This window comes from Xenopus laevis, chromosome 4S, assembly GCF_017654675.1.
Source record: "Xenopus laevis strain J_2021 chromosome 4S, Xenopus_laevis_v10.1, whole genome shotgun sequence".
Taxonomy (NCBI): Eukaryota; Metazoa; Chordata; class Amphibia; order Anura; family Pipidae; genus Xenopus; species Xenopus laevis.
The window spans coordinates 50,819,965-50,878,685 of NC_054378.1; the positions used below are offsets into that span (position 1 = coordinate 50,819,965).

General features: G+C 38.4%; 1 protein-coding gene across 1 annotated transcript; it reads left to right on the top strand.

Annotated features, from left to right (window-relative positions):
- The first annotated feature begins 1,539 nt into the window (after positions 1-1,539).
- rhpn2.S (rhophilin, Rho GTPase binding protein 2 S homeolog) lies at positions 1,540-45,783 on the top strand. Its single transcript, NM_001092904.1, is given in 15 exon segments — positions 1,540-1,739; positions 18,060-18,172; positions 20,379-20,507; positions 21,856-21,931; positions 27,428-27,505; positions 28,961-29,085; positions 30,000-30,166; positions 34,247-34,434; positions 35,992-36,148; positions 37,196-37,315; positions 40,118-40,312; positions 41,792-41,868; positions 42,991-43,137; positions 43,839-43,994; positions 45,147-45,783. Coding segments are annotated over 15 exon segments (2,052 nt in total). The 5' UTR covers positions 1,540-1,670; the 3' UTR covers positions 45,402-45,783.
- Positions 45,784-58,721: the final 12,938 nt, after the last annotated feature.

Sequence of the window (58,721 nt, forward strand, 5' to 3'; positions counted from 1 at the left end):
AAATATTGCAAAATGCATTCATACTTCAGAAACGACTCTTCAGACCAAGCTGGCAGTTTATCTGCCCACGCGATGGGCCTCAGTGACTTCTGGCCGAAAATCATTCAGCCCATTTACTTTTGAAGTGTCCCATGAAACAACGTCATATATTGTAAGCTGCATATTTGCCTCCTGTGTCACTTTCTGTTGCCAATACCAACACGGTAGCACATTCCACTGCTGCTGCCTTAAAGTCAATGCTGCCCAGTGGTGTTACTATAGAGGAAGCAGGCCCCGCAGTTGCAGGGGGGCCGGGGAACAGGGGGGGCTCGGACTGTGGGGTCTGCTCACTCTATAGCCATCCTCCCCAGCCGCTCCGTTACTTGCGGTGAGGAATGTGTGGTGCAAGTTGGGGAAGAAGTGGGACGTGAGTGGGAGGATAGGGATCGGAGTGCGCCGGGCCCAGTGCACTTAAGTTACACCACTGACACTGCCCCAAATAATGCAAGTAGCATCAATTTGCCCTCCTTGTATTCTGCTTTCTGTTACCGGTAGCAACAGCCCAACACATTCTCTCTGTATCCCTTTATAATATACAACGGAGTTTAGTGATGTCATTTTTGTCATGACACTAAAACTTGTGTATTTTATAATAAATAACCATTTCCATTCAAGAGTAACATACCTCCCAACTGTCCTGTTTTCAGCGGGACAGTCCAGCTTTTGACAGCTCAACCTGCAGTCCCGGATTTGTACTGATATTTCCAGAGTTTCTATTTAATCTGCTGCATTGAACAGCCAGAAAAAGAAACAAAGATTCTAACTTAATTGGCTCTTGGCAGAGAGCCCAGAACACATACTTAAGATACATTTATAACCGTTTTAGATAAAAATGAAGACTCACAGCTTAAAGGGCAATTCACCTTCATTTGCAAAACTGTTATAGATTAAAACCATAGAAATGTGTTCAAACTTTCATAACCTGCCAAATTTTGGGCATGGTAATTAGGGGGTGTGGCCACAAAAATGGGCGTGGTCAAAACAGTTTTTTAAGAATTCTTTTTGTCCCTTTTTGTTTCCAAAATGTTAGGAGGTATGATTATATATACATATATCTATCTCAGTTACCCTACTTCATTTCTTGCAAAACACTGTGCCAAATATTGCAAGTTGTGGCCCCCTCAAACACTGGGGCCTCAAATAATTAAGCTGTGGGACTGTTTACCTCTAGTATGGTAACTTCATCTCGCCCTAAACAATTGACAGCACTAAGGAGATGAACATTCTCCAGGCAGGTACAGCTGCACTGCGTTATTTCCACCCTTAAAACAGCAGCCAGCCAGCACAGAATTGCACAGCAGGTAGCCTGGTGTCCAGGAAGTTGCAGCACTCACGTAACAACAACATCACTGAGCTACTGAGTTAAGGCAAGTTGCCCAGGGCGTGATTTCTATGGCAGAGTACAGTGGAAAGGGGCGTGTCCAAGCGCGCAGCCAGAAGGGACCCCGCCCAAGTCAGGCTGAATAGAGTTTAGCAGTGGAAGAAAGGAGCAGAGGGAGGGTGGATAGTACTCGCACAACTTCCTATCCCAGGCACCTGCTGCTCTGTCTATACGCTCATTGGCTGCTCCTCACGAGGAATTGGGGCACCTGCGCTGCTACAGGGGCATTTGGTACCATCCAGCTGGAAACATGACTGACGCTTTGCTGCCAGGCAGCCTGAATGGGAAAAGACTGTCGGAGCAGAACTACTTCAGAAAGGTAAGCGGCGGATTCTGGAACTTTTGAGTTGGAATGACGTAATGCGGCACTTGCTGTCGCCTCTACCGACTTACACCGCATTCCCGCTGTGCCTCGCTCTCAATCTTCCCAGTCACCAATCAAAATAGTCCCTGGTATTTCAGGTACACTACACAGAGGCCAAACAGCCCCCCCCCCCACCAGCCCAATTAATAGTGACTGTCTATGGCAACTTACAGCAGCCCCTCTGGCATTTGCCAGAACCCACAGGTTGCCAGTCCTGGCCTGTGTCTCTATAGGAGAAGGCGTGACATTTGCTCATAGTCGCCGCTCAGCCGTACCAGAATGGAGAATGTAAACCCCAAAATACACTGTTGACTAATAAAAAAACATTTAATAGCAATTTTCAGCGGTTTCAAAACTGTAGATGTAATTGCTTTTGAAAGCAGTATCTGTCCCCCGCTATCCTCCGCACTGGGGGTTCTGACTTCGAAACAAAACAGAAGCCAAAAAGAAGCCAATCGGTTAACAGCTGAGACAGCTGAGGTCTGCTTAATTGTTCCAAGAGCATTTTTTTTAGTTTATTTGGGGTTTATATGCTCTTTAGGGCTCTTACTCGCAGGCGTTTGAAGCTGCGTTTCGGTTTTATGCGTTCAGCGGCAGGGGAGTGCAGGAATAGACGCGCTGATTTCTTTTCAATGCGGCTGTACTATCACTGACGCATCTAAGCGACGAATGCAGGGAAAATGCAGCATGCTGCGTCCCAACCTGCGTTCAGCGCTTACATGCGCCGGTGGGAGTACAGCCGCATTGAAAAGAAATCAGCGCGTCTATTCCTGCATGCCCCTGCAGCTGAACGCATAAAACCGGAACGCAGGGGAGCGCAGCTTCAAACGCCCGTGAGTAAGGGCCCTTAAGAAGTTATGAACTGTCTCTGGAGCACCTTTTTAATAAACGTGTAACATTAGTTTATGTGTCAATTTCCAGCTTAACTTTTGTATAGTCCTGACGTCAGTCTTTGTGCGTAATCACGTATACGCTTGTGTTATGAAAGGTCACTGCATTTGACAGTGATCCAATGGATTTATAAATTAAAAGCTGAATTTAGCTGTAAACACCTAGTACACATGGTGACCGTGGACATTGTGTATTCAAAAGGCAAGTTGGTGCATGTGAAAACATTATGCCAGCGCTACATGAATAAAGGAGAGTGATACATAGAACCTTAAATATGTGCACCATTGCAGAGATTTGCTTTATACTGAGGTCTATTTCACTGCCTGGATACTTTTTTTTTTTTGTAGTTATTATTGCAAGCACACAAATATATATTTATAAAAGAACTTTATGGATCAGGATCTGGTCCATACATTTAGTCCGGACTGGAATTGTTTATTTATTTAGATTTTTCTAAATGGATGGAATGGAAGAGCAGATTCACATGATGCTTGGAAACAATGTAATGCATAGGTAAATGGTATTTGTATATGACACTTCTATAAATGCTGCTGGCAGTGTGTCCTTAAGCATTTTCTCCAGTTCTGTGCATTCTATCTGCCATATTTACATTGAATGTACACGCCTGCTATTAACTAAGAACAAGTGACCTTGAGGCACACAGAGTATTCAGAAGGGTCATACAGCTGTAATGGATTAGGTTTGTACATAGAATGCAAGCCCTTGAGAACACTAGGAAACGAGAATGCATTTGAGAATTAACCCTTTGTTTTTTTAGATGTCTCACCATATATCATTCTCTTCCCCCTGTGTAAGACTTTTTTTTTCCCCCCTACATCAGCACTGGTCCCATGTTTGCAGTTCCCAGCGCAGAATTAAATCTGTACACACCTGCACAGCACTGTGGAATGCATAAAACTGAACCCAAGAACAAACACAAGTTGAAACACCCATGGGTACAGAGCTATAGGGCCCTTACAAGCAATTGAAACACTGGCCATAAATCATGTCTTTTATCGACATGGCGATCTTGAGGATTGAGGACCATATCAACGTGCTAATGTGGTACTTGATCTGACAAGAAAATCAATCCTGCTTGATCATCATCTGGCCAATATTGCCAGATCCCGTCTGAACAGGCTGAATCTACTTCTTTCCCTTCGCTCACCATAGATCTGAATGCTCATTCAGACAGAATACAATTGAATAAATTAGCACATACATTCAGGTGCTCTTAAACCTGTTTCTCAATTGCACAGCAAATGCATGACATAAAACCTCACCACAATTCCAGTTACCCAAAGTAGACTAGTGGCACACAATGTGTTTTATCCACCAACTTGCAGAGGAAGTCATAATTCCCCTCTCCGCCTGTCACTGTTCCTATAGTTCATTAAAGTAACAGTAACACCAAAAATGTAAGTGTATCAAAATAATGAAAATATAACATACTGTTGCTCTGCACGGGTAAAACTGGCGTGTTTTCCTTTAGAAAGAGTATTATAGTTTATATAAACAAGCTGCTGTGTAGCCATGGGGGCAGCCATTGAAGCTGGAGAAAAGGCACAAGTTACACAGCAGATACCAGATAAAACACCATTGTATTGGACAGGGCTTATCTGTTAAGTGCTATGTAACCTGTGCCTTTTTTCCAGCTTGAATGGCTGCCCCCATGGCTACATTACTTAAAAACGGTTTAATTTTAATATGTTACTGTTCATTTAATGACAATAAGAGTGTATTGACTACTGCTGATCTCTGTACTGTAGGACAGTGGTCTTTAAAATCACTACTGTGCTATTACCCTTAAGGGGCCACTAATCTCCCCAAACTGCCGTCCCGCCGGCTAGAATGTAAATCGCCAGTGGGATGACACTCGGAGCACTTCATTTTGCCGAAGTCGCCCGAAATTGCCTCACAAGGAAACTTCGGGCGACTTCGGAAAACAAAGCTCTCCGAATGCCATCCCCCTTAGGTGAAGACGAAAGCATCGAAAGATATGTGGTTGCTATCGGTAAATACACTGATGCACCTATGTAAGTAAATCAGTAAGAAGAAATATTTATACACCAGGGTTTACATGGACTTTAAAACATGTTTGCAAGTATTATTATTATCATTATACTGTAGATAGCACTGACATATTCATTTTACATACACTTTATTTTTATATATCATTCACATCTGACACTGTAAGGTGTTTCCTAATCAAATGTGCTGTTGGTATTTTAACCTGGGTTGGCTTAAAGGGATACCCCTCATGGGAAAACATTTTTTTCCCAAAATTAATCAGTTAATAGTGCTGCTCCAGCAGAATTCTGCACTGAAATCCATTTCTCAAAAGAGCAAACAGATTTTTTTATATTCAATTTTGAAATCTGACATGGGGCTAGACATATTGTCAATTTCCCAGCTGCCCCAAGTCATGTGACTTGTGCTTTGATAAACTTTAATCACTCTTTACTGCTGTACTGCAAGTTGGAGTGATATCACCCCCTCCCTTTTCTCCCCCAGCAGCCAAACAAAAGAACAATGGGAAGGTAACCAGATAGCAGCTCCCTAACACAAGATAACAGCTGCCTGGAAGATCTAAGAACAACACTCAATAGTAAAAACCCATGTCCCACTGAGACACATTCAGTTACATTGAGAAGGAAAAACAGCAGCCTGCCAGAAAGCATTTCTCTCCTAAAGTGAAGGCACAAGTCACATGACATGGGGCAGCTGGGAAATTGACAAAATGTCTAGCCCCATGTCAGATTTCAAAATTTAATATAAAAAAAATCTGTTTGCTCTTTTGAGAAATGGATTTCAGTGCAGAATTCTGCTGGAGCAGCACTATTAACTGACCGTTTTGAAAAAAAATGTTTCCCCATGACAGTATCCCTTTAAGTCCTCATACACTGTTATTGAACTACAACTCCAAGAACCCCCTTAGGGCTGCCAGCCATTCTCTGCAGAATAATCCATGTATTGAAGTGTGTGTGTTTGGAACACAAAAACAATTGAAGTGTTTGCTTTTGGAACACAGAAAAATGACTTCAGCCTGCTCCTGTCTGATGACAGCAGAACACATTTCATTGGGTGACATGGTGACTTCTGTCAGTTATAGTTTTAATATTCCATTTGCTGTTATACAAACAAGGCAGCAACAACCATGGCAAACAGCTGGAGGTGCACAGATAAGCCACAAAAGGATCTATGTATTGTTAAACAGAAAAAAACCCTTCTCTCAGTCATATTTCTTCTTTCAGGATCTTACAATTCTGGTTTAACAAGTCTCTGGGTTCCTTTTTGACTGCTACAAGGTTTAACCCTCTTAGCTGCCTAGAAAAAGGAAACAATTAATATGCTGATTAAGAGGACCTTGAAAAACTCTGTAATATCCAAGGGCTTAGTCACTATAATTACTGTCCAGCAATCACAGTGTCATTAAATATCCCTTTACTGATGGGTTCAGTAAATGTTATAAATATGTTTTTTAATAGAAACTGCAATTGCCTAATCCTTGTAGTTCGTAAAAAACCACTGCCTATAAAATCTTTTATTGGGTATGATTGCAGATTATAAATTTAGTGCTGATGTTTTGAAAGCATATAAGACAAAACTCAAAATAATTGTTGTCTAGGCTAGCACTGAAATAGGAATTGAATGCATGAATGGGTTGTTTAACTGTGTCCTGGAAAAGTGTTTTTGTCTAGTGAAGCTCAAAAAGGCAGACATGGGAATGAGAGGATTTTCTTCTGCAGTCATGAAAGCCATTGTAAGGGAATTTAGTAAAAGTAAGAGATACCTAAACAATTCAATGTCTAGAAGCTATCTGCTTTTCTCCAAACACAACGATTCACCTGTCTAAACAAAACAAAGAACCTTAATGTGTTTATGCGGGTTATTCAAATACAATTTAACTTGTTACCTTTCCTGCTGTGATGCTGGCCTCCTAATCTCAGATTCTTAGTCTCTCAAATACTTCCCTGATAAAGACAAAGAAACAATGTGTGCACACTGTGACTTTTGTCAGAGGAAACATACCCTTGGTAAAAGGAGGCAGCTGAACCCAGGGAAGCCGTAATTTAATAATGTGGCACTATAGGTGGTTGTTTATCAAACACATCAACATAAACAAGGCCTGTGACTTGTGTAGAATATATTTTGTTGATTGGTTTCCTAGACTGTCGTTCAGAAATCTTAATAAAGTAAAATACGAGTGGACAATGCATGCATTTTGCAGCTCTTGTAGTTTAGGATTGATGCTATTGGTGGAGTTTGCATGTCTTTTACATTTCTATGGTTTTTACTGAAATTATCTTGTTCTTAAAGTGATATGGACATGTTCCTATAAAAAGCATAGGAACATGTTAGTATCAAGTATGGGCTGCACCCGGAATATTTTCCCTCAAAGCCGGTCCCCCAGCCCCGTGTACCTTTGCGCAGCTGACCACTCAGCTATTAACGGATCTTCTGCATTGCTTCTGTGGCGCTGAGCTTGGGGCGGAGCGATCCTTCCATAGGCTGAAGTCCTGTTTTGATTCATAATTAGCCTATGGAAGGATCGAGCTGCCCCCAGCGTCACTGAATCTGCACAGAGGGCCTTTTAACAGTGTCGGAGGGTCGGATCAGTGCAGGTTCGGGTCGGCTTTGAAGGAAAATATTCCGGGTGCAGCACATACTTGATACTGACACGTTCCTTTGATTTTTATAGGAACATGTCAGTATCACTTTAATAGATGTAATCCCATGTTCAGTGAATAGCTACAATGTTTCCATAGGAAATGCACGTATCCAAAATGTGTCCAAATGATTGCTTTTGAAATTAGGCCAAAGTAAGCAATTGCAGAAAATATGAGTGAGTACAGTTCAGTTGTTTGCACAAACCTGGACCAGCTGAGATTAAGGGTAAGGACACACAGGCAGATTCGGGGAGATCAGTCGCCCTGGCGACAAATCGCCTCTTCTTCGGGGCGACAATCTCCCCTAACTGCCTTCCCGTCGGCTATAATGAAAAATTGCCAGCGAGATGGCACTCGCGGCACTTCGTTTTCCGAAGTCGCCTGAAGTTTCCTCGAGAGCCAACCAGGGAAGGCAGTTCACGGAGATTGTCGCCCCGAAGAAGAGGGGATTTGTCGCCCATGTGTCGTTACCCTAATAAATCTGCGTTATTGAGTGTGTGGGATCTCTAATCAAGTATTTGAGTATTTGAGTGTCCAAGGCTAGTGCCACACTTGGCAGTCTTTCGGCTCAAGAGCAGACACTTGGAGGCACATTTATCAAAGGTTGAATTTCGAATTCATGTGGGTTTTTAAAAACGACCCTAAACTCCCATAAATTCAACCAATCAAAATTTATTAAATCTAATTTTTCAAACTCTGATGAATTAAAGCGACCAAAAACTCGAATTAAATTTAAAATTCGGCAGGTTTTAGATGGCGAATAGTCGAATCCGAGTTCTTAAAGGGCCAGAGTACGATACATCTTAAATCGAATTCAAATTTTTCGAAAAACTCAAATCTAATTTGAATAACCCCCTATTTGAATTTGACAGTTTTGACCAGAAAATTTTTTGAAAATTTGAATTTTCAATTGGACCCTTGATAAATCTGCCCCATGGTGTGGATTTAAATATAACACTTCCAGTCAAATTTCCAGATGGGAAAAAAAAAATCACATTCTGCTCTGGTAAATAAGGCAAAACTAGCATCTGTGCTATAGTTTTGGAGCTTTTTGATGCCTTTTTATATGAAGAATATTTTCTTAAGTTTACAGCAATGGTGCTGAATGAGTAGTAACTGTGCCATAGTATGCCACTGTTAGCTACATTTACTAATTTGTGAAATAACAGCAACGCTTATGTGCAAAACTGATGTGGAAATAAATACAATACAATACAAAGGAGTGACATTAAATAAACAGATGCTGTATGACAGGGTTCTGTCATGCTCATTTCTATTGTCTTTTGCTAGAATCATTATAATACACAAAATTGACTGGCCAAATAATGTAAAAATGCTATACAGTCTTTGGTTTGCTATAGGAAGGAGCATCCTAGTTCAGTTTACTGCAGGCTGAGAATCAGCCCAGTATGACCATAGCCTTATCGTAAATTCATGGTGTAATTTGTTTTTGGCATATTTAATATTTGAAAAGGGCATAACTAGAGAAAACAGAAGGTCACAGAAGGTGCAGAGGTATATATAATATAGAATTGTATATATAATATACAATTCTGTTTCATTTATCCATTCCTTATTACATTAGAGAACCACAGAAACTGAAGAGGAAGTACAGCTCCTATTGCAGTTCATTTACAGTTGAATTATGAACTACTTTGCAACTACTCAGCAATTTAAATTTTCAAGCATATCTGATCATTTGCAATTCAATGGTATTACAGAAAGATCACCCCTACATCCTGGCATGCTTATGCACATGGCTTGGCAGTATGATCTTAATCTGCCAAACTGGCCAATTAAATCTGGGTATGTATTGTAAATTTAGGACCAATCAGAAGGCTATGGTTGAGAAATAAGAATAATTGTTGGAGAAAGGCAGCATGCTTCAGTCAAGAAAAATATACAGTATAATGTAAGGATCACATTATATAGAACAGGAGTTCCCAACCGTTTTTACCCATGAACAACATTTTTAATCAACTAAAACTTGCATCCGAGCCTGGAATTCAAAAATAAGAACCTGCTTTGAGGCCACTGGGAGCAACATCCAAGTGGTTGGAGAGCAACATGTTACTCACAAGCCGTTGGTTGGGGATCATTGATATAGACTTTAAGGAAAAACAGTTTTTCATAATTGTTCTAGAATACATTAGACTTTATTAACCCTTATTAACAGATGAATAATCTCATGTGTGTGTGTAAAATTCATACTGACTCTAAACCCCGACAAAGTGACTGACCTCAAAACATTATGGATCTGCTGTTTGTTTCAGGGTCAATCAACTTGCATTCTTCTGCAGTTGTTGAACTGGGGAGCTAGTGGTTTAGTTTCCCTTCTGCATAAAAAAAATATATTGTGCAAAAGTTATAATTCTGAGCCAGTTCTGAACATCCGGCCTAAAAGATTGGTTGGAATACAGTGAAACCTAAATTTTTAGGTTTTTCCCTCATTTTACACAATTTTTGTGGTCCCACCAATATATAATGCATGAATGAATTCCCAGATTTTCCAAATATTTTTTCTGGTTCCGATGAAAAAACATAATGTATACTGTAGTGTATTTAGTTTTATGCCCTGTTGCAGGGTTACAAAGATGCAGTGGCTATCAATTTGTGCGCAATGTAATGTCTCTTGTATTGTGAAGGACCATCATGAAGGTTCTGTTCTGCAAGAAAAGATTAGTTAAGCGAGGACATACATCTTTTTATTCAAAATGAAAGCAACCTTTTTATATTATTCAACAAACTCAGCCCAAGGTATAGAACAAAGGCACATAAGACACGTATCCAAACACACCTGTCGTTTTAATTAACACAAATAGATGTCCAGTTAATCACTGACTGTCCTTCTGCTGAACCAATCTGTTGATTATAAACCACTGGTTCTATAATTCAAACAAATAGTAAATGTTGTTAAACCCATTCTGAACTTTACACACCTGTTATAATAAAAAACTCATCATCATTTTTAAATGAATTTATAGGACCAAATAAATGGTTTGATTGACTCTTTCACCCACTAATAAATATACATTTCAGTTTGATTTCCTAACATTTTAGTTATTGCTAAGGTAAATTGAAGGACATTCTCAATTTTTGGAATCACCCTGTCATTTTGTTTTTGTTAAAAGGGGATATTAGCTGCTATGCCTTACCCTTAAGCGTAAGGGCACATATGGAGATTCGGGGAGATTTAGTCGCCGTGCAACTAATTGCCTCTTTTTTGGGGCGACTAATCTCCCTGAACTGCTTCCCCGTGTCTTCCAAAAATCTTCTTCGGAAATCGAAGCAACGCAAGTGTATTGGCGCAGGTGTTTTTTGATTGAAGCAGGCTGAAGACACCGGGAAGCAGTTTGGGGAGATTAGTCGCCCCAAAGAGGCGATTAGTCGATTGGTGACTAAATCTCCCAGAATCTCCAGGTGTGCAAAATTTAACATATTTACTAAATTTTATACGGGGTAAAGCCACAAAAAATATGCATCAGAAAACCATGTATGTGTAGAAGGTAGATATACAGACAGATTAAATATGTGGAATCTTCCTCAAAGCTATAAACATCATAAATATAAACGGTGGTAGTTGCAGGGTACCTCTGCACCAGTAGACAAACTAGAGCCAAATTTGTAACAGGAAGCAGAATAAAAGTGGAAGTTTAAAGAGTTTCTTTGGATGCAAAAATTTGCCGGACCGCAACTGTATTTTTCATTGTTAATGATCCCTAATGTCTTCATTCAGTTGACTGATTCAGCTAGCAGCCGGACAGAAATAAAATGATCCTATTTGTCATTTGTAGATGGACTAAGAGTAATAAAATAAATTCTTCATGGTTAATTATTTTCCGTTGATTGACAGGCGCTAACACTATGTTATGTCAACTTCCATGTACAAGTCTTCCAGAAAGACAAAGTATACCAATGAACCTATATACTGTATATCATAATTTTCACAGTCACTGGTTCATTGAACATAAATGTAGCTCCATTCCAAAGTGCTGATGTCTTTAGATAAGAAGGGTGTTCCTGCATTCCTCAGAGGCTCCAGTCAGCTGGGATGTTAAAATATGTGAGAGCACTAGTGATGTAATCAATGCATCACTCTTGGGAGATAACTAAAACCTGGTATGGCATATCTAATGAATTCAAGTTTCACGTTTCATTTTTTTTTTTTGCTTTTGAAACAACATTTATTGATTATATTGGCTGCCTGAGATTGTACTTTATGCAACTTATTCATCAGACACTAGGTACAGCAGTTTTAACTTGCAACATCGATGAAATGCTTAAAGGAACAGTAACACTCAATTAGAAAGCATTTTAAAGTAATGAAAATATCATGTAGTGTTGCCCTGCACTGGTAAAACTGATGTGTTTGCTTCAGAAACACTTCTATAGTTTATATAAACAAGCTGCTGAGTACCAATGGCGGAAATAGTGGATAACAGATAACATTATGTTCTACAGAGCTTATCTGCTGTGTAACCTGAACCTTTCTCCTTTGAATAGCTGCCCCCATAGCAACACAGCAGCTTATTTATATAAAGTATATTTGTTACTGAAGCAAACACAGCAGTTTCACCAGTGCCGGGCAACACTGCATTATATTTTTATTTCTTTAAACCTATTTCATTTTTTGATGTTACTGGTACTTTAATGCTGGAATACTCCATTGCTGACAGAGAATCATGAGACTGAAGTTTACCTAAACATATCTGAACAAACCAAAAACCTTCTGGAAAAATGTCAGAGGACAGACAAGACAATATCCGATCACTCGGGTAAAATGATGCGTTTCTGCTCTGGAGCTGGATGGCTTAAATCTGGCTGCCATCATGAAATCATGAGATTACCAAGGAATTCTGGAGTGCAATAATAAACCCAGTGTGTTCCAATATTGAAAGATGGGTCTTTCTCTGTTGCAGATACGCAGCACAAAGACCCCAAAAAGTGTGGAAGCATAAAGATGGAAATAAGTTTGGCCACAGCTATATACAAGGTGTGAAATGCATGGCCTTTTTCTTAGTCCAATATAAACAGTTGAGGTTTGTCTAGCTACTAAAGATGCATACTATAATATATACTGCAGTGGGAGCAATATATTTTTAAAAAGATGCGAAAGCTTTCTTTATTCTCTGTTTAGATTGGTCTAAAGACCATATTATAATGGTTTTTTTTTTGCAGACACACCTTGTCTTTGCTGCTGACACACCTTGCAGATTCTTTCTTGGAATAAAGCTCAGGTGTTCTGTCCTCTTCCTAGAACATTCAATTTGGTAAAGCTGTTGTGGCATTTGTATTCTTCTGTACTAGGCATACTTATCCCTTCAAGAAGCCATTCAATAACCTGTATAGATAACAAATTACACTTTCACTCCTCCCATATTAGTTTCATAGCCTGCAAGTGATAGTGATATTTGCATACAAATACAGTGTGATACAGTCAGTGGATTTGCATGTATGTGGAATACTTTTCCTCCCCTGGAAATTATTTTACAGTTTCTTCTCAGACTCTGAAGTAAATTACTGGAGAGATTACCAATGCCTGTTCTATTTTCAGGGTTGTGATGTCTATGAGACAAAACTACGAGAAACAGTTATTACCATCAGTTTAGAATAAAATAAAAAGCTTGTTTTTTATCTGAGTAACCAGTTAATATCTGCGTAGTATTAGCAATAGCTAAGAGGAAATGCAGATCACCATACTCTTAGGCTGGCCATAGATGTTGAGATTTTTAAAAGATCCGATCGTCATTGTGAGACCATGATTATCTCGGAACGAGATTGTCCATCAAGTAAAAAGACCAATTTGCCAGGAAAACAAAGGGTAGCTGCCTGCTTGGCCCTGCAAACATAGATCGATTGCACTGGATAGATTTTTTAACCTGGCTGATCAATTTTCTGACAGATGTCGGCCGAAAAATCGTAAGATGTTCAATCGTTCGAATCCCACTAACCACACAATAATTTCGAAGGATTGATTGGACTTCACTAAAATTGGTCGTTCGGAAAGAGAAATCTTTATCGTCGATGGGGACCTTTACACCTTGTTAGCATTTCCAAAGGACATTACTCAAACCTCATTTATAATATGAAAGCTTTATTAAATTAATTCACCTGCCATTTCAGCATTTGCTCATACAAAGTAGTGTTAGCTGGATGTGAATAAACAAACATATTCATTTATGCAATTACAGTACATTATTTTGTAGGTGTAGCAGCCGAACAGTTATGAACATACATTCATTAATATGCAGAAGTAAGGAAAATCATTTTTCTTGATGTAATATTGTTAGTTAATGGAAAATTAAAGTATAAAATACATTATGGCAAGATATGCCATAGATTCAGCATCCCTACACTAGTTATCCTTTACTTCAAAGTTGAGTGCAGAATCATCCCCTTCTTTGATCTTGTTAGACCATCTTGGGTGTGCTATTGACTCTACACATGCTCAGTGTTCTGTGCTGTTAAGAAAAGCTTACGTTGTGTTGAAAAATAGCAAAAACAGTGTGGTTACATTGCTGATAATATCTGATGGCAGAGGATTTTTTTCCCTAAAGAATGCAGATCCAAAAATCACTGATTTGCATTCTGCTGTAAAATTTGAATCTGATTAAATTTCAAATAAGACTTGTATCGTGATTTATATACTATGTATTTTTTATTTTTTATTTTTTTTTTGTTAAAAAAAAATGTTTTTTTCAAATCACTGAAAAACACAGAAAGTGCAGAGACAACGTTAATCTAAGTGATGTAGCATTTCCATACTATTAATGACAGCAGACAAAATAAAAACATAGACACATTCAAGAATTTAACCTGATTACATATCGAGTTCAGTTCTGAGCATTTTACATTTAACACAGTTTACAAAGAATAGAGCTACAATAAAAAAAGAAAAAAAACTTGATTTTTGTTACAGTACAACTTTGTTCATTTGGCTAATAAAAAAAAAACCAAGACTGAAAAAACATTTTTCTTGTGTGCCCGTAATACTTTGATAACATAATGATAGCAGTATGATATCAAGAATAACAGTGAACGTGTAAAAAGAATAATATTGTACTTTTACCAAGGATAAGAGTTACATAGTTATAAGAAAAACTATTTCGCTATATGTTTAATGGGATGCAGATTTTATTTTTTTCAAAGAGCTTGTTTATAAACAAACAAAAAGTTAACTGCTATGGGCTGAAATTAGATCGCTAGCTCTTCTTGCAGCAACACTGAATTTACATGTTTGCTTTGAAAATACATTTTTTTTTTTTTTTTTAAAGATTTTATTTTTGCTTTTAACAGACAGGTAGATAGAAACAACAAAGAAGAACCATCACATTTAAATGAAGGCAAGACTAGAAAATTTCATGTGCAATGACAATACAAATATGCAATAGAGCCTCGTCAGTGCAGCACAGTGGGCGCTTAGTAGAACCGTTACAAACTGAGGGGTTATTGATTTGTACTAAGGGCTATAGATCTCCCCAGCAGGACTAGATCGCCAGATCCGTCGAGTTCGCCTCCAACCACGGGGCCCAGACCTTCTCGAACTTCTGCGGGCACCCTCTTCCCTCATATGTGAGCTTGAACAAGGGCAGTATTTTGTTAATCATGTTTCTCCAAGCCTGAAGTGTGGGAGGTTGGGCCGCCATCCATTTCATCATCAACAGTTTCTTTGCATAAAATAGTAGTATTCTGAGCAGTGACCTGGTTTTGTTCAGGGGCAGGAGGTCATCCACTATTCCAAGGAGACAAACTTCCGGGGTACAGGGGCCGTGGAATGATAATTCGTCTGCTAGATATTGCACTACATCGTTCCAATATTTGGTAATCTGTGGACAAGTCCAGGTCATATGCAGGAAGGCCGCCTCCCCCCTCCCACACTTGGATATACTATGTATTTTTAGTTATTCCTGCAGTCAGGTAACTGGCCACAGCACGTGAATTAGCAGAAAAAAATATGGGGTGTTAATGGGGGCATACTGCTTTACTGCTAAAGGGTTGTGGTGTTTGGCTGTTACCAATTTGATCCCTTCAGATCAAGTCAGCAGCTTATCCAACAGTGTATATCCACCAACCAATATTTTTCACAAAATTGTCCCTCTCCCAACTGGCCTCCATAAGAATTTGTTATGGTCGAATTGTTGGCCTAGGGTCAAATGATTGAATCAGCCTAACTTAGCCTAGCATGTAGGTGGCCAGATTGGACAAGGATCTGTTTATTTGGCAACCTCTTAATGTGTGTGGCCAGCTTAAAATATATGTTGTAAAATGTTTAGACTAAGGGGCAGATGTATCAAGGGTCGAATATGGAGGGTTGATTAACCCTCCATATTCGACTGCCGAATTAAAATCCTTCGACTTCGAATATCGAAGTCGAAGGATTTTGCGCAATTCGCAATTGCGCAATTCGTTTGATGCGATTAAATCCTTCGCATCAAACGATTCAAAGGATTTTAATCCATCGATCGAAGGATTATCCTTCGATCAGAAAATTGTAAGCAAGCCTATGGGGACCTTCCCCATAGACTAACATTAGCCTCAGTAGGTTTTAGGTGGCGAACTAGGGGGTCGAAGACATTTTTAAAGAGACAGTACTTAAAATCGTTCGATTCGAGGTCGAAGTAGCCAAAAAAAACATTCGAAATTCGAACTATTTTTCCTCTATTCCTTCACTCGAACTTAGTGAATGGGCCCCTAATTGTTTCTTAAGCTTTAGTTCTTCTTTGTGTCCTGTTTTTTCTGATATGAAAACTACATTTGCAACATACATCTTTTGGAATTCTAAAAATATTGTATGGATGTGTATAATATAATTTAACAATAGGTGAATACAGGGTTGTGTATAGGGATGCACCAAATCTAGGATTTGGTTCGGGATTCGGCCAGGATTCGGCATTTTTAAGCTGGATTTGGATTTGGCCAGATCCTTGTGTCTGGCTGAACCGAATCCTAATTTGCATATGTAATATGCAAAGAATATTTCCTTTCCTGTCCCTAATTTGCATATGCAAATTAGGATTCGGTATTCAGCCGAATCTTTCACCAAGGATTCGGCGATTCTGCCGAACCCCAAATAGTGGATTTGGTGCATCCCTAGTTGTGTATGTGCAAAACATGCAAATGAAGATTGATTGAGAGTAAAGTCTCTTAAAGCTGACTCTAGGCTTGGCATATGACCAAAGAGAAACTTCATGCTTCATGAGAAACTTTACTGTTTATTTTGTTATGAAGCATGGAAAAGGGCAGTAGTAGAGCCCTTTGTGATTGCAGCCAAAAGTCTAAATGGCCTTATAGATAAAGCCAATGTTATTGAGAAGATCCAGCTAGCTACTGTAGGCTGTTTACGGATGGTTTGATACCATAAATGTATCTAATTTTCACTTACTGTTAAATGAGAAGGAACGTCTATTTTTTCTTGGGGGTGCCAAAAGTTAGGTACCCCCAAGTGATTGTATTTACTTACTTGACCAGTGAGGTAACTACTGGGGATGCAATTGCACCTGGGCTCATACCCCCATGAAGCCTGGCACAAGGATGGTGGAGGGAAGGGGCTGGCATGCATGTAGGCGCGTGCATGTCCGCAGGGTTGAAGGTAGCTATGCGGAGCATCCTGCACACAGACCTGCACAACTTTAGTAGTGCCACAGATCAGAACGTACCTTTCTTACACTTTGCATTTTCAAGGAAAACACCATGAACCAAGTTTTGCTGAAAAAATCTATCTGAATCTTTTGGTTTAGGATTATGCTAAATTTGTTTTTAGGTCCTATTATGCTAAATGTGTTTTGGGTGACATTTGCACCCATGTGGCTTACACATGCTGATTTATATATGTTGCACACAGGGTGTATTCTCCGTAAGTGTTTTGCAGGAAAACACACATTTTCAGACTGACAATAATAAGAGGTGAATTACATTCAAGTAAATGGTAGTCTGTATGTACACCTTCAGGAGATTCTTCACTGCCTGAGAAGCACTAATGGAGACAACGCCCAATGGGCCATGGGCCTAATGGACATCTAAAGTAGGGTGCACCGAATCCATTATTTTGGATTCGGCTGAATCCCCGAATCCTTGGTGAAAGATTCGACCGAATACTGAACCGAATCGGAATCCTAATTTGCATATGCAAATTAGGGGCAGTAAAGGAAAGAGTGGAAAAATTCTTTTTTGTGATGTAAAGTCACGTGATTTCACTACCCGCCCCTTATTTACATATGAAAATTAGGATTCGGATTCAGTTCGGCCAGACACAAGGATTCGGCCGAATCCTGCTGAAAAAGGCAGAATCCTGGCCAAATCCCGAACAGAATCCTGGATTCCGTGCATCCCTAATCTCAAGTCCAAAAAAATTTAATACCAGGAGTTGAATGTACCATAGTTAAATTTATGCTTTTTCTCAGACCAATGTTACTTGTGGAGATATTTTTAGCTCCTAGAGCACCTATTACCCTCTGGCAACATACTGTAACTCCACCTGCCATGCTTCTACACCACAGTTGCATTGTTTGAGGTGGTAATCTTGGCTATCATGGTGAACTATTTTTAAAAGTAGGGGGACCAGTTCGTTCCACCCCATTATCTTCGAATGAATGGGTGCTATTGTATTCATGCAGAGGCAGATTGTTATAGCCTGTACCCTTACACTTCCACGCAGTACACCTTACTGATGTCAAATTTGTTTTATCTAACAAACAGTTTTTTTTATCTTCTTTAGGGTAAATCCATTGCTCAGACTGGCCGCAGTAAACTGCAGAATCAAAGGGCCAGCTTAAACCAGCAGATCCTGAAAGCAATGCGCATGAGAGTTGGGGCTGAAAACCTTTTACGGTACGTTTCAACCATTTAATTTCCTTAATGTGAAGAGCTACAAAATGCAGGCTTTGTTCTGCCCTGCTTGGGTAAATCTGGTTCCCAGAGCAAAGTTCCCAACAGTTGCAGCTGCCTAATGAACACAACGAGATAGCACTTGTAGTGTCAGGTCAGGCTTGGGTTACTCTCCCCTCTTGGACACAATATTGTGTAATGATGCAGTTTCTCTAATAATGTAAGAGTATCACTGAGATCTTCTGTTGTTTTACAGAGGGTCAAAGGGAAAGTGTAGCCAGTGTTTTAGAATTTTCTGTGAATAGCAATGTTTACATGGAAGCAACAGAAATGTTTATGTTGATAAAAACATTACGCAATTTTGTCTTAATTAGTGTTCTGTAAAAAAAAAAAATAAACCCATTATTTAATGAGCTATGGCTGGTTAACAATTTTCACAGCAAACCATGCAGAAGTTATTGTGAATAACTTAAACCTAAAAATGACAGGATGGGATAATAAGATATCTTTATAGGAATGCCTCTGATTTCCTGTAGACAGGTCATTTCTGCATTTTCCTGTGTTTATAGTAGCAGCAGTGGATGTGACAAGCAAATCAAATTCGTTCATTTTACCACACACACAGGACAGATGCATGAAGGACTGGGCTTTTCCCAGGCTTTTGAAAAATGACACGGGAGCCATAAGCTTTGCAATTTTTTTAAGTCCTGCTTTACACCTTTAATGAAGCAGCTATTGATAAGTCTGGTTAGCAATATTGTGACTGGACTGTTGGCACAGCTATGGCACACTGCACAGGGTTTCTTATGTTTTTTCCAATTGCAATGTTCAAAATATTCCTAGGAACAGTAACACCAAAAAATGAAAGTGTTTTAAAGTGATGGATATATAATGTACTGTTGTCCAAATGGTATGTAGACTACTATAGTTTATATAAACAATTTGCTGTGTAGCCATGTGGGCAGCCATTCCAGCACGATATATAATAGATAACAGATATGTTCTGAAGGATTCCATTGTATGCTAGAGAGCTTATCTATGATCTGCTTTGTGACCTGTGCCTTTTCTCCTTTTTCCCAGCTTAAATGGCTGCCCCCGTGGCTAAACAAAAGCTTGTGTATATAAACTATAATAGCCTTTCTGAAGCAAACACAACAGTTTTATCAGTGCAAGCAACAGTACATCATATTTTTATTACTTTAAACTCTTTCATTTTTTGGTGTTACTGTTCCTTTAATGTGGTTGAGTATTTTCACAGCTAATGCACTTAGTGCTATAACTTTTACATAGGGGCTTGCATATTGCTGTGTAACAATTATTGAAAGCAGCATTTTGAAGTGTACTATTCACTAACCTCTATCTCATCTTCTGACTCACTACACATATACATATAAATATGCATCCAGCGCTATACTCGGTGTCCACTAGTTAATCCCTTATCCATAATGCTAATTCCCGGTATCTTGATAATGTCTTTAAAACTTCTTAAAGCCTTTCAGTCCCTTGCTCACAGTTCACAATCTGTGGTCCAGGTGCATCCAGCCCTGGACCAAACACTATAACCTTGGAGCGGTTTAACTCCCCACACAAGCAGGTTCTATATCTTAAAGTCTTACCCGGTACGCGTTGTGACCCAGGTGCTGCTGCCCTGAGTCCGTCACTAAGAGGAACGCTATCACTGCATGCACCAATTGTAATGGTGGCGCACTCCAGGACCCTTTCGGAAGAATCACTCGTTTTCTGGTTACACGTAAAAAAAAGTTTCTTCATTCATACATCTTGATCCACTGAATACGCAGCGTCTGAGGTCTTGACACGTTTCGTTCGTTCCTCAGTGACCTCTCATCGTCTGCCCTCAACTAAAAAGAACATAAATTTAAACTGCATAATATCAGCAACATGTGGCATTACTAATGGCCATAACAGTTTAGAATTTGTTCACACACGAATAGTACTGATCACAGAGCAAAAGCACAGGCACTGTACTTCTCAACCAAGTTTTCTGAACAATGAAAAAACAATTGTGTTTGTCTGCAAGGTCTCTTCCCATGTAGATATATTGGTTTTTGAAAGTCATAAACCAGAGGCCCAATGATTTCTACAGGGTAACACAAATATTTAAAAAAATCTTATAATGTTGCTGGGATAAACAAGCTCAGGTTCATGTTTAGAACTTCAGCAATGATTGATTTCTTTTTCTTTTCTCCAGGGCAACGTCAAACAATAAAATTCGAGAGCAGGTGCTTTTAGAGCTCAGCTTTGTGAATTCCAACCTTCAGCGTCTCAAGGAGGAGTTAGAACGACTCAATATATCAGTGGAAGTGTACCAGCACACCGAGTAAGCCTTTCTTATTATTTTATGGCAGTTTGTTTGCTCTTCCTCACAGATGATGATAAGATTAAGAAATACCTCAAATATTTTATGAGGACATGACTGAGGTCCTTTATGAGGAAACAAATTCTAAAGTCCTGATTACTGTTGTTGGTTTATATATGTTTTTGGAATCTTGATGACGATATTGTAGATCAAGGTCATTACTACTAAAGTTATTGGCACATTTGACTTGCATGGCCAACATTTTCTCCTGCGACAAAACATACAGGAATAGTTTCAAATTGATTCTCATTAAAAATAACAGGAAGTCATTTGAGACTATTCCCGTCCAATAGTCTCAAAGAATATGGGAACCCTTCCTACAATATGCTACCTTGAATGCAGTTGTACTCTCCGTTCCACTTAAATACATTATATTGCCATACCAGACGGAAGGGGTCAGCGCACCTGCAACCAGCAGAAATTAAAATTATCACACACATTATAAGGAACCCAATTTTCTGAATTATTTCCCCCACCCACCCACTCAACCTTCCCTTTCCCATCCCTGATATGACAATTGTACTTTCTTGATAGTGGTTATCGCTTATAGCATGAACACAAGAGGGCTAATTTACAACCCTGTGGGATGCAAATGCAAGAACACTAAGGGGTTCAAGAGCCTTCTGTCTACTCCCTGACTTGTATATGTGAATGAAGCGCAAGAAGGGGGTGCTAGGGGAAGACGTCTACATGTTTCCCCCTACCTGCCACTTTAGAATCGATAGTGCCTTACACAGGCTGCACTCAATTCTAGGTGTAGTTTGCAGGCCTTTGCACTGTAGAACGCTGTATAGCCCTGCAGCTATCGCACAATACTCATGCTATGTGGGGCATTGTGAATGTTCTCTAATATCTGTTCTTGTCATCATCCTATTGATCTTACATTATGAACACAATGTTTATACCTCTTTCAACTTGAAAAAATAAAATAAAAAGCATAATTAAAAAAAAAACAATAATGACAAGTAGTGAAATCAATGCCTAGGGTAAGTGGTGTTTGATCAGGATGCTACAACTTTACAATTCTATAGCTCTGATTTTATTTTTTCCCAAAGGCTGTATACACACGTAAGAATAGCTTAAATGCATTGACTCATTTTCTGCCTGGTGGTGTAATTTTGTCCCTGAATTGTAATATACAGATACATTAACTTATAGAGCGCAGTTCACATTTAGTAAAGTATACTCATTTTAGATATAAAGATTGTCCCATTATACAAGTTTTCCAGTTAAGTGTCTACTGAAACTGTTTCTCTGAGACAGATCCTCATTATGTGCTGCAATCCATTATTTCTTTTTTGTTTTCTAGGCAAGACTCCAACATTCCATTGATCCCATTAGGGCTCAAGGAGACAAAAGATGTCGATTTCACAACTGCATTCAAGGTAACATAAGATATTTACTTTTTCAAATAAAGAAAATTACTTAAAAGGGCAACATATATGTTCAATATATACAGTATGACTTACATTGAACATTCATGTTGCTTGTTATTAATTATATACTAATTTATTAGTATATATAATTTATTATATAATTTATTATATTTTTTATATTTATATTTTTTGTTTCTTGTACTAAACATACATCACAGTGTATTCTAATACAACTTTCACTTTATTTTTGACTTGGAACAAGTAATTTGATTAGCTTACCATTCCGACTTAAACATGCTTCCTCTTATATTTAAGCTCTGTATTTCTCCCATGGGTTATGTTAATGGAAAAATAAAACAATCACCCATTTTAGACAACTTAGAAGCATCCAAATCCTTCAGAGGAGCCAAGTTATTTGAAGGACGAATTACCATTTTAAGCCTAAAAGTGCCACCTAATGTGAGTTGGTTTGTTATCAGGTCTTTGACTGGGCCATGGTAGAACATTCATCTATTTGTTCTTGAGCTACTCCAGTGTTGCTTTGTATTTAGGATTATTGTTCTTCTAAAAGATTACTGTTTGCCCCTACTCAGTTTTTTGGTGGACTGAAACAAGTTCCAGTATGTCTATGTCTCATGTACTATCTAAGTTGCCTAATCTCTGCTGTTGGAAAGCAGCCCTATAGCATGATACTAATTTGATGGGCAAAGTTTAAAGCAATATATGTGGTAGAGTCCTTTGCAGAACCAATTTGTTAAACAAGATCCGCAACCCGCATACTTACCTGCTTGGACCCGATACCCGACACGCAAGTACCTTATCTGCAACCCAATCCACGACCCGCTGACCATCAAGAAACAGGAAGTGCTGTAATTGTAAACTGGAAGTGACATCATTAGAAGTAGGCGTGATCAGAAAAAAAGGAGTAAAACTCGCTTTTAAAAAGACCCGCAACCTGCAAACCCGATGAACCACGTCTATACCCGCTCCCGAAACTTCTACCTGCAACCTGCAGGGCACCGCAGGTTTTTGCAGGTAAACCGCGGGTACCCGACCTGCTGCAGGACTCTAATATGTGGTACAAAGTCTTATTCTTGCATGACCTCAAAACCTTTTCACAACAAGGTCACTGCCCTTTAAAGGCAAACCTTACTAGGTTTATTTTTTAACAATAGCATTGTTTGTGGAACACTCTTGACATGATTTACTGATACGTAGAGTAAAACATAATGGTGGTAGCTTCATCTTGTGGGGCTGCTTATAATCAACACATTGGGCAAAAGGAAAATATGGATAGTGCAAAATACAGGTTAATGCATACTGCAGTCTGTTTTACTTTGCTAAATGATTGAACCATGCACACAACTGCATATTTCAGCATCTTTTTTGGCCAAAAACAAGGCCAAAATAACACTGGTGGCTCAAGGACATGAATGTGACCCAGTCAATGACCTATGTTCTGTCCAGTTGAGAAAGCCTGGTACTATTTTAAAGCTGAGTTGAAGAACAACCTAGAGCAAATCTGCTCAACTAAACAGTGTGCAAACTTGTATAAACAGTACTTACCCAAAAATACCTAAAGCTGTTATTTCTGCAAAAGGTATCTCTATAAAATAAAGTGTGGGGAATGAATACATAGGCAACCAACATATTCCAAATATTTTTTTAATTTTCTTAAAGGGGTTGTTCAACTTCCAACACTTCGTTTTTTTAATTTCTGTTGATTTCAGATTGTTCACCAGAAATAAAGACTTTTTTCAATTATTTTCTATTTTTTTTATTTCCAACCGTTTTTCTAATAATAATTCTAAAAGGTAAATGTTTCACCTTCTGAAGCAGCTCTGTGAGGGGGGGGTCACCGACCCTGTAAACTGTTCCAAACTGCTACATTAAGTTGATACATTTCTTATGTTTGTCCCTCCTGAGCAGAATCCCTGAGTTTCATTAAGGGCAGAGACACCCGCTCATATTTGATAAATTGCCTCTTCTTCGGGGCAACTAATCTCCCCGAACTGCCACCCTGCTGGCTAGAATCTTCATTTTCCGAAGTCAGTGTAACTTTGGGCGACTTTGGAAAGCGAAGCACAACGATTGCCGTCCCACCTGCGATTTACATTCTAGCCAGCGGGAGGCAGTTTGGGGAGATTAGTCGCCCTGAAGAAGAGGAGATTTGTCACGGGGCGACATCTCCCCAAATGTGATACTGCTGAGAAATGGATCAATTAAATGTAGCAAATTATAAGAATTGTTACAACTAAATGTAACAGTTCAGAATCCATACCTGGATTACTAAACTGCCTGACTGAAACGCCAGAGACATGAACGTTAAAATTTACCCTTCAATTTTGGAAAAACGATAAATACAAAATGGAAAGCAAGTAAAAAAAAAAAAGGATTTATTTCTGGTAAACAATCTGAAAACAACTAAACTGAAAACGTGTTTGGAAGCTGAACAACCCCTTTAACAATATTTTCATAACATAAAACTGAAAAACGAATGGCTCTGTATGCCATTAAATGTTTTATGGTATTTTGAGTGATAAGAATCCTAGTAAATAGTTTTGTATACTGCATGACCTTTTATGATTCTGCAGGTTATCATGTATACTATACACATCAACATATTGTTTAGGTGATAAGGAGTTTAAATTTAGGAGCCATGGATAAGCTCTAATTTTAGAAGAGTTAATACTTGGCGGCTATAGCTAGTTATTTTACTATACTAATTAACCAACACGTCAAGAAGTAGTCATTGCACAACATATATTTGTCATAATAAGATGCAAGTGCAAAGTGCAGCATTTAACATTAAGTCGCTGTTCCACCCTCTGTAATAAAGAGAAACTACTAGGTTGGCTTTGAAATAAGCATGATGCATTTCCTTCTTGGCCCTCTATTACTTGGCTCTGTATTACTGCTAACCAGAGGATTTAAAGAAGCATTAGAGCAAGATAAATGAGTTATCCTTAAACAGCAAATATTTCCACCCAAAAACTAGAAATAAGGCTAATTTTACTGGGAAAAATATTCTGTACATCAAGGCTTTCTTAAAGGGATACTGTAATGATTTTTATGGTGTAGTTTTTATTTCTAAAATACATTAACACTGCAAATAATTCACTCTACCGTATAAAATTTTTATTCCTGAACCTATATTTTTTAGTTGTAATATTGGCATGTAGGCAGCCATCTCAGGTCATCTTGCCTGGTCATATGCTTTCAGAAAGAGCCAGCACTTCAGAATGGAACTGCTTTCAGGCAGGCTATTGTTTCTCCAACTCTAGTGTAACTGATGGAGTCGCAGTGGAGCTATTGAGTAATAATTATTCTCATATGTACCAAGGAGCTGTTATCTTGTGTCAAGTAGCTGTTATCTGGTAACCTTCTCATTGTTCTTTGTTAGGCTGCTGGGGGGAAAAGGGAGGGGGTGATATCACTCCAACTTGCAGTACAGCAGAAAACAGTGGCTGAAGTTTATCAGATCAATATACAGTCATATGAAAAAGTTTGGGAAACTCTCTCAGCCTACATAATAATTTTAACAATATAGGAGCGGCATATGGGGAGAATTGTGAGAATGGTTACAGACAACCCAAAGATCACCTCCAAAGACCTGCAAGAACATCTTGCTGCAGATGTTGTATCTGTACATCATTCTACAATTCAGCGCAATTTGCACAAAGAACATCTGTATGGCAGGGTGATGAGAAAGATGGCCTTTCTGCACTCACGCCACAAACAGTCAATTGTATGCAAAAGCTCATTTAGACAAGCCACAGTCATTTTGGAACAAAGTGCTTTGTATTGATGAGACAAGAATTGAGTTATTTGGTCATAAAAAAACCCGCTTTGCATGGCGGAAGAAGAACACCGCATTCCAAGAAAAACACCTGCTACCTACTATCAAATTTGGAGGAGGTTCCATCATGCTGTGGGGCTGTGTGGCTAGTTCAGGGACTGGGGCTCTTGTTAAAGTCGAGGGTCAGATGAATTCAACCCAATATCAACAAATTCTTCAGGATAATGTTCAAGCATCAGTCACAAAGTTGAAGTTACGCAGGGGTTGGATATTCCAACAAGACAATGACCCTAAACAGACTTCGAAATCTACAAAGACATTTATGCAGAGGGAGAAGTACAATATTCTTGAATGGCCGTCACAGTCCTCCGGCTTGATTATCATCGAAAATCTATGGGATGATTTGAAGCAGGCTGTCCATGCTCAGCAGCCATCAAATTGAACTAAAATGGAGAGATTTTGAATGGACAAATGGTCAAAAATATCGCCATCCAGAATCCAGACACTCATCAAAAGCCATAGGTCTAGAGGCTGTTACATTTGCATAAGGAGGCTTAACTAAGTATTGATGTAATATCTCTGTTGGGGTGCCCAAATTGATGCACCGGTCTAATTTTTGTTATGATGCATATTGCATATTTTCTGTTAATCCAATAAACTTTGTCACTGCTGAAATACTACTGTTTCTATAAGGCATGTTATATATTAAAAGGAAATTGCTACTTTGAAAAGCTCAGCCAATGATAAACAAAACTCCAAAGAATTAAGAGGGGGTTCCCAAACTTTTTTTTTCATATGACTGTACTTGGATAATACAAGTAGTTATCATAAGACTTTTTTTTAGCTTTCAGTCTAATGCTTAGCAAGGTAATCAAGTTTATGCAAAGTACTTTTATCTGCAACATATTCTCTTCCTGTTCTGCTGGACCAGCACTGTTAACGGATACAATTTGGAAAAAACATGTTTTCCCGTGACAGAATCCCTTTTTTTACACCTCTAGTACAATGTGATAAATTCTGTGATCAGTGCAGTTGTGTATTATGTATTTAAAACAAATGTTTGCCAGGTAACCGGGTTAAAACAAATTCCATTTTGGAATATTAATAACTGCAGCTACCTCATTAAACTGGTAATGTATTAAAAAAACATGTTATATGTTATAAAAATTATACAAGTGATGTGGACATGTTAGAATCATGTTAGATTGAGCTTGTGAGACACTTATGTGAGGAGAGAGCTACATCTCTGTGCGGGTGGGTGAAATACTACAGGGGATTATATTTTGGTTTACAGAATTGTTCCTTTGGATTTATTGGAATTATTCATACATAAATGCAGAAGTTGTATGTAATTATTCTTCAGAAATACACACCAGACATCTGTTTGTACTCTGATTCTGTTTTTGTGTGTATTGGGCTGGGTAGTGATAAGATGGCTTATACTTATAGTTATCCTCTTCATAAATAATGTTTGAATTGTTACATGCACATTTACCATTTATTTTTATAAAAGCATCATTGTAATTTGCTGGTGTGGACAGTGGATTTCTGGCTATAAGTCCTCCATGTGACTGAATTTTTATTGCAGTAATTGAAAGTGTATCCATGTGCTACAATTTATTACAGGTTACTTGCTCAAAACTAAAGGTTATATTCTTCTTGACACTTACTTGTTCCATTAACCACCTTGCCTGCTTATTTTGTAGGATTTTATCTCAGAACACTACAGTGAAGATGCATCAGAGTATGAGAATGAGCTGGCTGATCTAATGGACCTCAGACAGGTATAAACAATGATGTACTATAGGACTTATAAGACTTGTTCAGGTCTCCTCCTCTCTATATACACAACCACTGTCATTTCCTTATGATATGTATTAAAATGTTTTATAACACGCTTTTTGGTTTACTGTTGTTACCAACTACTGCAGAATTTGCATGGTTTCATGGATTTATATAGTGGGAGTTTGCAGCACTGCATGACACATGTATTTGTTCTTATAACATGTAATATACTTGGATAATACAAGTAATCATAAGACTTTTTTAACTTTCAGTCTAATGCTTAGCAAGTTAAAGGAAAACTATACCCCCCAAACAATGTAGGTCTCTATTAAAAGATACTGAGTAAAACAGCTCATGTGTAAAACCCTGCTTCATGTAAATGAACCATTATCATAATAATATACCTTTTTTAGTAGTATGTGCCATTGGGTGATCATAAATAGAAAATTGCCATTTTAAAAAAAGGCCGCCCCCTGAGATCTTAAGATTCACTGTGCACACATACAAACCACATGTAAGGTCGCATGAGCCAATTAACAGACAGAGTTCTGCCTTTTGCTTCCACACTTCTTAATGTTACAGTTAGTGTTGTAGTATTTCTGGTCAGGTGATCTCTGAGGCAGCACAGATAGAGTCACGAAATGGTGGTTCAAGGCAAGAGATGTAAAAGGACAATATTTATGTAAATATATATTCCAGTTTGGTAAGATTCTTTAATAGGTCATTCAATTTGATATAAACTATCTGTTGCTTAAGTATTCATTTTGGGGGTATAGTTTTCCTTTAATCAAGTTTATGCAAATTACATTTATCTGCAACACATCCTGTTCCTGAAAAAGACTGTGACAAACTGCATGCAGCATGATTGATTTTTGTGTGCAACACGTTCCTTTTGGCAATGGCTCACAAAGAGATTTGTCACCCGCAGATATATAGTCTGTATTGGAAAGAAATCCAAGGACCAGCACTACCCTCAGTGTACGGGCACTTAATAATATACACTACCATGGCCGTCTCACATGTCATTCTCTGCTTGATTTTATATTTTTTTCCTGTATGTGGGTGTGTGAAATGTGTGCCCAATATAAGACTCCCACACATCACACCCCAGCATTTATATACCCCTGGGCGTGTGCTCATGAAATGCTCCCATGTATCACTCATATATTTCTCTGACAGACCCAGTTGCTCCTTGAGATTACGTGCCCTTGAGAAACTAAATCTTGGTCTCTTTGGTAATACGGATGCCAACTGTTCATCGATACTGATGATCCTCCAGTTCTCCATAATCGTTTGCTTAATTCTCCCACTATTGGGACCATATTGACTTACATAATATCCTGACTGGTTTTACTTCTATCTCTATGGGATGTGTTATCCTTATCCTGCAACACTTGCCCCCGATCAACTTGTTGATCTCTCATTTTAAACTAAAGTCTATTGTTTTATTTCAGGCTTGCAGAACCCCCAGTAGAGATGAGGCTGGGGTTGAGTTGTTGGTGAGCTACTTTCAACAGCTTGGATATCTTGAGAACAGATTTTTCCCCCCCAGTAGAAACCTAGGGATCCTTTTTACATGGTAAGTTTTTAGAATCTCTGTGAAAAGTCTACAGACCTTGCCTCAATCTACACTACTTAAGGGCAATCACATATGGTAAGATTCGTTGTCCACAGTTAAATCTGTTCTACCACAGGTAACAAATCTCCCAAAAATTACATTCCATTGCATAACATTAGAATCGCAGTAAATTGCTGTGATTAAGGGGTGGTTCACCTATCTTTTAATATATTATAGAATGGCCAATTCTAAGCAACTTTTTTCATCTGAATGTGCAAAGAACAGACTGCAAAGACAGACTGTTGTCCAGAGATTTTATAGATGCCACCCATAGCCTCTTTAAGAACTGGGATTTTGTCATGTACAAATGAAAGTTCTGCACTTAGGATCATTTTCAGCTCTTTGTATAACTGATATCCTAGAAGAGACATGCTGTAATGAAGACAATCTGCATTTAATGTGTAACCACTGTCACATAGTTTCGGTAGACAACGTTCTGCTTTAATGCTCAAAGTTTTACTAATTGCAAAAACTAAAACGGGAAAGGTTCAAGGAAATCAAGAGTGCTCAGTGCATGCATAAAACAATTAGAAGTGCCATTAAGTGTAGCCAGAAGCATTGTGCAAAAGAAAAAAAAACAGCTCTTGGCTATAGTACATTTAATTTTTTTGCAAACAATTACTTTAGTCTTTGCAGTAAAAGAGTTGAACTAGTGCCATGTATCAATGTTCCCATTAATTGCGTGCAGGCTATGTGCCTTATGTGACATCAGATTTAAGATGCAGAAGATGTTATAGAACTAAGAAAATTGAGTTTCCTTAGCAGTATTTATGCATTCTAAATGCTAAAATAATGGCAAGTAAAGAATTTGCTTTGTCCCCTGTATAGTATATAGTTGAAGAGAATGTAACTTGCACTCTTTTTCTTTTTTTAAGGTATGATTCATTTACTGGGGTCCCTGTTAGTCAGCCAAATATCTCCCTGGAGAAGGCCAGCATTTTATTTAACATTGCGGCTCTATACACACAGATCGGAACCCGCTGTAACAGGCAGACTAAAATTGGCTTGGAGGAAGCAGTCACTGCTTTTCAAAAAGCAACAGGTAATTGTATTATAAATTAAGTCTGAAATAAGAATGGCTGAAATTAGTTAACTGGCTAAGAATTATAGCATTAAAGGCGAAACAAACCCTTAAAAAAAAAAAACCCTACCCTACATAGACCCCCCAGCCTAGCTGTAAGTAAGTCTTTACTTACCCCTCCGTGCAGATTCTGTCCAGCGGAGTTCATGGGCGCCATCTTCAGCCTCTTCAGAATGAGACCGGTGATTCAGCAATTTTCGGGAGTTTCAGCGCAATTGTCACGAAACAGAAAATTGCTCCAACTGCGCATGTGCCGCTACGCCGGTCTCATCCCGAAGATTACCAAAATGAAGAAGATGGCTGCTGTGAACTCCGCTGGACAGAATCTGCATGGAGGGGTAAGTAAAGACTTAGGGGCATTTGACCGGGGTAGCAGCTAGGCTGGGGGGGAGGAGGGAGGGGTGTCTATGTAGGGTAGGGGGGTAGGGTTTTTTATATATTAAGGGTTTGTTTCTCCTTTAAGGTTGTGGTTTCAAACTATGAAACTATGTGCAAGACATTAAATATAAAGGCCTTAATGTTTTTCTTTCTCAAAACAAAATAGTTGAACTGGCACAAAGCAAAATCTATGGAAAGCAAATTGCATTGGCTATTATACCTTTGTATGCTTGGATGTCCTAAATGTTCTCCCATACACTATTCGTTTGACACAGGTTTAAACAAAGACAAATATATCCATGTGTTACACCAGTGACCTCCAATCTCTTTCACCCATGAGCCACATTCAAATGTAAAAAAAGGTGGAGAGCAACACAAGCACACAAAAGGTTCCTGGGGTGCCAATTATGGGCTGCGATTGACTGTTAGTAGCCACTATGTGGACTGGCAGCCTTCAGGAGGCTCTACTTGGCAGTACACCTGGTTGTTATGAAATTAAAACTTGCTTCCAAGCCAGAAATCTAAAAATAAGCACCTCATTTGAGGCCACTGGGAGCAACATCTAAGGGGTTGGTGAGCAACATATTGCTCGTGAGCTACTGGTTGGGGATCTCTGTATAACACTATTAATAAAAGGTGTTTTTTTAATCCTGCATGTTTATTGCACTGATAATTATGATGCATACAAATGTAAACACACTGCTCAGGGTGGAGTGAGGTAAAAACCAGTGATGTCAAAGGGCTTGGTAACCACTCCTAGAAATCAGAGCTCTGAACAACACCTTGTGCTGCTAACATGCACAATTAGTCATTTTGGATTTGTGTCATGCATAAAAAATGCTACATATCTGTTGGATGGAAAGAACGAGAGAGCTACATCTATTTTGTTGATAAGATGAGGGGGTCTAGTATTAAATACCACTAAGAAGATAAAATTAAATGTCTTCAAAACAAGGAATTTTGCTACAGTACAGCTGGTGCTTTATAGCTAAACAATGTTTGCTGGTTTTTGGCTGAGAGAACAAATTTAGAGTTAATGATTAATCTGCTTTCTTTCTAGAGCATTATGATAATGAAAAGGATTTTTATTGCACTAGCTTGGTTTGTTCTATACTAAGATAATTTTACAGCAAGGCTTGAAATAGTTATTTCCCATAGTATTTAATTACTCCATAAATTCACTGAATGCAGTCACTTGTACCATTTGGGAGCAGGCTGATACTTGCAGATGAAATTAAAATTACTCATTTTATAGCCATAAATATATTAGGAGCTCTGAATTAGGCTGTGAGCCTTTCCTTAGATTACATATCTAATATTCCAGCCACAAAGCAGTGCAGAAGCACAAGCTTCTCCAATCCAACGTAACATGTTAGTGCTGCTTTGCCTTTAAAAAATGTTTGTAGCTTGGTAGCTGACAAATTCTTCATCCTGCACAGTCAATGTTAATAAAAAGAGATAGTCAATTGATAATGAAGTGCTTTCTTTGTCAAGTGCTTGACAAGTAATTATAAGTATCAATAGGGAAAAAAATTCACTGAAGGAAGCAGGAAGAATTTGTTTAGTAAAAGAGCTCTACCTGTTTATTTTAAGGGCTTAAAGGAGAACTAAACCCTAAAATTTAATATGGTTTAAGGGTAGAGACACATGGGGAGATTAGTCGCCCAGCGACAAATCGCCTCTTCTTTGGGTGACAAATCTCCCCAAACAGGGGCGATCCTGGCCCCTCCGCTGCCTGGGCTGCCCCCCCTCCCCCGGAAATTCACTCTTAAAGTACCAGGAGCAGCATTTTTGCTGCCCCTGGTACCTAGTGGGGCGCTGCCGCCTGAGGCGACGGCCTCAACTTGCCTCATTGGCGAAGCACCCCTGTCCCCAAACTGCCTTTCTGCAGGCAAGAATGGATTGCACTCAAATCGCTTTGTTTTCCGAGGTCACCCGAAGTTTCCTCTTGAGGCAACTTTGGGCAACTTCGGAAAACGAATCGCTCCGAGTGCCATCCCACCGGCCATTTAAATTCTATCCGGCGGGAAGACGGAAAATCACAAAATAAACCTAAGAGGATTGGTTTGCCTCCAATAAGGATTAATTGTTACCTTGAAGTACTGTACAAGGTAATGTTTCTTTAGAACAGAGAAAGAGGTAATCAATTCAAAAAATCTGAATTACTTGATTAAAAATGCGTCTGTGGGAGACTGCCTTCCTGTAATTCTGAACGTTCAGGATAACAGGTTTCCGGATAATTTATCTCATGCCTGTACACCTCTCTCTGCTCCTGAGATGATTATGTTCCTATTAAGTAATAGATATAATTTATATGGTGACTTAACATGAAGTTCTGTCAGTAAGTCAAGGCTCAGAAATGAAAATATTTTTCTCTTATATCTGGCCACATCTCTGCATATCCACAAGGAAGAAAATACATCAAGCAGGTGCATAACACATTTGTATAGCTAAACCACTACTCCATTTACTATACAACTGGTCAGACCAGTTAGAGTAAATATCCTGGTAGTGCATGTGTTATGTACATTGCACAGCAGCTGAGCTAGGCAAATTGGGTACAAGGAAAAGAACTTGCAAGACTCCACAAAGACAAAATCTAATCTTCATTGGTATACAGGATAAAGTGGGTCCACCCCTTAGACTCAAGCATAGGGCTACTTCAGCCACCCTGTCTAGCCCCCATCCAACTGCAACCCTCACTTTCCAGATTCTTCTTGTTTTAACCAGAAGTTCAAGTTACACTGTTCTCTGTGCAAGCCAGTCAGCCATGCTACAAAGTGGTCAGCAAGTATCTGACCCTCAAAACCATGGGCTGAATATGCACAGGGCAATGGAAAAGGTTATATCCCCCCTTTCCAGCTAATTTGAAGTGTTTGAAAATGTAATTAAGGGGGGAAAGGGAGTCAAATAATAAATCCACTGCAGTTCACTATAACTTGTACATTTTATGAAAAATGTATTATTATTATCATTATTACACAGATTTCTAAAGTTCTGACATATTCTTCATTGCTTTACATTAAATGAGTGTGTATACATTAGGGATGCACCGAATCCACTATTTTCGATTCGGCCGAACCCCTGAATCCTTCGTGAAAGATTTGGCCAAATACCGAACCGAATCCGAACCATAATTTGCATATGCAAATCAGGGGTGGGAAGGGAAACACAATTTTTACTTCCCTGTTTTCTGACAAAAAGTCACACGATTTCCCTCCCGCCCCTAATTTGCATATGTAAATTAGGATTCGGTTCGGCCGGGCAGAAGGATTCGGCCGAATCCTGCTGAAAAAGACAGAATCCTGGATTCAGTGCATCCCTAGTATACATTGAACATACAGATTACATGCAAAATAAAAACAATCGATACAAGAGGTAAAGCACACTAGTATTTACAGGAATGGGATCTAATTTTTAGTAGCCTGTTGTCCAGAAAGAGCCACAATATGGCAATTTCATTTTCTGTAGGGTCAGTTCATTTTTGACTGGTTTCCTTTTTCTCTGTAATAATAAGGCAGTATCTGTTAGCTAGCATGAATCTGTGTTGATGGCTAAACTATCCAATTGGGTTGTTTTACAACTTAATGATTTACTTATGGACATCTCATACAATTATATTTGTAATAATACATTTTCTATAAATTTTTCTTTCCTTTCTAGGAGTACTTAACTATCTAAAGGAAACCTTCACTCATACACCCAGCTATGACATGAGTCCAGCCATGCTGGGAGTACTCATTAAAATGTTGCTGGCAGAGGCACACGAGTGCTACTTTGAGAAAATGATCTTATCTGGGATACAGAATGAGTTCTGTACACTGTTAAAGGCAGCACAAGAAGCTGCAAAGGTACGTATTTTATTACTTTAGGTTTAGGGACTTGCTGAGTATATATATATATATATATATATTACTATAGACTGACCTCTCTAAATGAAACATTATGGATAGTTATATGCAGTAAATATACATACATCAGATTAAGTGAAAATAAATAAGCGATTACATTTTAGAGTGAAACTGCAGCCCTGGCTGGTTGTTTTTCTACAAGTGAATATGAATTTTCAGAATATCTGGTATCCTTGCTGTTATAAAAGAGTTCTGTTGCTTGTTTGATTTCATCACCATTACTGACTGATTGAAATATCAATATCTATATATTCTATAAGTGTGGGTGTGTTTTTTGTTGTTATTTATGCAGCACATTTAATGAATAGCCTCACATTTCTACAATTTATCTCTATTTCCCAAGCTACTAAAAATCTTTGGTGTCCAAAATTACCATTATACTAACTTGTCACATCACAATATTTGTTAAACCTTTCACTGTTCACTCTTACTTTTTAGTATGATGTAGAGTGTTATTCTGAGATAATTCGCAGTTGGGTTTCAATTTTTTATTATTTGTGGGTTTTGAGTTATTTCGTTTTTTTATTCAACAGCTCTCCAATTTGCAATTGATTGCAATCAGGTTGCTATGGTCCAAATTACCTTAGCAATCATGCACTGATTTTAATAAGACACTGGAATCTGAACAGGAGAGGCCCGACTAGAAAGATGAATAAAAAAAAGTAGAAATAACAATAAGAGGCAGATTTATCAAGGGTCAAATTTCGAGTTTTTTAAAACTCCCATAAATTCCCATGAACTCGAATTTCGAACAATCTAGATTTATAAAAATAAATCAAATTTTTCAGTCACCCGACTTTGAAAAAATAGATTTTTTTTTTTGTTTATAAATTTAGATTGGTCGAATAGGATCGACACGAAAACTTGAATCAAATTAGATTCGAGTTTTTCAAACTAGATTCGAGTTTTTTCTGCGAAAAAAACTTGAATGTCAGGAAGGACGCAAACAACTCCAAGTTGATCCCAGGACATATTCCATAAGTTTAAACAGCAATTCGGTAGGTTTTAGGTGGCGGATTGTCGGAATCGAGTTCTTAAATTCCCAGTGTATGATAAATCTTGAAAATTAAATTCGTATTCTTTAAAAAAAAAAAAATGTAATTTTAACAATTCCCTAGACCATTTTGGCCATTAAAAAACTCGAAAATTTGAATTGGAAAATTTGGATGTGAAATTCAAATTTACACTTCGACCTTTGATAAATCTGGCCCTAAATGTGTAGCCTTTCAGAATATTTGTTTTTTTTTTTAGAAGGCAAAGCATTTTAAAACTATAAAGAAATAAAAATAATGAAGGCCAAAGGAAAAGTTGTTTAGAATTAACAATTCTATAACTTACTAAACGTTACCTTAAAGGTGAACCACCGCTCCAAGACATATTTTGAAAAGATTTGTCTCTGGTACAGATTTTAGGAAGATGAATTTGCTAAGCTTAACTTAATTTTATACATTACATTCGATCTATTAAAGAGTTTTTTTCTTTTTTTTTACATTACAGGTCGGTGAGGTCCACATGCAAGTATACACATTAATGAACCAGGCTCCAATCAAAGAGAATGTCCCATACTCCTGGTCTGTTATGGTGCAAGTGAAGGCAGAGCATTATAAAGCTCTGGCAAACTACTTTGTGGCAATTATACTCATTGATTATCAGTGTAAGTACTGTCTTTCTCTCAGAAATATACTTAGTATCTGTGCCTGAAAATACTGTGTTATGTTAACTAGAGAAGAGGAGCACAGTCTAAAAGTGATTTTGTTTGGTGCTTGAATATGATAGTCTACTTTCTGCAGCCGTTTTCAGCCACTTAAAAATTCTGTTATGTTTTATAACTGAGATTCTAGCCACTTTCATCATTTTTTTCGTTAGATAATTCTACCATAGATTTAACTGATCTTATGAGATAATACACAAGCAAACATTAGCTGCTGAATCAGGTCACTCCAGACTCCACCATCTTAGTGGTTAATGTATGTGCCTGCTCAACTAATATTTAATCCGATCCTGGCAAGGATCGCACCTGGCCATTGATGCACTCCTCTTTAGACTGGTCTCCATAGGCCTATATTGATGGTCTTAGCTGCTGGCATGGGGGCAAAACAATCAGATCAGACTGCTTTGGCCCACCAACAGGGTGGTCAAACAAATATCCACTCATTTAGTGAACGTGCCAAGCGAACATATATTTCCGGAGAGCTAGCTTAATTCGAAATCCACTATTTACAAGCTTTACAGATTCTTTTCTCATATTGCTTCCCAGTGTAAATCGAATAATTGTAAATTGTTGGCTTTTCTTGCTCATTTATTTCATAAGCCCTGTTACGATGCTGGTGTGGTTGTCAGCAAGGACCAGTCTTGTTGTTTTAATGAAGGAGAAAGGGCAGATCTTTTTACGGAGATAATTAGCTGCTCTTGCACTGAAGAATAAAAATAGTTTCCTCTTGTCTTACTGTGACCCAGATTTTAGGGAGGCGCAGAAAGTAAATTGTTCTCTACTTAAAATATAAAACTAATTAAAATATAGGCAGAGCCAGTTGTAATATAAAACCTCTAATTAATCTACCTGTCTGAAAGTAGTGAACTATGAAATAAAAAGTGTGTTTACAAGAACCAAGCCAATATTTGTAGGAATATATATATATATATATATATATATATATATATATATATATATATTAATTTTAATGACACATCTACTTTCTAGTGAGCCTGAGTGATGATGAGGATAAGCAGGAGAAGGCTATTTCACAGCTTTACGACTCAATGCCTGAAGGACTAACTGCTCAGACCATATTAAAGGACCAACAACAGAGGATATTGCTAGGTAACTTTACGTAAACATTTCCAAGTATGGTGTCTATTATCTGGGACATTTCCAGAAAGATACAAATTACGGAGAGGCAATCTCCCATAGATCCATCTATCCAAATAACCCAAATTTCCAATGATTTCCTTTTTCTCTGTAATAATAAAACAGTAGCTTGTACTTGATCCAAATGAAGATATAATTATTCCTTATTGGAGGCAAAACCAGCATATTGGGTTTATTTAATGTCTACATTATTTTATAGAAGACTTAAGGTATCAAGATCCAAATTATGGAAAGATCTGTATCAGGAAAACCCCAGGTCCCGAGCATTCTGGATAACAGGTCCCATATCTATATTAGAAACAAAATTAAATTACACTGTTCTCAAGTTAAACATAATATGTATTTTCAGCTTAGCGTCTGCCATTCATTTGTCTCCTCAATGGGCAATGACACTTCAAACACAAATAATAAACATAAGATATTAGTGCAAAGAATTTTAGCATGTCAAATCAATAAACATAAAGCTTAGTAGGGCAGTTAGAAAAGCAAAGGCTAAAGGACAGACAATAGTGAAAAGGGGAAAGGAGATTTAAAAATTAGAGAAAAAAAACTGGGTCTGCCCTACACACAGACACACTCCTCAGTTAGGATCAAGTTGAATAGGCAAACCCTGCAACACCAGTCTAGTTTCATACAACAGTGGACGCTGTGGATCTGGGTTTGAGTTCTAGTGATAATGTATCACTATTGCTTTCCCATGTAGAAAACAGACTGTTTTCTCTTTTTGTAGAGACAAGGCTATTCACTCAATTTGGAATGCATGGAATAACATTTTGTGTTAAATGGGGTGGACTTTTATGCATCCACCAGTGTAGAATGTTCTTGTTTGCAAGAAACTACCATTATAATCAATCAAAAAGAATGTTGCTGCCTTTAGTAAGTATAAATTGCCACTGGCTATCGAAATGAAATATTGCCCATTCTGGGGACACTGGCTTATGGCTGGCCAGAGTATTGATGGCTGGGCCAGTCTTTTTGATGTTCATTCAAAAGGATTTAATATGGGTGGAATCTTAAAAGCAGTGGAGCAAATCTGCCTGTACAGCTGCACACTTTGAGCAAGATAACTAGGGTTTCAATCCACTGCATGTCAGTATCCTTTCAAGTGCCATATATTGTCATTTTCTTAATCTGTTTTGTAAATGGGATGAGCATTCTTCTGCTATTACAGAAGAGTAAGAAATGTAAACAGATTTATTTTGTATTAATATTAGGGAATTACCATCCTAGGCCAAAAATAGTTTAGGAACATTGGACGCACGTTTCCTCCTGTCACATAATTCAATATAACAGGGTGTGTATAGGCACCCAGCCAAATGCCTTGTGATGGTTGCAACCCTATATTTGTTTTTTTTAAGTGAAACCCGCTCTTGCATATAACCACCAAGTAACATAGGACATTGAGAAATGCACAAATCAGTTTGATGAATCAGATCACCAGTAAATGAATACACACCTCAGAGAGAAAATTGACAGAGCACTGTTGTCACAAACTGATTTAAAGGAACAGTTCAGTATAAAAATAAAATGTACAAAATAAAACATGTTTCTAATATAGTTAGTTAGCCAAAAATGTAATCTATAAAGGCTGGAGTGAGAGGATGTTTTAACATAAAGAACAGAATACAACTTCTTGCTTTTCAGCTCTCTAACTCTGAGTTAGTCAGCGACTTTAAAGGAGAACCAACCCCTTGCTAATAAAAACCCCTACCCTACATAAACCTCCCTCCCTGCTCCCTCCCCCCCCCAGCCTAGGTGGTACCTTTGGTAAAAGCCCCTAACTCTTTACTCACACCTCGATGCAGATTCAGGGCATCAGAGTTTACTGGGTGCCATCTTCTTCTTTTCGGGAATAGAGCAGCGTGTCTGTGCATGCGCAGTTGAAGCAATCTTCAGTTTTGTGACAACTGCGCATGCTCCGAAAGTCACGGAAATTGCTGAAGCGCTGAAAGAAGACCCGAAGATTAATGAAGAGAAGAAGATGGTGCCCATGAACTCCGATGCCCTGAATCTGCACCGAGGGGTAAAAAAAAAGTTAGGGGCATTTACCAAAGGTACCACCTAGGCTGGGGGGGGAGCAGGGAGTGGGGTCTATGGGGGGTAGGGGTTTTTATTACCAAGGGTTTGGTTCTCCTTTAAGGGGGCCACATGGGGCATAACTATTCAGTGAGTTTGCTATTGATCCGCGGCGCATGTGGCCCCTCCTCAAGTCACCGATTAATCACTGCCTGGTAACCAATCAGTGGAAACCAAGAGAGCTGAAAAGCAGGAAGTAGTGTTCTGGCTATTATGTTACATATGCAGTCACTCCAGCCTTTATACATTACATTTTTGTCTAACTTTATTAGAGACATTTTTCACAGCTTATCTATTTACCCAGTTTTTATTTTTATACTGAACAATTTCTTTAAAGAGTAAAAAGATATGTACAACCTTCAACAAATTGTGATGAAATGCCTCAAGAAAGAAATGTTATATGCAAGAGCAAAGTCCTACAATGTATGGTGTTTCAGTGTAACAGTAGGGTGTGCTTTGTTGACATTCCCTTGAAAATACGTAATGACCACACGTTTTTAGTTTGGGCATAGTTCAGATACTTGTTTGTTCTATGACAATAGGAAAAACATCAGAAATGTAGCTAGCAATCTTCACGCAACTTCTGCTGAGATTACCTCAATCAAAAACGCAATTGTGAATCACAGACATTTAGCCTTTTGGTTAGTTTAATTTTATTCTGACTTTCCCCCTATTTAGGAAAGGCACATTTGAGTAAAGCTATTAGAAGTCATGAGGAAGCCATCAGATTTTCTACTTTATGCAGTACACTGAGACAGATTGATGTGCTCCAGAAGATACTGTCAGCGTTCCATCAAAGGTCACAACTGAAATTCTCCCAGCATCAGAAACCTGATGACTTCCTTGATTTGTTGTCAGCGCCTGACATTGTTAGTAAGTATGGCTTGTACATATTCATTCTGTTCTGTTTTCATAACCTGCTACCAAGCATTGTTGAATCTCTGCATGGACCTATTGCCAAACTGCTGAGAAGGCCACAAAGCCTTGTTACGGTTTTTATTGCCAGTTGGCTTAGACAATTCTGAGTCTGTATTCAGTTTAACTAAGTTTAAGTCTACGTTTATGGGTTGGGAAAAAATTATAAATCAATTTGTAAATCTTCTTTTTAGAAAAACTTCTAAAAACCTGTGCTAGATGAGTTCTGATCCAATAACAGAATGCAAAAAAGGAGGTTGTGGGAGCACTCCAAGGCTAAGTTAAATTAAATAAATACAGCGGTAGTGCGACTGATCTGGCCAAATAAACTACAAAACGAGGGAAGATTGATCAATGCACATTCCCTCGTCCCCTGTCTCATAAGTAATTAAATATCTATGCAAGTGCATTACAAAAACAGGGTTTTTCTTTACAAAGTTATGATCATAAAATTGGTAAGCCACCATACCACGTCAGGGTAAACCCCACATGGTGGTCCCTAACTATTTACCTCTGGTCATAGTATTCAAAGGTTGACATCTCCTTGCTTTATAGCATCTCCTGGGATACATGTCATTGAGCTTGCCAAGACCACAGCAATGCTTCTACAGGCTTAATACTCCCCCATGTTTTTGTAATGCACTTACATAGATATTTGATTACTTATGAGACAGGGGACCAGGAAATGTGCATTGATCAATCATCCCTCTTGTTTCTGATCCAATATCAGCCCAAGACCCAAACATTTGGTTGTCCTGATGGCTTAGAAAGTGGCAAGTAAAAAAAGACAATTGCTCCCTCTGCTGGTGAATTCAATTACTTGTAAAATATGCATTTGATTGAACAACATATATGGAGAAAGAGACTGTTTTAATTCCAGTTTATAACAAATATTGAATCATATAAGCAGTACCAAGTCAAGCAGTAACTGCTGGGGTCCCCCACCTTACTCATGAGCAACAAACAAATGTAAAAAGAGTTCGGGAGCAACAAAAGCATAACAAATGTTCCTGGGGATGCCAAAGAAGGGTTGTGATTGGCTATTTAATAACCAAACGTGGACTGGCAGCCTACATGTTTGGCAGTACACCTGTTTTTTATGCAATTAAAACTCCAATCCAGGAATTTAAAAACAAGCATGTGCTTTGAAGCTGCTGGGAGCAACATCCATGGGGTTGTTGAGCCTCTGGTCGGGGATCACAGAGTTACTGCATGAGAGAATTGTACTTACTACTAAATTGCATTATTTCAGTATTTTGCAAACTTTGACACATTGATCTGAATTTTGTAGTAATGGATGCAAGTCAAGTACTTAAGTAAGTGTGAAACACATCAAATGTTATAATTTAAGTAGGGCTCATGAATATCAGTTCAGTAAGCTGTCTTTACAAAGCCAGCTGTATTTCTGGGGTATAATCATTTTGTTTTATCATCTAGGTAAAACAGAATATCAAGCCAAAACTATTTCACCTCAGCTTTCAAAGGATAAAGTAACAGATATTTTTCAGCGTCTGGTAAGTTCCAACCTCAAACTTTTTCTTAAAGTACTTTGTACAAAAATATGATCATTGTTTGAGTAAACATTGTAATCCATTCAAAACAAATTATTGCTAATGTTACGTAAAATGTGGTATTTTGCATTTTTGCCCTGGTAAAACAGATCTGAAACACTACTATTGTGTATATAAACAAGCTGCTGTGTAGCAACTGAAATAGGGCCAGACATAGCACTGTCTAAACAACAGATAAGCTCTGTAGAACACCATTATATTCTAAAGAGCATATCTGCGATGTAACCCGAGTTTGTTTCTCCTTTGAATGGCTGCTCCATGGCTACACAGCAGCTTAGTTATATAAACTATATTAGTGTATCTGAAGCAAACGCACCAGTTTTACCAGTGCAGGGCAACACTACATTCTGGGGCAGATTAATCAAAGTGTGAATTGAGAACTCACATCACAAAAATTCACTTTCAATTCATTGCCATGGGATTTTTGAAAGCATATTAATTAAATAGCGAACTCCATTGATAAATAGGATTCTAAAATCCCATTGGAATGATAACATGGGTGAGTTCTAATCTCACATTTTGATAAATCTTTTTAAAAGCCCTAACAGTGCACATATTGTACTATATACTATCATACCGTTATTCCAAATCATTTTAAGATAACTTTATTTGCACAACAGTACTGACATGATTTGCTTTTTATAGAAAGATGAAGGTACATTTTATTCCCCATGAAATATGTAGCAGTACCAATCGGTTCTGAGATCTTGGATACAGAGTTCAAAGTTTTGTTGCTACCCTAGTCACCTTAATTTATATAGCGCCAACATATTAGCAGCATTTAAGATAATTAAGTACCAGTGCAACAAACAATACAAGCTCTTTGTGTCAATACATGATACAGAAATCATCATCGATTACATCAGAAGCAGTTTATCTGCATTCATGTTTTTTGGACTGTGGAAGGAGGCTAGAGTAAATCTACTCAATTACAGTGCCCTGGTACAGAGTCTTATACAGAAATGCTAACACAGTGGTTTACCATGCCATGTAATGAGCAGGCATTAAAATGCATATTTAGTGTCTAAATAGACTAATTCTAGATATTTTACCTCCAATGTTTAGGGCCCACTGTCAGTATTTTCAGTGAAGCAGAGATGGTCAGCACCGAGGAAGATATGTATAACAAAAGAAGACGGAGACTTTGGCTTTGTCTTAAGGGGCGACTGTCCAGTACAAGTGATTTCGCTGGATCCACTTTGTCCTGCTGCAGTAAGTTCAGTGTTTCTTGCATTAAATTGTGTTGGACTAGGGCCAGCTGCTCCTGCCTGCCTGCATCCATAAGTATTGTCTCCACTCAGGTGCAGGCACACATGGCAGATTTCAGTGCTGAAGTACAACTGTTTGCATTTAGTGCCAAAATACGCCCTGCCTACAGAAAAAGAAGGGGAGCAGCCAGTCAAAAGATTCTCTGCCTGCTGATAATCCGTATTGTCTAGCTCCAGCATAAACCTGTATTTGCCTAATTAAAACATTGCCTGGCTGTATTTTGCTTGCAAGCATATGTAGGCCTTTGGCACATGTTTTAGACAAGGATAGCACACACTCTATTCATTGAACTACTGTTGAAAGCGGTATACTTTCCTCTTTAGAATTTGGTATGCAGCTATATCCCAAATAAAGTCCAAAATTATATGGTATAGCCCTGACTGATCCCCCTCCCACCAAAGTAACATATTCTAGCTGGTAATTTTTAGACTATTAACTGGTAAATGTAAGGATTGATTTTTATAAAGTGTTTCATATACTGTAAGTATGAGGGGAAATTGCAGATACCGTATCACACCTTATAATGTTTATGCACCCCAGGTGATAGGTCATCCTCTGATTGTTTATATAGCCACATTTTGGCACCCATTATGTTAACATAGTACCACATTTATAAACTAGTTTGTGATCCTTAAATTCTACAGACAGAAGGACTGAAGGAGGGAGACTACATTGTTTCAGTAGCAGGAAAAGACTGCAAATGGTGCAGTACAAGCCAAGTTATGGACATGCTTCAAGCAACTGGTAAACAAAGTATAGAGATACAGGTCATCAGTATACAGGACCAAACGTATAGTATGGTAAGCAAGTTTTTTCCCCTTCTCATTTTTTGGTGTGTTAAGCAGGAGGAACACTCCCAAATGCATCATCTTGCCTGGGGGCAGGTGAAGGAAAATGTACAGAAACAGAGCACCACATGTGCGGGTTAGCCCGAGACGCGTATCTCAGGCAAATATGTGCCCATCTCGGCACACCTCTTGCGAGTCACGGGCGGGTTTGGGTTTAGCTCTTCTGCCTGCTCTCTCCACCCGCAACTTTACACTGTGCGCGCCTGGTTTAATAGATGCAGGCCTGCCCCTTTTGTGTGACATCATCGCTGGGCGGGACTATAAATGGAGGGGGAAGCAGAATGCGGGCGGGCACGGGTTAGGGTAGAGTTTTTCTCGACCTGCACATCACTACACCACACTCAACAGGGACTGTCAAAAGAAAAATAAATCACCTTTGACCGTTCCTGTTGTGGGTGTGTGTATAAAAATAAAAAAGAATGACCCCTTCAAACTGCACCATCCCATTGATATCCAATCACTGACCAATGTCAAATAAAATATAACCTTTATTTAATTACTTAAAATAAAGTATGTCCCCCAAAAAAATGGTTAAAATCAAGTGAGAAGGCAGGGGTCTAAGCACCCTTCATTTTCTTGGTAAATGTTGTGTGGGCCGACCCGATACCTGCGGGTCAGGCAGGTTTACATTTTTTCCCGGGGTGGGTGCGGGTTGAGCTCTTCTTTCTGCTCTCCCCACCCGCGACCTTCCAAACGCCGGCTTACGACTTCTCAGGTTGAGTTTTTATAGACGCGCGGGTCTATAAAAGAGGCCTGGAAGTCGGACGCAGGTGATGGGAGGTCGAGTTGCGGGCCCTTACACCCCCACTTAGGGATGAGGCAAAACAAGTAAGCCACTCATAAATATAGTATTTCCTGACTTGTGGTTTTCTTTCCCACTCTCCTTTCCTTGCGCACAAGCTCTTAACCCAAGATGCCCCCAATTTTTGTATCCGATATAAAGTAAATGTTAATGTTTTGTAACTTTTATCATTTCATATAATCTACCTACTTATTTCACACCTATTTTTAAGTTCCAATTTACTCATGCTAAAGATGATTCCAAAATGTTCATTGTTATTCAGCTTGGCTGCTGTTTTATCAGTTTCTCTTTTGTAACTCCAGCCTACTAAAAGTGCAACATACTATGCCGGGATGCAGAAGACCTACTCCCTAGTGTGTCTGACCATGGACAACGTCAAACATACCAAGACACAAAAGGCAACAAAAAAATTATCTTTTCTCAGCTGGGGATTTAGAAACCGACAAAAAGCTGCAAGTACACTCTGTCTCCCTTCAGAAGTTAAAGGGAAACCAAAAACAGACAATCTGTTCTCTTTTCCAGACAACTCCCTGTGCTCTGAAAGTGTATTATACTAAGGTGCACACCTACAGACTATTCCGTGAGCAGGAGTCACTTGCGTGTCAGTGACCACTGTGAAACGTCCTGGAGATGTGATGAATATAAACTTTTACTCTTGCCAGAAGTCTACATATAAGTAGCAAATGGTTACCAGCACATATATACTGTACAACAGTGTCCCTCTTGTGGTCATGAAGGAAATTTCACTTCCTTTGTTGTTGCTACTGAGATGAGCCAATGGTGTGAACTGTTTTATCGCTACTGCTGCAGCACAAGTGATACATTGCCTGCTCATGTACTACTCAATTTCTCTGTGATTAAAATACTATATACAGTATATTTGCTTAAAAGAAAAAAGACCAAATTAAATATGTTTTCCGGATGATAAAGTTTATCAGAGAAAAAAAAAAAGAGGGAAACGACTTAGTTCACAGTCGAAGTTACTGCATTTCTGTAAGTACTTGTAAGTTGTCCATATTAACGTTTGCATCCATTGATAAATGATAGAGATCAGGTTTAAAATATACCAGTAGCATAACAAAAATCAGATTTGTGTATATCTGTATATTATTTTAGAAAACGTGCTTTGAAAAGGCTTTGAGTAGCCAGTCGGTGTCTCAAGAAGTCGGGTTGTAAGAGCAAGGTACCAAATCCATTACAGATTTAGAATAACCATTTGTAAAAAAAATCCGACGTCAGTATGATTAAATGTATTATTCAGGGTTCTGAAAACACCCAGGTAAAACACATTTAATTAGCCACATTATGCTTAATGCTCTGATAGTCTCCCACAGGAATAAGAATTTACTTTGGTGGCTAAATTAAGGGCTTGCAACAGATAAAATTCATTGACACAAAAATATTACATCTATAAAGCTACATCTGCTTTTCTGTAGGGAAGCGTTGAATCCAGGATTCAGTTTGGAATTTAGCCTTTTTCAGCAGGATTCGGCAAAAATCCAAGTCCCTTGCCGAACCGAATCCTAAAAATCATGTGACTTTCGTGAAGGATTCAGCTAGATCCTACAATAGCTGATTTCATATTACAGAACTCCTTTTGATTGTTTTCTAACAGTTTATGTTTGTAATGTAAATTAAATATACAAATTATGAATATGACGTTATGGGATCCGTTATCCGGAAACCCATTATTCTGAATGTTCCAAATTACGGAAAGGCCTTCTCCCATAGACTCCATTTTATCCAAATAATCCAAATTTTTAAAAATGATTTCCTTTTTTCTCTGTAATAACAGAACAGCACAGTGTACTTGATCCCAAATAAGATATAATTAATCCTCATTGAAAGCAAAACCAGCCTACTGGGTTTATTTAATGTTTTCATGGTTTTCTAGTAGACGTAAGGTATGAAGATCCAAATGACGGAAAGATCCATTATCCAGAAAGTTCCAGGTCCCAAGCATTCTGGATAACAGGTCCCATACCTGTATTGCAATACTATGTACAAAATTATATCATCTCCTTGTTTTGAAAAATAAATGTCTCTCTTTAAACTTGTTCTGAGGAGAAGGGAAAACATTTACCCCAGGCATGTTTTTAAGGATATTAAACACCATTTAGATTTTCTTAGCAATGCGATTGTGATGCTATGCCAACAACATAACACCGCAGAGGATGCATTTAGCACAGGGCTGCATATGCTCTGCAGCTTTTAAGCCTGTTCGGCTGAGTGAGGAACTGCATGATCTCTGCTTGCTACAGACGTTACCCATTTCACATGCATATATCAGGACCATGGATTATAGTAGGTTTCTGAAAATGCTAGCACTGGATCGTTCTCTTTCTGATTATTAAAATTATTGATATGTCTCTGTATTTTCACATTGTGATGACCACAAAAAAGGGCATTTGCAGACCAAATTGCACAATGGTAATTGGGGCAGTTACTGATTGTTTCTCCTGCAATAACCAACCACTCAGCATCACACAGTATCACAAATGTTATACCTTTCTAGTAGCAATCAAATATTCCACAGAGTTCTAGAACATAGACAATTACATTAGGGCTTATTTTCTAGCCATGGTAAAAATCTGCCCAGTGTAGTATCCTATAGCAGTCATTCAGGAAGTGATGTTGATCTCTCGTTTGCAAATTACGGATTGCCATTGCTTAATGTAGATTTGTAACAAACAAGGGAAAGTTGTGCTCACCACTAATTTTTTAAACCATTAGGCGGGGGTGCAATGAGGCTGTGACCACAAAATACATATAGTCAAATACAAGAGTCCTCTGCACTCAACCCATTATCAATATATTTAAGACATTTTGTGCATACTGCTACTGAAAAATGCCTTACCCTTTAAACAAAACAGGGATTGTTTGTCCATATATTGCAATATATTTAAGCTGCCCAACTACATCAAAGTCATCCCATATCTGGCCAGTCCTACGCTCAATTTTCATCTGATTCATTAAGAATTCTATTGCTTCATTATACATTTTACAAAGGGACTAAGTTTTACCTGCAACTTACTAGCTGCTTTCAAAGTAAAACTCCCAAACTTGGCTGCCCTTTTATTAGACACCAGTGGGATCACCTGACTATAGCTGGGAAGGGTGGGAGCTACAACATGTATGCATAAAATGTCTCAATGTCTTAAATATATTGATAATGGGTTGAGTGCAGAGGACCTCTTGTATTAATGTAGATTTGACCATTGTTAGTAAATAAGATCTGATTTGCTAAATAGAATGTAAACTTTCAGGACACACATACTGTACATATGCTAAGAATATTAGCTAAAATAAGAATATTTGCTAAAATGTTGAAAGAATGGTTGTACATTTCACCATAATAATCTGGTCTGTGTGCCTGCACACACTGTCTACACTGTGCAGTGACAGAAAAAAGCAAATGCCCAAGGATTGGCTGATTCTCAGCATTTATATATGCAGGTCATGTGGCATTAGCCTAATTCTAAAATCACTGCCTATTAAATTTTTATGCAGATTGAGAAACAGCCATGTCTGGCAGGAGGGCAAGGGCACACAATAGTGTCTGCTCATCTGCTCTCTCTCTCATATATTTACACTGAAAAGCACAGCTTCCACCTGAGTGCAGGTGCACGAAGCTGAGATCAGCCAAAAAAAGCAAAAGCAGACATTTTTAGGCTGATGTCCGCTCCATGTACCTAAACTCAGATGGAAGCTGTGCTTTTCAGTAAAGATATAGGGACATGTAAGAGAGAGGAAATGCTTTTCTCCGCCTGCAGAAAAAAAAATGCAGGCTGAGAGCAGCGTAGCCAACCCATGGTGTGCCCTTGAATTCTCCATTCTCAAACTCCCCCAGGGAAAGACAAGGGTCTCTGTAGTAACAGCTGCCCCACAGCTCCTCTTCAACAATGGTGTCTTAGACATACAAATAGCAATTCATTATATTAAAGGGATACTGTCATGCTTTTTATAGTGTGTTTTTTATTTCTAAATTACATTGTTTTCACTGCAACTAATTTACTCTACCATATACAATTGTATTCCTGAACCAAGAAGTATATATTTTTTTACTTGTGATAAAATACTTCATACTTCATGATAGAACTGCTTTTAGGCAGGCTATTGTTTCTCCAAATTAATGTAACTGGAGGAGTTGCAGTGGGACTTGGATTTTTACTACTGTGTGCTGTTCTAATTTCTACCAGGGAGCTGTTATCTGGTTACCTTCCCATTGTTCTATTCTTAAGGTCCCCATACACGGTAAAAGCTGCCGACAGACCAAGTCGGCAGCTTATTGGCCCATTTGGGGGGCCCTCCACAGTGATTCCCCGATCGATATCTGGCTGAAATTCGGCCAGATGTCGATCTGGCAGGGTTAAAAATCTTGTTGGATCGTGGCCGCATCTGTTCATTGATGTGGTCCCACGATCCAACCGCCCGTATAGCTTCCATCATAATCCGATCGTTGGGCCCGTGATCAGATCAGCCCGATATTAACCACCTCAATGGGGGCATATCGAGGAGAGATCCACCTTTAGGCTGCTGTGGGGAGGGGGTTGATACCACTACAACTTGTAGTGCAGCAGTAAAGAGTGACTGAAGTTTATCAGAGCGCAAGTCACATTACTAGGGGCACCTGGGAAACTAACAAAATGTCTAGCCCCATGTCAGATTTCAAAATGAAATGAAAAAGAAAATCTATTTTGAAAAATGGATTTCAGTGCAGATTTACTATTAACTGGGGTTGCACTGGATCCAGGATTCGGCCTTTTTCAGCAGGATTCGAATTCGGCCAAATCCTTCTGCTAAAATTTTTTCCCATTCCTAATTTTCATATGCAAATTCAGATTGAGTTCGGTATTCGGCTGAATCTTTCGCGAAGGATTCGGGGGTTCAGCCGAATCCAAAATAGTGGATTCAGTGCATCCCTACTATGAACATGTTTTCCCGTGACAGAATCCCAGAATGCCTTTAATCAAGAATACTAACTTAAACTACTATTTACTGATGTGTTTTTGAAAAAAACATGTTTTCCCGTGACAGAATCCCTTTAATCAAGAACACTAACTTAAACTACTCTACTCTGTTTTATAGGCTCATTTTAATCAGCTGCTTATTAACACTTTACTCTGTGGCCATCACAGCAGTTGAACGTATAAATCTGAGTGCAACAAATAACAATGTTACCGTGTGAAAAATGAATGAATGTTAAGTGCAATGGCTCTTCCCACCACAGATTCCATTTGTGTGACAGAAGCATTTGAAAGCTTCTGGATGCTTGGGAAATGCTGAAGAAGTTGCAGTGCTTTCACTTTTCCAACACCTGGAATTTTTGGACGGTCTGCAGTACACTTGCATCTGGAACTTTTTGCGTATGAAAGGATTACTGTTTCCTTCTCTGATTCGTTTTTGAATCGTTAATAAGAAGACGTTAGAAAAAAGTAATGATGTGTGCAGAAAGTATGTGAGAATTTTGTAAAATTTCATGTGACCATTTGAGAGACAGAGGCTTTCAAAGCCTGTCTTTCTCTAACAACTCTTCCAAAGATCCTCGGACCTGCAGTCCAGAGGACAATTCCCTCTGCAGAAGATCACTCCAATCAGAAGCCTTCTTGCAGAAGAAGCCCTCATAACCACTGCTGTTTTATTGGGCTGCACTCCAAACAGGAGTATCCCTCTAAGGTTGCTTCAACCAGCTCAACTGTGCCACTGGGGAATTGGGTATGGAAAGCATCAGAACTGTATCCTAGAGGGGAGTTGAATGTGTTGCTTCATATCCCTAAATTGTTGTATATTATATATATTCACAAGTAATATGTACTGACTTGATCTGCCTTGTGGTTGATTTTTTATTACTAAAGCTTACAAAATGATGTATCCAGGGTAGAATTGGAGCTGCAATTAATATTAGCTATCCAATACAAGCATATACCGTACTAAGTAATACACATAATTAGAGCAGATCAATAGCTCATTGTGACATGCTCTAACCTCAAGTTCTCGCCATAGCTCATTAGCAAAGAAGTAACGGCAGAACATAACAAAGAATGACATAAAGCACGATTAGAAATTCTCCTAATTGAAGTGTGAACCTTCATTACAAAGTGAACAAATTAATCAAAGCAGGAGGATTAATGTGATGACAGCTGACATGAGAATTAAGCTTAAAGAAGTGAAAAATGAAAAAAGAGTCTATGAAAAAACAGCAGACGGAGGTTATGTTATCACCTCAATAATACATGATTGTATTCTGCAATTAGCGGCTCTTAGATTATTTACAATTCAGTCCTTTTATTGCTGAAGGGTCAGAACCAGAGAGAAAAGCTTTCTTACTCCTCCTGCAGAGAAGATTACTTCTGTAATAAGCAAAATAATATACCTGTCTTTTATTTGTTTTTTCAATTCCTGAAGTTTATTAGATAGTGCCTGATTTTCATCAGAGAGATACAGATTTCTTGCCCTTAGCTGTTCAGCTTCACACATGCTTGGAACATCTGGACCTTTATTTAATATATGGCCACCATCTGTAAAATAAGATACAGTACAATAAAATGGTAGACTGAAGAAATGAGAATTCTAAATAAATATAAAAAAATACCATGTGTAGGTTCCACAACAACCTCTGCCAATTTCATCTGGCTGACCCTGTTACTGGACAGATGCTGCCACAGGCAACAAAGAGCATGGGCAACTGTGCAGTCAAACCTTTGACACATAGTGGGCCAATTATTTGACACCACATGACTGGAAGACAGATTATATTAAAGTGATATTGTCACGTACACAAATAAGTCTATAATGCCCTGGAGAAGTATGGGGACTGAACAAAATATTTGCTTTGTGGACCATATCCAGCCTACAGGTATTAAAGGGATCCTGTCATCGGAAAACATGTTTTTTTCAAAACACATCAGTTAATAGTGCTACTCCAGCAGAATTCTGCACTGAAATCCATTTCTCAAAAGAGCAAACAGATTTTTTTATATTCAATTTTGAAATCTGACATGGGGCTAGACATTTTGTCGATTTCCCAGCTGCCCCTGGTCATGTGACTTGTGCCTGCACTTTAGGAGAGAAATGCTTTCAGGCAGGCTGCTGCTGTCTCAGTGGGACATGGGCTTTTACTATTGAGTGTTGTTCTTAGATCTACCAGGCAGCTGTTATCCTGTGTTAGGGAGCTGTTATCTGGTTACCTTTCCATTGTTCTTTTGTTTGGCTGCTGGGGGGGGAGGGAGGGGGGATATCACTCCAACTTGCAGTAAAGAGTAATTAAAGTTTATCAGAGCACAAGTCACATGTCTTGGGGCAGCTGGGAAATTGACAATATGTCTAGCCCCATGTCAGATTTAAAAATTGAATATAAAAAATCTGTTTGCTCTTTTGAGAAATAGATTTCAGTGCAGAATTCTGCTGGAGCGGCACTATTAACCGATTCATTTTGAAAAAAATGTTTTTTCCCATGACAGTATCCCTTTAAGCTGGAGAGCTATAAAGTACAATATGCCAACAAAAGGTCAGCAAGGAGGACTAGCTTGTGCATTTGTGTTAGCAGAAAGTGTAACAGCTTTTTCTCTGAAATCCCCATTAGACCAATGGATTGTGGCTGTTCGATTATGCATAAAGGGGTGAGCATCTTTTGTAAGGGCTACGACCAGGTTGCAATACTGAAGCTCTCACCTTGGCTGGTGCAGGCAGCCTGAAAAGAGTTGAGCAGGGATGCGTCACTCAATGTCGGGAGATGGTACAAACCTTAATTATAAGCCATCTACTGTATATGACTCTGTATATGAAATCTATGTACACCAATTTATAAGTTAAAGACCACTTTGCTGAAATCACTTGCTTACATGCTATATGTGGGGTCACATTGGACCCTAGTGCAATTCGTACATAAATGGGCATATTTAACAACGTGTGAATTGAGAACTTACCACAATAAAACGCACTCAGTTTTTATTCATTCCTATGGGATTTTTAAAAGCATGTTTATCAAAAAGGTGAACTCCACTGAGAAATATGATTATAAAAAACCAATAGGAATGAATAGAACATGGGTGAGTTTTTCTAAGGTGGATTCAATCCACTTATAATATAAAATGACTATGAATTGTGAGAAAAATGGAAAAAATGAAATCAGTTTTCAAAAATCTGATAAACACGAACATTTTATCTGACATATATATAAAATCTACAGATAGGAATAGCATTTTCCATTAAAAATCTTTCCATATAATGGCAGTTAAGAGATTCTCTACCTAGATCCCAATATACTAGAATAAATGGATTGTTTTTATCACAAAGTGATGAATGAAGTACTGAAATAACACGGGGGTAGCCACTCAAATTATTGGATTCCGAAAGCGAAAAATGAATGATATAGACAGAAAATTATTGCTTACACCACATGTAAGGAAAAGAGCTATTAGGGGGGTATTTCAGTTTACCCAGGACAATATATTGTTTTTTGGGACAACCTGAGCTTACAGCATCATATCTCCCATACATCATTAGATACCAACGTAAAACAAAAAATACGAATGCCAGGAGTCTACTGAACAGTTTGATGTCCAATATGTATAGATTTACTTAAGCATGTGGAATATAGGGGCCCCAAAATGTAGACACCCCATTCAAGCTATTGGTTCTGTAATTCCAGATTTTGTAAAATCTACACATATACATCATTTTGGGGGAGGGGGCAAAGGTAGAAAAAAGTACGTTCACCCCAGAAAACCATATATTTTCAGATAGTACACATTCCCCCAAATCCAAAACACCAAGCCACAAACCTTTCCTAAGTTTGGCAATTTTGGTGACATTTCCAAAAATCACCTCAAACGACCACCCTGCAGCATCTTATTTCCCACATACTATTAGGTATCAAGATAAATTGCCATAAATATGAAAGCCTGGGGTGGACTGAACAGTTTTATGCATAATATGTATAAGTTTACCTAAGTATGTGGCATATAGGGGCCCCAAAATGTAGACACCCCATTCGAGCTATTAGTTCTATAATTCCAGATACTGCAAAATCAACACATCATTTTTGGTGGAGCAAAGGTAGAAAAAAGTATGTTCACCCCCAGAAAACCATATATTTTCTTCCACCTTGCAGCATATTATGATTATCTCCCACATACCTTACCAAGTTAAAACACCCCAAATATGAACGACTGGGGTTCACTGAACAGTTTTATGTCCAATATTGGTTAATTATGTCTTTATACTCCAAACTACCCAACTGCAAAGCTACGCAAAAGGCAGCGGTTTTTATGACATTTCTGAAAATCACCTAAAAATATTGCAATTGGCCGCATTTAGCTCATCCAATTTCTTACATCCAATTGTAAAACACCATAAATATTGATGCCAATGGTCTACTGGACAATTTGCTGCCCAAAATGCATAGATATACCAAAGCAGCTGGCATGTTCAGACCCCAAATAAAAACAGTGCAAAATAATTTTCTCTGCCTTCTTTTCGCCTTCTGTGAACAAAGCCCCCACCTGTGTATTATGTGACAAGAACTACTAACAGTAAAATGACCCCCAAAACTATATATTTTTGGAAAGTACACATTCTGACTAATCCAAAATAGGTAATTGTGTCTTTCTACACCAAATTACCATACTGCAAAGCTACTCTAAAGACAGTGGTTTTAATGACATTTCTGAAAATGGCCTAAAAATATTGCAATTGGTCACATTTATATCATCCAATTTATTATATACAATTGGAAAACAATAGCAGATTAGTAGTCAGCACAACTGCAACTCACTTCTTTGGCTGGGTGCACGTCCTCCAATGGCCACCTCCCACTGGTAATATTGGCGAAAAAAGTTAGTCCAGCACCCACTGTTTAGTGAATAAAACGGCCTTTATTGGACCAAGGGCATTACAGCAACGTTTCAGACCAACTGGTCTTTTATCAAGCTTGATAAAAGACCAGTTGGTCTGAAACGTTGCTGTAATGCCCTTGGTCCAATAAAGGCCGTTTTATTCACTAAACAGTGGGTGCTGGACTAACTTTTTTCGCCAATACAATTGGAAAACACCATAAATAATAATGCCAGGGGTCTATTGAACAGTCTGATGCCCAATATGCATAGCTTTAACAAAGTATTTGGTTTGTATGGACCCAAATGAAAATGGTGCATATGAATGTTCTCACTGGCAATTCAACTTTTGGAATCTGAGCCCCTTGAGTGAATATTATGTACCATAGGACCCCCCCCAACTGTACAAAGACCCCCAGAAAACCATATATTTTTGGAAACACACACTCTGATGAATTCAACAAGCAAAAAGGCACCTTTGTATACCAAAGTACCAAACTGCAAAGCTAGTTTGGTACTAGCCTTGTAGTGCTAAATAACTATAATGCATTAATTGCAATGAAAGTACAACAATTTCCCAAACCAATGAAACAACAAAATAATTAGTGGTCAAAATGCCTGATCCAATAGTCACCCTGCCAAAATAAACAGTTTTTAGGTGAAAAACAAAAGATAAGTGAAGTAAAATGAAGTAAAAAAGTAGAATGAAGTTAAGAAAGAAAACTTTGCGAGTTTTTGTGTATACATGTGTGTACACTTATAAAAGTGACTGAGAGTGTAAGTGTATATATACAGTATATAAGTATATATATCTTTGTGAATAAGTGTGCAAAAGGGAGCAGAAGTGTGCAAAATAAAAAAAGGACAATCTTTACTAAAATATGTGTGTAAGTATATAAATGTATGCAAGTGTATGTAAGTGTGTGCAAATGTTTAAAAAAAAGGGGCACTTACTTTTTTTGTTGCAGGAGGGTCGTTGGATGGGGTCCTGGGGGTCCAAAGTGCAGATTATCGCGCAGCAGGAAGTGCAGTGGTAGCGCCGTAAGAGGACCAAGTCGGGAGAGCAGCAGATGCAATCAGATCATGTGTATGCTGCTCTGGAGGTCAGCCCCGCGACAATTCCGTCGCAGGACGATCATGACAGCCCCCCAGCCTCATTCCTCCCGACTCTCTGCAGAGGGGGCAAAAGCAAAGCAAAACGTCCTTGGCAGTCTGAGCCCTTGCCTGCCTGTACGGCGTAAGTGCTTGGCAGGCAAAGGGTTAAAAAGCAAACCAACACAATAAATGAAACCAAAAACCGTGGGAATTTTTTCAGTGTACTTGCAATGTGTACTTGAAACTAAACATCTCAGATGAATGCAGCTAACTACAGACACGTAGAAAAGCAAGTACACAGCCAGGCAGTAACTCCCCCTAGTGTCTCTGTAGCAATGATGTAGTAAAAGTCCACATTAGAATGTAGTTCAGACCAAACAGTAATTTGTGTCTGTAAATGCCCACATATGGTCTCAGTGCCCAAAACATAACGTACAACATTTCTACCCTACTTCCTTGGTTAAGCTTTACTTCTCCTTTAAACAATTGTCACGGATTAAAAAAATCACCAAAATTGTAGCGCACATTTAATCATGGTCTTTTACAAATAGATATCTTTTGTTTAGTATTTTTCTCATATAGTATGGACATTTCACATTTTTGTTACCTTTCATATTGCTTTTTCTACCTAGGCAAAGTAAAACTCGTATTGGAGGATGGCTTGGGACTGGTGGATTTCCATCTATCCAGTAGAACCTGCATATTGTACATATCAGAGAGAGATCTGGTGTCAGGAAGGAGACTTGTTTGTTTTAGAAAAGTATGTCCACTCAACTTCTGATCCTCAGACACAATCTAATTTGCACAGAATATATTGAACTCTCTTAGGGTGATGGCACACATTTTGTCATCCTTAAAGTAGACCTGTTACCCAGGCATGAAAGGCTGTATAATGAAAGTCCTTTGTAAATTAAACACAAAACCAAAATTCCTTTTTTCTTTAAAACATCTACACCTGTTATAAACTCATTATAAACTCATTTAAAACTCTCAGCTGTCAATCATATATTGCCTGCTCCTCCTCTATGCCTCTAACCAAATTTAAATAATAAATATAGTGTGAGCAAAGTGGATTTTGCTCAACTAACATGAAAAAAGAGAATTTGGAATTATTTCTTATTGTCGGCAGGTCCCCTTTAAATTTCTTTAAGCAAGGCCAAAAAAAATCCAAAAATACCTTTGTATGGAACTCCATCTGAATTACCAGAAGCAAAACTTCTGAATCGTTCAATTGCCTTCTGCTTTTTTGGACAATTCAAATCAACCTGTGACAATTGAGACTGACTTCCATTATAAAAGTATTTACAGACGTTTGTGCTGGAGGAGATTTATTTCCCACACGCCATCTGAACTGTTCTGTCAGAGAATGCACAGAGACACACTGTAAACTGTATATGTTTATGGATTTTGTATTCCAGTTTTAACCTGATTAATCTGGTAGTTTTAACTATTCTCAGGGTCTAACTGGGACATCTGAATACTGACATTCTGCTGAACTCTGCATACCTCCTAACATTCTGGAAACGGAAACAGGAACAAGACAATTTGCAGCGTGGATTATTTTTGACTACGCCCCTTTTTTGCAGCGACACCCCCTAATTACCATGCCCATTTTACAAAATTTGCCAGTTTATGCAAGTTTGAACACATTTCTGTCGTTTTTATGTTTTATTACAGTTTTACTGATGAATTTAAATTGCCCTTCAAGCTGTGAGTCTAACTTCTCCCAAGGGACAAAACGGTTACAAATGTATCTTAAGTATCTATCCCGGGCTCTCTGCCAAGAGCCAATTAAGTTAGAAACATTGTATCTTTTTGGCTATTTAGTGCAGATAAATCTGGACTTTCCAGTACAAATGTAGAACTGCGGGTTGAGCTGTCAAAAGCGAGACTTAAATGAACAGTAATGCCAAAAAATGAAGGTGTTTTAAAGGAATGACAATATAATGTACTGTTGTCCTGCACTGGTAAAACCGATGTTTTAGCTTCAGAAACACAGCTACATTTTATATAAACAAGCTGCTGTGTAGCCATGGGGGCAGCCATTCCAGCACAGGATACACAGTAGATAAGTTCTGAAGAATCCCATTCCTATTTAAGTTGGTGCAGCAGAACTTGTAACTCAAGAATTGGTTGATGAAAATTATGCACTTAAAACTACAGTCTACCAACTAAATGTGGAACTAAGCCATTAAAAAAAAAGTTCGGCCTCTGTTAAAGGAAGAGGTACTGTTTGTTTTAGTTCTTTAACTGTAGAGAATGCAACACTTTGCATACAGCAGGCAAGCAAGCTTATTATAGTTATCTTACCACAAAGATTTCCTTTAAAGGAGAAGGAATGGTTAAAATTAAGTAAGCCTTATCCGAAAGGTCCACCTAAATATACCAGTAAACCCTCAAAGTAGTGCTGCTCTGAGTCCTCTGTCAAAAGCAACACAATTTCTTTCCTTCTATTGTGTACACATGGGCTTCTGTATCAGACTTCCTGCCTTCAGATAAAACCTTTATGACTCGGGCGTGAGCATGCTCAGTTTGCTCCTCTCCCCCTCCCTTCTCTGCTGTAATCTGAGCCCAGAGCTATAAGTGAGCAGGGAGAGACACAGGCAGGAAGTGATGTCACATCAAGCTAATATGGCAGCTGCTATCCTAAATAAACAGAGAGAGCTTCTAAAGCTTTTTACTCAGGTATGGTAAAGCATTCTACAGAATAAATATAGCATGTTTAATGCTTCATCCTTTTGTATGTGCTGTTGTGGCTTTCAGACTTCACCATTCTTGGTAGGCAAAGATTTTAAATGTGCTTCTCTATAGAGTGTGTTTGTAACACTGTAAGAAACTGTATCTGCACAAATGCTTAGCTAAAAGTGTAAATAATTAAATGCATCTTTCACTTCAGTTATTTAAATTATCTTGCCTTTACAATCTCTACATAGCTGAAGGGCACCCTTT